The 56,138-nt window shown below is 43.2% G+C and overlaps 1 protein-coding gene across 1 annotated transcript; it reads left to right on the forward strand.

Moving 5' to 3' along the window:
* Nucleotides 1-6,710: 6,710 nt before the first annotated feature.
* Nucleotides 6,711-44,538, forward strand: anos1 (anosmin 1). Its single transcript, XM_071927039.2, has 14 exons — nucleotides 6,711-6,926; nucleotides 12,769-12,816; nucleotides 26,351-26,413; nucleotides 26,718-26,940; nucleotides 30,954-31,138; nucleotides 31,519-31,648; nucleotides 34,073-34,278; nucleotides 36,349-36,493; nucleotides 37,180-37,326; nucleotides 39,410-39,498; nucleotides 40,651-40,822; nucleotides 41,276-41,496; nucleotides 42,224-42,365; nucleotides 42,967-44,538. Exons 1-14 carry the CDS (start codon nucleotides 6,717-6,719, stop codon nucleotides 43,023-43,025), a joined length of 2,040 nt encoding a protein of 679 aa, XP_071783140.1. The 5' UTR covers nucleotides 6,711-6,716; the 3' UTR covers nucleotides 43,026-44,538.
* The last annotated feature ends 11,600 nt before the right edge of the window (nucleotides 44,539-56,138 follow it).

Genomic DNA, 56,138 nt, shown 5'->3' on the forward strand with positions numbered 1-56,138 from the left:
TGCTTAAATAAGTAATTTTATTCCTCAATTTCTCAATATTTTTGTTCTTCAGCAATCAGGAGTCTTGTGATCATTTATTGACTCATTGTGCATCGCACTGGATAAAAGTGTCAGCTAAATCGCTCAAAAAAAATATGCAATGCAAAAACAATAATATAGAGCAAATATGAATATTTATGCACTGTTCAGCCAGAAAAGCCAGGCTAGTGTTTTTTCCAGTTTACAGCTGTGAGTGAATTGCCATGTCAGGCTTGCAATCTGTCTTCACCAATATGTCTTTTATGTCACATGATAGCTTGGACAATTCCAGGAAGTATGTTCAAAAATGTTCGGTGTTGATAGCTTAAATGGTATGCTACAACTGAAATGTCAGGGATAGGTTTCCATGGAGACACAGTGTATTAGCTGCAATCTTGAGATCCAAAAGCAATGAGTTGAACATTATGGAGAACATCACTGCTGGCTATCACCACAACCATCTATTCATTCTGTAATTTGATTAGATGCCATAATGGTGGAGTTGTGATACTAACTACAGCCAAATCTTTTTATGCAAAATTTCATATCTCCCTGTTTCGCTGTTATTGATAACATTCACTGTTGTGACAATACTAGTGTGTCTAGTTCTCAGTAGCAAGGCCAAATGGACCTTGTCAGGGTCAACTCAATATGTGTATGCCTATAACACAAAATTTAAATTCTAATGTGTTTATCTGACATCATACCTCAGCCGATGTTGAAATTTATTTTTGCAAAATGCATTGATGTGATTGGCGAGTAAGCCTTAAATAGCCTTGGAGAAACCAGGCTAGTGAGCTGCACTGAAAATATAGGGTGGGGTTAACTACAACTACAACCAGAGGGCATTTTTAAACCAACCTACTGTATGATTTCTGCCCAGGAAAATCTCACAGGGTCTGTGATCTCCCTCTGACATTGTATTGTTAGCTTAGTGATTGGGGGATGGGCATGTCTGCTGTGCAGTGGATCACTGATTTCAGCCTCCTGCTTTGTCATAGCAACATAATGCTGTGTAATGGGCTTCCACTCAGCCAGACATCACATTAATACAGCACAGTGACACGTCGCTCTAAATAATCACTTGCCTGACCTCCAGGTTCATGAAATAATGTATACACTCGGCTATCATGGTTGTTGTTGTTGTTGTTCCCCCTGAAAACGCTCAGTGATGTTGATGTGTACAGCGGAGAGGGTCAGGGAGATTTACATGTGGCAGAGAAGGAGAGGGTTGTGTAAGGGAGAGGAAAGAACAAACCGTGTTATCACACATCCTGATAAAGGTCATTCATATGGAGATGTCAAGCCCTTCATGATCTGATGTGTAAGATAAGATGACTCTGAGTGCAATACCATCTGTTTACATTTCCCTATCAAATCAGGTTATAAAACATGAAAAAATCCTACTACACTGTGTGTGTAAGAGAGAGGGCGAGAGAGAGGGAGGTGTGTGTGTGTGTGCAAACATTTGTATGTGTGCGAGGACGCGTGCACGCATGTGTGTGTCTGTGTGTGTGACAGAGACACAGAGAAAGAGAGATTACATTAAATTTCAAAATGTGTTCTATTTTCCATCATATCTGATAATTGTTTGCCTCAGACGAGAGAACAAAATCCCCTTGGTAAATTCTCCATTGTGGGTATTAATGCTGGATCATCTCCTGGAAAATATTGAGAGAGAGAGAGAGAGAGAGAGAGAGAGAGAGAGAGATTGAAGGGGGGGGGGGGGGGGGTTACAGGACTAAGGAGTCTGTGCCTAAAATGTGTGTGTGGCAACATTGCCATCTAGTGGTGTAAAAGTGGTACACAGCTTATTGATGAGCCTAAATCTTCCATATTTGGACAAGATAATATACTTTCTTGCAGTAATGTCTATATACTGTGACTGCATGGGTTTAAATAAATGGTGTTACACAACTCTCTCCTCCTCTTCGCCTCTTTGTCTAGTGTCTTTTCAGTGTGTACAGTCTAAAAATAAACATCAGCCCACCCAGTAAAAAGACCCAGTTATCACCGTCTACCCCGATAACAACCACTGAGGGATATTCAGGTATCAGTCAACCATCGCTGACTAAACTGAGAACAAAATGTAACTATCCGAGCAATAAGGAGGTGGTTTGGATGTGAATAACAGCTTGTAGTTGACTTTCATTCCTCCACCATGGCACAACGCTGTATTGTTTTGGGAGGAGGTGAAAGGAGGGAAATATTCCATGGGCATCTATTTAGAACTTCTCCACGCTAAGTCGTTTTTCCAGCCTCGTATATAAAATAAATATTTTCACAGGGAATGTTGGAAATTCTCGTGAACACACCCAGTGAACAGTCTTGAAATATAATTATGAATAAACAAAAGAGTGAGTGTAAGGTTGAGAGTTTGTATCCGTGAAACTCCCTATTTAGAGAGAAAGACATATACTATATTATAACAGTCTTAAGCCATAATCATTCACATTTTGGTTGAATCACAGTATACCACATCATAGGGCATACAACTCTAGATATGAAACTCAAAATAAAAGAGCAATGTCAGGTAATGGAGAGAGGTTTATAGAAACAAGGCATGGATTGCACATCCAAATTCACATCATGAATCATAGATCAATATCAGCATCTATTCCATCTGCAAGAAATACCCACAGCCAAATGAATTTGTAGTCAACATCATTGTTCTTACAAATCATTCCCCCTGGTGGCAGACAGACATCAATACTCACTGCAAAAAAAAAAAAAGAAGAAAAATGTCCATCTTGAACAAAATCTGCCAAATGGGATGAGATAATTGAACTCATTTCCAGTGCAAATCAACTAGCTTCAGTTTTCTTGAATCGAATGACAGTATTGTGAAACAAGATGATTTATCTGCCATGTTTGAGGATACTGACACATGTTTCAGTGTTTTGAAACAAATGGTCCAGCATTGGAAACAAGTGTCTTATCTCTTGCCATCAGCAGATTCTTTGATTTGGTAAAAGAAAAATAAGATTTTAAGGCTGAATAATAGAGCAAATTAATTGTTAAACCGAACATTTTTGCAGTGCTTCTTCAGCAGTCGTTAAAGCTTTTTCTTGGCTTGGCCCTTGATGTAACTATATGACGTTTTTTTTATTTACAGCCATGTCAGTGTTGTTAAAGGTAAGATTTCAGTGTTACCTGCCTCTACTTGATATCTATTGTAATGATGTCATCGCTGGTGCTCGCTCTTGGAGACAGACATCGAGTTTGTCGTTATGTTGGCTGCCGATTTGCCTCAAGCAGTTATTCAGGAAACTTCATCAATGTGTAATCATGGTCTGTACAGATGAAGCGGTGATAAATTCAGATAGAGTGGAATTATGGACTTTCATTCATGGCTCTCATCACATAGAAGGTCTTTGAATTTTCACTCTCTTCTGTTAATGGGTATCGATCTGTTTTGTAGCAGGTTAAATGTATGCTATGGTTACAATTCTGAAAACAATTCTAGATATATAAAAATGACATATACTGCGGAGTTAGTCATATCCATATGCACATACATATTGTAGATGCTCACACATTTATGACTTAAAGTGGTGATGATTCATTAGCTGGACTATGGCAGTTCACTTCAACAATCCACACGCCCTTTTGTGACATTCTGCTTCTTTAATGGTTTTGGTTAACACTTGTGTGATTCAAACAAAGGACCAATACCTCCAGATGATGGAAGGAGATTCACTGCTTTATCATGGTAGACACAATTCACAGTTTACACATAAACATATTCTAATGTCTATGTTATTACACACTACCAGTTTGTAATGCTGGAAGCTATCAGGTTTGGATTTTGGCCTCCATTTGAACTAGTGTCCTTGTATTTTGTTTGCTAGTGTTCATAACAAAGCGTATTGTCTCCCTGATCCGAGTGGCCTCTCATCACAGGTGTGAACAATGAGTCCACCTGCAGCTTTAAGGATCAAAGATACCAAAGTGTTTGATTGCCATGTACCTTCTTTCTCAGCTGCATGCAGGCTGAAAACTGATACTGTGCGTGTTATCTTTTGGGACGCCTTTTGTCAGTTCATGTGACAAAAGCCCACATTTTTGCAACCTTCGGGACTGCAGCAGGTCCCTTGCCACAGCAACAGTGATCTTCCAGAATATACCATCTAAAGAGACAGTTTAGAGGCTTTCACATAAATCCTCAACCTAGATAGGAACAATCATATGAGTATTGTACGCAAATTAAAACCATCAGTTCCTATTTATCAGAGAAACTTTAGATCAATCTTTGCTGACAATGTTGATGTTATTTATGTTAAGGGGCCATTTTGTAAAGGGTCAGAAGGAGGTGAAAGGGTGAGGCTAGAGGATGAGAGAAAGGGTTTGGATAGAGGGAGTGTTAGGGGTGCTGGGGTCAGGGTGTACAGAGGGGATGGGGGATTAAGGGGTTTTAAAAGGAGGTTTTGGGATACTGTTGTTTGGCTCACATTCAGTTTTCTTCTGTAAAATGTAACAATGGCCTTTGGACCAATAGGATGAAGTAGTAAACTCAACATAATACACTACATAGGGGTGTGGCACGGTAAACAGTTGTTTCTATGTAGGTTGGTGCCGTATGCTATGCTATGTAAACACTTTGTTGGATGGTGAGTCAGCTGATGTGCATGCAGGTCTATTTACGTAGGTAAACACAAGTTGCTAATGGAGACTCATCATGATTATTGGTGTGAATTAAAGCAGTGACGTAGGTTGGCGCTGGAATTAAGTCCCTCCTCTGCTCAGACGAACGCATCCTCTCAAGACCGCTTTATAGCCTGAGTTCACTATTGGCAGAGGCTTTTCCCAGTCAATGAAAGCATGGCGTCGAAGGGATGCGTGTCCCACAGGCTGCAGGAGACATCAGGACCGCACACAGGCAGTGTGTTTCCTTCACCACACACCATAAAACCCCCCCACCACACATGGCTGTAATAAGCCAACAAATTAAGCCATTACACCGTTTTTAAGGTACACAGACATCCGTGTTTAAATATTTTAAGAGTAGCAAGGGATCTCTCACCACAAGTTACATTGTATGTCTGAGACCACCAGGGAAATGAACACCCATCCATCCTACCATTATAGCTCCATGGGACGATTTGCATGGTAAAAAGCTTTGTTTTCACAAAACCATAACAGGCCATTCTCTCATTACAGTGTTCCACTTACTCCGACAAAGTAGCAAGTATTCATGAATGATATGGGTATTGGTGTCTGATGGAAATCTAGGTTTTGAGGAGGTGATCCCCGTCATTGGCACAGGCAGTGTCTGCTTTCCAGGATGTACTCGTATGGGCATATTAGCATTTCAGTAGAGAGGCGAGGGCTGAACTATTTGGCACAATGCATCACTGGCCCAAGGCAATGTGGCTACTTGAGCCAAATCTAATGATGGTGTGTAAGTCTCTGTTTCAGTCCCATTCTGCATACAGTTTAAGAGCAACACCTATAAAAGTTCATTATGCTGCTGCCGTAATGGTGTTCAGGGAAGTACTCCATAAGCAGAGAAAAGCAGGAGTGTCTTGTAAACCCTCTAGGGAACTTTCTAATTAACTACTCACTCTTTTTCTCCAATAAATGGCAGGGATTTCAACCTTTTCCTACATGTCATATTTTCTCCATTCCTCAGGCTATGAAATGATGCCAAAAGTTGGGAGTCCATCTTGAGGAATTTAGTTTAGGATGGTTTTAATTGTTTTCCATGTAGAATAGTTTTTCCAAGCTACTGTTAAACTGTACGGCTTCAGCTAGTGGAAAGGGCTTCCCTGGGATGTTGGCAAGCTGCGCTGAGGCCATATGTGAGGGCTTGATACAGACAACCTGTCTGCTCTGCATTTCTGATGGGTTGTGTCATCAGTAGATGGCAGCAAGTCTAATGCCTCTGCAGTTAGAGTACTTCAATGCATACTAGGCTTTCCTTTGTAGATGATTGGTTATTGTTGCAGCATTTTATGATAAGGCGGAGGCTAATCCACTGTAAAAAAAATAAATAAAAATAATAAAATCAGTCTGTCAGCAGGAAGTCTTCAATCATTTTGTTTGGGTCAAAAATAAATGTGTTTTTTTTTCACGGGATTTCATTTTACATACAGCAAGCACCTATATGTCATTAATGGGTTTCTGAAAACACTGATAACATTAAATAACACTAACATGAACCTAGTCCTGAGGTCTCACTCCAAATATGACAGGCTTCATATTGTAGCCCCAAAAGTGGGAAAATTGTACATATTCACATGTTGTAAATGCATTTACCTTTGACTACAATTTGTCTATGATTGTATCATTTACTTAATGCTATGGAACCCCTTTTTCCAGATATAGGCTAATATCAAATAGGTATATTTTCCCCTATGTGTATGGATGAACTGTAGTCATCATTTATCTGTTTCCATTTATATTCTATATATTTTATTAGATATAATTTGTTATTATTGACACTGATCTCCATCCATACAAGGGTTTTCTTCCTCTTCATTGGCCTATACACTGAATAACCTGTCCATGCTTTTGATGGTGTGTAGGACTGCGCTACAGCCTACCTGCTAGACACCCACCGTATCTGTCAGTCACCGCGGGATCCTCCAATAGCAGGGCGCGTGAGCCCGTGACTCCTCCCCAGTGTATAATTGAAGTTTCTTTAGTTTCTCCGGCGGAGTCCGCACGCAGTGTAGTCCGATCTGTGGAGGGATTAAATGCACAACCGTCGGACCATGTTTTCCAGGAGCCTAAACGTGTGTTTGACCCTGTGTCTGTGGATTATAGTGTTAACAAGCCCGGGAAGTGTGTCTGCGAGGAAGCAGGACGACTCTTTCTTCACTGCCAGCATTTACCGAGCAAGATGCGCTTCGAGATGCCTCAGCCTGCACATCACTCGCATCTCTGCTTTTTTCAAGCACTCTCAGGTAGGAGCATGTGGCCACAGTCCCCCAAACTTCTGACTGTCTGCTCTCTGTGCATCCCAGTAAAAATGAGAAATGAATCTGGTATTGTACTATTTCATCAATGAATATTTGTTCTCTTTAGACAATCCTTTCTATAAAAAATATCAGTGCTTCCCTTGAGCCCACAGTGAACAGACAGGAGCAGGTCACTAATGGTGCTGAAATACTTTCTCAGTTGTGTTTCCTCTCTGGTGTTATTGACAGGGAAATTAGACCTTTCCCAGTGGAGAGTGTCACCAAGAGAGAAAAAATGTTAGCATTAGATGCCCGCACACATATGAGATATGATGGGTTGAGTTTCTTACAAAGTTCCCACACATTTTACATGTCTTGAGTGGGTCGCTTTTATAAAATATCTAACACATTGCGGTATTACTGACACACATAGATGATGGATATTTTACAGATTCCATCAGTGAAAGCCAATTTCTATTCACTTGTACTGATTACAGGAATATGAATTATCCTTTACTTGGATGGACTTCACTTCTGTCATGACTTCAGATATGTTTTTTTTTTTTATTTTTTTAGTGAACCTCTCACTTGCCCATTTATTTTTTGATGGTATGTTTACTCGTCTCACCTAAGTGGAGCCACTGCCTTTCAAATCCATTTTGCAGCAGTATTCCCACAGAGCTTGTTGTGATGCAGTTCAGGTTTGAAGTTATTTGCTAAGGAATTAGCTTTGTGCTTTGGGTGATTTGGTATGTGGTGTCAGAAGTTGTTTTTCACCCTCCACTGGACACACTGTTCTCTCCCAGGACTCCAGAGAAAGGACTGGTCACTGATCCTTCTCCCCTCTGCTCCTTTTCATCAGCTATCTATCTGCTGGCTGTCTTCTACTCACTTCATTTGCATTTGCAAGGCTTTTGTTTCTCTGCAACCACTAGGTGCATTAATGAATCCCTAACTGTCAGAACACATTGTAAAGCATTGTCAAACTGTAATTGGCTATAAAGAATCAACAGAGTGCATTGTCTCCTCCTTTGTCATCTGTTAACTTCACGTTTGAGAGCATTGATTAATTTAGTGCGGCGGTTTTCAATGCCAGTCCTCAGGACCCAGAGCCCTGCTGGTTTTCATTCTAGGCATCTAATCAGTGGTTGATTTACACCTTGGATGAAGGACGAATGCATTAAACTGCAATTAACTTCCTGGTAGGATAGAAAACCAGCAGCCCTTTATGTCCCGAGGACCAGGGTTGTGAACTACTGATCTAGTGCATCTTAAAGCGTGACTTGGCAAGTAGTCTGCTATACTTCTTAGGGATTTGTTTACCAAGAGTATCTCACTGCCCTGGGTTACAAAGTTGGGGCATGAAATCAGCCCCCAGCTTACAGAGAAGTCAAAGGAGATTGAGGAGTAATTGATGAAGTCCCGCCTCTAATGAACAGCTAATAGTCTAGATAATTGACTGCAGAGCCACAATGTCTGAGGCTGACCTCAGGTGTATCCATTGAGGAGAAAATGAGAAGGAAGTATTTGTTTAAAGAGAGGGGCATTTTTTTGAGTTGGTGATAAGGGGGGGTTGCTTGAGCAGGCGTGTGGGTCTAAGAATAGAAGGCAATTGTTGATCCTCTGCAAGGACTGTCCTATGCACTGTGTTCTCAACAGGCCTTTCATGTGGAAATGGGGGGTCTGGTCAGCTGCAAAAACACATGGCTCTCCTCCCCCCTGCCCCCTGCCCCCTGGCCCTGCCGCCAAATGCCAGCATCACACCTCATAGACATGCAGAGGATACATACTGAGCTACCGGTGCTGCTCCAGTGAGGTCACCTTCCTGCTAAACGCTAGGGCCCAATTGTGCTAAATGTGATAAGCTCTAATGTACTGTTGCCACAACACTGGAGCATGCTCAGTCAGCACAGCCTACAGGTGGATCTGCTTCCTCTGCCAGATCTTATTACAGCAACGGGCCGACAGGCAGCTCAGTGCTCCGCTCAAATGATTGAGACGGCAGACCTCTTAATTCATCTCGGAAAGCATTCATCCTTTAGGGGTCATTTAATACGCGATAAGGAAACCAAGACATACAACGCTTTCCATTTTAATGGAAATGAAACGTCTCGGCCGTATGTCAAAGTGACTTTAGCTTACTGTTGGTGATTTTCTTTTAATATTTCTCTGTGTATATTTAATATCAAGTAATCTATACGGACTGTTACTTATTTGGATTATGGTACAAGAGCCAATTTGCTCTCCTGACACATTTTGCAGCTGGAATTTAAAAATCTGTTTTTCATATTGGCTTTAATTTGATCACTCTCTGAATACTGGAGTGATACTGAGAAAACTTTAGCACTTGCAGCTGCTATGAACACCCGTACTTCTGTCCTTTTTTATATGAGGACAAATCAGAGACTTAGTTTTAATTGTCACAGTTGTGAATTAGTGTGAAATGGAAATGGACCATGAAGTTGCAGAGTTGGAAAACCCATGGGTAGGCCATTGGTTGTCAGATTTATGGCAACTTTAGATTTATTAATGTAATAGTATTTCCAAATACAGATGTATTTATTGTCATTTTACTCCACTTTTGGGGAACTTGTCACCACAGTACAATAGACAGAGGGGAACACCCAGCCATAAATATTAGCCTCGGACACTTTAAAATATTAAGAGCGAACTGGGGGCTCTGTTGACTAATGTATTCTGAAAGCATCGGCCTTGTAGTGGATTATTTATGTGGGGACACGTGAAGCCAAAAACAAGGTGTGTCCATGAGGTCTTGTTATTACATTCAAAGTCATAAAAATCTAACATTTTAAATTCAGTCATTCATTTCTGAAGTGCAGTGCAGCGAAGTCTAAGCATGGTACTTGTGAGATTTGTGTTTTCAGCGAAGGGAAGAAAAAACATTGGAAAGTAGTTTTTCCGTGTCCCCTTGTTTTTGCCTTTGATATTGAATAACTTGCGGTGGAATCAAACCGCAGCCAGTGCTCGTCTCATGTGTGGAGTTTTTCATTAGTGAAGACAGCGGATGAATAGGGGTCTATGTAGCTTGGCCTCACCTCTCTGTAAATGCTTTTAAACCATGACAGTCCTGTCTGTAAATCTCAGCCCCCAGTGCTGCTACACCCTGAGCTACCTCCTCTGACAAATAGCCTACATTCCTAACTGGAGACAACTTTACACCATCGTTGTTTGAAATTGATAAAACACCCTTTTATGTTAACGTTGGATGTGAGCTGAAAACATTAGCTCACTTTCACAGCCCCTGTCAAATAATTCATATAAAGTGAATAATTGATGAGTAGAATGATCCTAGACCTCACACCTACTCTAGTCAAGGCCTAAATCTTGAGGCCTTTTATTTTAGTGCTAGATATGTGCCCTTGAGGATTAGTTATTTTGGTGTTGGCTGAGAACCCCTGGGTTGCTGAAGGACACACAGGGACACTGGCCTGTGCTCTGAAGTCCTGTCTCTCAACTTGGCCAGAAATGTACAAGGAGTCATAGGCCAACTCTATTTTCTATACAGAAACACTCGGAGTAGTTCTATGCTAGACATTCATTGGCATTATGAAATGCCACGCAGAAACAGCTCACCGAAGTGAACAGAGATCCATTTAATCCAAATCAGAGGCCCATGGGAAACAAAAGATTTCCATTTTCAAAAGGAGGAATGCTGTCCTCAAAGGTAAAAAAGGGTTTTGTCCATGTTCCCCTCAGATGTCTAGACAATGCAACATGCCCCTGGCCACCTGCTCTGACTTCTCAGCTGACAACAGCCATAATATATCTCTGGGATGAATCCCCTGTTTACATGACTCCGCCGGTGACACTTAAAAAGCGGTGAGCTCACCTTAGCCACACACAGTCACGGAGCAGCGTCCGGGCTCTTCTCTCCAAATGCAACCCAAGTCACATAGGGGGATATCTGGAAAGCATTCATTCACCGGAGTCCTTGACAGTGTTCGGGACTGCATAATGTTCAGACTGCTGAGGAATGTCATGGTGAGTCAAAGGGATGAAGTCCTGACCTATAATTATTCCCCATTGGTCCCTGACATGGTGGGGTCGGGCCTGGACAGCTGGGGCAACATCCCACCGAGCGTCTCTGCTACGGAGATGCTGTCACACTGCAAAATTAGCTCCTCTGTGGATCTGGCCCTGTCGCCCTGATGGATGGGTGAGGAAAGGTGTCAAAAACAGGACCGCTGATTTGATTTAGGACACGGTCTAGAGTTGTGACAATCTGTATAAATTATCTTGATGGATTGTCTGCCAGCGTAAATGTCAAGGCTTTATTTACTGGGTGTCACCAACGGGGGATTTGGCTTACTTTGATTGATAATTTTTCATATGTTACTGCACTCAACAAGGATTTTAATCATGTGATACAGTACAATATTTCCGTCAAAATGCATTGATTGTGTACTAGTGAGGACAATCATTCATGTTTAGGTCGATATTCAGCCAAACAGAGAGAATCTGCCCTATTACACACCCACATAAGGACATAAAACCTGCTGATGCACGCAAAACCGTCTTCAGCCAAGTTGCCACCTGGTTACTGCATTCGGTAACAAAATGTAACAACTTCTTCTAGTCTCTTGGGCTTTCAGACTTTCTGTGTTTTGCGTCATTATCTGCACCTTTTGGGGAAGAGATTCTCTGTTCTAGACATGACCATACAATCATGAATTCCTTTGAAGCTGTCTGACCGTTATCCTTGACACCAAAAGCACAGCGCTTGCTGGTACTGGATGTCAAATTAAACCCTTTAATGATAAGTTCTCTCCTGAGGTCTCATGGGAAATTTCTTCTGGATTACATTGTTGGAAAAGGCTTTGAACTTGACATTGAACTTAAGCAGACTTTTTGCCTGCAGACCCCTAAAGTTTGACTGTATCCTAGCTACCTTGTTGCCTTAATATAGAAGCACAGACAGCATCCGAGACTGAAGCTCAGATCCAAGTCTAACACTAACTAGATTGATTAGACACAATGGAATTTTCAACTCAGTGCCTATATAGTGAAAATGTTTAATTCTGCATGTGGATTTCCCAATTATTCATAGACCTAGATGAGCATAAGCTACATGAGTCAGTAAGACATGAAACAAGCACCTGTACATCCTACTTTTGACACAAAACACATTCTAGCATTTAGTCCTCTTTTATGTTGATCAGCTGGTTAATTCTCCTGAAGCACCAGCCTTGCACTTGCTATCCATGCACAATTATGTTTGCAGAGAATCCTTTGCTCTATTGGAATTCAGGAAATGGCCACTTGCACGAGCCATTTACCCCCCTGGTCCTTCGCCCAACGACTCTCCATATTTGCGCATAGAGGTATTACAAATATCCAGCACCATTAGGACCAAATGTTTGCCTTGCTGGAACGCAGAAGGTGGCACTTCCACAGCAATTAGAGGAAATTGGCGGTATCTGCAGTCTACACAGGAGTGCTGACATCAGTTCCTGCCTCAGTGACCTCGGGGATGTCTGTTGAGAGATCAAACAGGTCCTCAGAAAAGCTGAGGTCACCATGCTCTGCTGAAGCTGACCAGAGGTCTGCCCTGGCCCTGATGCTGTGACCCCCCCTTTCCTGCTTATGTTACACGCACTCAGCATACAAAACAGACTCAAAGTCGCTCAATGAAATTTGTGTGTTACTGCTATTATTACAAGTATTGTTTATCATAATAGGCCCTGAGTATTAGAAAGTGGTAATTAACTGCGTGGTGATAGGACCGAGATGTTTCACAATACGCTCATTGGAAAATGCATTTTCAACAAAACCTCAAATAATGACTCAAGACTCGTGACTCATGGCCGTATTTTCTTTTCTCTTACAGAATAATGGATCCTTGGTGTGGTGCCAGAATCACAAGCAGTGCTCCAAGGTAATGTGGCTCCATTTTCTTTTATGAACAAGACCTATGACACATATACATGCCTCATTATCAGAGGATAATACAACCTAAAGTAGACTAGTCACGACAGGACAAGTTTTATCACGCCTCTTAAGTATCATTTCACTTAGAGAGCTGGGGACACAGCCTGCCAATAGACAGACAGACTCTCTTGATTTTCAGACAGTTCTTCCTACTTTGCGTCTGCTTTCAATGATACCCATTTGCTCTTGTAAGCGAGATACAATTAGGTAAGATGTAAATACATTTTCTGCCTGTTGATTTGTGAAAGCAAAGCATGATTATTTCCACTCTTGTCATTTGGAAGTTTGGGTAGGTGCATGATGGAACGCTTCCCGCAGGGCTTGTTTGTGTTTCGTGCCCTGTCCCAAAGAAGGTTGATACAAAGCTGGTGTTGACAGCTCCTCTGAAAAGATGGCGCTGACATATTCTATCAGCTTCTTCTGCAGCTGTTGACAAGGCCCTCAGAGCTGCGCTGTGCAGACTGCAGACAGAGAACACTATGGACTTGAAACAGGAAGGATGGCACCCTAGCAGAGCTCAAACCCCGGTCCACAGTGGAATTCTGAACAATTCTCTCTGTAGCTGTCAAAGCCTCTCATCTCCTCGCACACAGACCGTGAAACAGGGTTCCAATACTGTTGGCCTGTGAGGACTCAAAATAGGCCGAGAAGTAAACAATACTTATGCATATGTGTACAGTTTTCCCTTTCATGACACCGTGCCTCTGTCTGCTTTTCCTCCCTCCTGTGTTTTCCTTCACGTTATAAAAACTTGTCTTGAATAATATTCAGGAAGTGTGTTATTGCCAGGGTGATGACAAATTGGATCTAATCCTTCTGTCTGTATTTACTATATGTCTTTTTCAATTGGCACGCTGCACAGTTATAAAAACAAATAGTCTCTTGTGTGTTTGTGTTTCTCACACTGTTTAATTGAAGGCTGTAATATAAATCATGCACCTTGAAGTGGCCAAGGACTGTGGTTTACTCATAGGGGAATGCCTGCTGAACATTTAGGCCAATCATGGTGTTGCAAATGATGATTAATTGGAAATACAGGAAAATTAGGAGTGGCTGTATTTTTTATGCTGACTTAACACGGCCTCGCATTTGGTGTACAGATTAATCACAATCAATGTCTAGTATTAACGGCCTCATAAAATTACTCTTTCTGTTTGATTTCTAAATACCCTTTTAGAAATTCAAATCATTTCCATGGCAGTTTTAATTAGCTGAAAACATTAGGGATACAGCAGAGCTGTTGTGCTGTTCTTCCTATTAAATCTGGAAATATATAGGTAATTTCCCTTATCTTACCTTGTACATATTTATAATGTGTTTTTCTCGGTTGTGTCACTAATTTGTCCTAATCTGTATGTAAATTGTCTGCCCAAGAGTAAACTATTCAATTCCTTTTTAATGCGATTTGATATCATAAAATAATTTAAACACCTCTGGGCAAAGCACAATAAATCTATGCAAGATTGTCTGTTAAATATCTAAAATGTTAAATTATTGTTTCTCATTTAAAGAAGATGATTCTTTTTTAATATGAGGCCAGTTTGAATCTGTTTTAAAGTCAATGTATAGGCCCTTTAGAAGGCAAACCTCCTTTGTTTTCTCCATAATGCAGTGAAACTTGTTTCTCTCCTTTCCACTGTGATGGCCAACATTGGTTCTTGGCACTAGTCATTCCCCAGTCATTCATCAGAGTTTTATGTTTGAAAAGGCTTTTGCTGGCTGCAAGTCCAAGCACAGCATACTGTTTTCATAATCAACCAGCTAACATTGCTGAAACTCTGCAAATGTCAGAGATTCTTTAATGGACTTCTTGTTCTCTCTCCTCTAACAAGCATGTCAGTTTGCACTCCTTATCCTACTTGCAGGCTATAATTTAAATGAGGCTGGATTTGATGTAAACTCTTAAAAAGTAATAATGCGTTAATATTACAGTGCTGTGCTATTCTGCCGTTCCATATAGTTTCAAGGGGTCTCCTGTGAATTTTATTGTAGCCAAGCAAATAACTCAGGATTCAGGATCTATGCTCGCTTGTAGGTCAGGGCATGGTGCTGAAGTTTAATTTGGGGCCAAATGTCAATGTTTTAGTAGCAAACATCGCCACACTTCACATCCACATCATTGACTTGAGTGTGCACTTAGGGGCTGTGTGTTTGTCAAAACACAGAGCTATTGTGGCAGCTCTAACAATCGTACCAAATGGGCCCATGCTGTACAGTGGTTCCCAGTGAATGGCTCTACAGCCTCTGATTAGCCTCTTCACTTCATGAACAGCACACAGTCAAACAGAGAGACAAAGGCAGTGGCTCCCAGGGAGTGCAGCAGGGCAGAAGGCCTGTCCACCCAGCGCTCTGTTAAAGAGCCGCAGAGAGCTCCCTGCCTGGGAAGATAATGCGAGGAAGGGCTGCTTAATAATTTAGACAAAGATGCAGTGACCCCGTCCATCTGTCTGCGTTTTAGGAAATCAAAGCCTCCCGTTTCCATTTGAGATGAGAAAGTCATCTCGGCCATCTCGCATGCAGTGTCCAGAGTCGGCCCCGCTCTGTGTCCCATTGTCATGGTAATTAACCTGCTTGCCCTCTCTCTAGAGCAGAGCGAGGTGGCGTTTTGGAGAGCCGGGGAGTCATTATCATGCCATAACACAGGGCCAGCAGCCCAGCCACCCAGCAGACAAACTCCATTCAGCGGGGAGACGCCAGGAGAATAGGCAGCAGGCATTTCTATAAGCTATTGTCATTTTGTCTCTCTACTGTTAGAGCTTCCCACTTGAGAAGTTTGGATGTGTTCCCTGAAAGTTTAAAAACTACAGGGCGTTCTCTCTTTCTGCTGGTGCAAAGAAAATAGAGTTTGTGCGTGTGCATGAGAGAGCGTGCAGAAGCAGCCAAGAAGCTTTCCACATTCAGAGCATGGCTGATATTAACAGGGTTGCTTTCCCCAAGGGTGTGATCCAGGCTCCAAATCAAATGCTAGGATTGACTTGAGGCAGCTAAACGCCGGCCTGCAACAAAGCAGTGCACTTCATTACTCAAACTCCTCTCAGGGATGGAGGAGAAGAAAGGACCTGTACATTACGCTTGGATAAGTTGGCCTGTGGAGAGTCACTGGAACGTGCCCATCACTCCGAATTTTGAAGAAGAAAGTATAATGTATTTCTTGTTAACAGAAAGAAGAGTGAATATCCTGAAGAATAATGTTTTTGTTCAGTATACTTTTGCTCCAGTGAGACTGATCTCTCAATGAATAAGAGAGTGGTGATCACTAAGCCGAAGAGGATTAAACCACCAATCTCTGCTATAATATCTGTAAGCGGTGGGCTGTTGCCTTGGCCTTGCATTTCTCTGTGTTCCAGCCACATCTCTACACTTGCTTCATCAAGAGCTTGCCAAGGGAAAAGCCTTAGAAAGCAACATTGTCTGGTTGCTATTTGATGGCAATGAGTCGTGCTCGTCTTTCACAGAACTCACACATATCCCAGGTGCCTCCTTTGAGTCCTCTCTTTTTCTCCCTACCAATCACACCCAGAGTTGCACATACCAGACTAAGAATAAGGAGTGTTTACTCTTTTGGATTACGTGCGTCTTAGTCTTTACATGTAGGAAGCTGCGGAGCGGTTTGCCTGAATAACAATCATTGGAATGCTACTATGTCTCTCATTCAAAAGTGTCTTTCAAAGCCCGCTGTCAACCCCCCTCCCAACCCCCACAGTTTCTCACGCCAAAATAAAATGGTCAAACTTCCCCAACAGTAGCGTTTTTCTGGGTCAATCAGTGTAATAACATTAAATTGGCTCGGTCCTGAACATGCATTAATCTTTATCTAAAAGAAAAACAACAATTATGCAAAGGGAAAATATCACTTTCCTTGTTAGCTACGAGGTTGAAGAGTTTACTAGGGCCTTTGTGTGGTCATCTTTTCTTTTGGCGGTAGGCAGTATATTTTGAGGCGCACTGAAAAGATCTGATAGTAGGTGCTGGTTGGAAGGTTTATTGCGGGGCATGGCTGGGATTGTTGTGCGCTTGGTCAGACTTCAAAGCACCTTTTGGTCATGTTGAGGCCAGACGCTCGTCTCAACACCCTGCGCTTTCCTGACGGACGACGGGCCACACCACCAGCACCGACGCCTCAAAGCACGCTGGAGTGGAAACCGCGGTCAAGTGGGGACCGCCTGGATTCCCTGTCAGTGTAGCTGCTAAAGCCGGCTGTAGAGTTTAAGTGTAAAGAGCCAGTCCTTGCCATTTTGTCATACTTAATATTCATATTTCATATAGTCCTGATATAATAGCTAAGTTACTGCTCTAAGGTACTCTAAGATACACATCCATAGTTTCTCTGAAGCCTGTCCTTTTTGTATTTATCTAGTTTGAGGCAACGTGTGTGTGTGTTTGTGTGAATGTGTGTGGGTGGCGGAGGAGTGTGAAGCGGGGCTGGTCAGTCCCAGCAGGAAGGACCTGATCTGGACATGGTTGTTAAGTTTCATTGGCTGAAGGGGGGGTTGCTTCATTGGCTGCTATCTGTGGAGCTCATTATTCACATGGTGGGTGGCAGAGAGTGAAAACCCCCACAGCAAGACCAAAGACACAGGAGAGGAGCCTGAAAAGCTCTGCAACTAAACCAACAGTTTAGACTTCCTCTGATGGTGGCAGTTCATATCTAAATCTGCTGTCTGTAATGCTGTCTATCCAATACCTATGTGATGGGGACTACTGTATAAATCAGTAGTATATGAAGAAAAACATCTGCTACATATATGATCAGGTTTTTGTTTTGTTTATCCATAAGAGCTGTGATGGGCAAATGTCTCATCAACCAGTGTTTTTATTGATCCTACAGAGCATAGGCTCCTTTGAATGGTAGCCGTTTATTTTCTAAGATAATGAAGCTTTCACAGATAGCCTGATTTCACACCATCTCCCTGTCAGATGGGATTTAATTCTCTTGAAGGATTATTGTAATCAAAGCTGCTGTAAAATCCTCTTTTTGCAATAATGACCAGTCACACAGACAATCTGCTCTCATCCAAGTGTTTATTCTCATTCTGAAAATGTATCGGGCGATTGGCTTGTCGTGCTCGGCTCATATAGCTTAAGTCTTCTGCTGATTTTGTCATCCTCTCCTAACCAAGCTCACGTGTTCCTGCTTCAGCCTGGAGAAATTAGCGCTTGAAATTGTTCTGTGGCATTTATTTGTGGTCTACGTTATCATTTTGTTACTGAATTGATCTTGCCAACAGTCTCATTGGAGAAGGAAAGATTAGAATGTAAGAGTCCTAAAGCTGATGTACTTAGTAGATGTCGGCTTATCAATTTATTCCAGCTACATTCAAAGCTGCTGTGTCCTGCAGTCAAATCCCATAGATTGTCTGTGACACTATTGGACGGATGGATAACCAGAATGTGTGTCAGACGGTCAGTGATCGACAGCTCTCCTAACCTCTGACCTGGAGGTCACTATTTCAGCATAGTAATTTACAGTCAGGATTTCCAAAGACTGTAACTGGGGAAAAGAATCAGTCATTTGGTTCTCTTTAGATCTGTTTTGATCCTTAATTTCCACAGCAGTATAAATCCAAAGCTCTTAGCCCTCACCTCGCCCTATATGCCCCCTTTTATAAAGCCTATCTTTGTGCTCCAGTAGAATTGAAATACACATAAAGTGGAGATCCATCATCACTTTTTAATAAATTGAACGCATGCTTTAATTGTTATCGGGTTGCTTGTCTTTTCTCAGGCAGGAGGTGTTACAATTCAAAGACACTCAGAGGACCACTGGTGTAAGGGGCTGTTGGTGGGAATTGAAGAGGGTGAGTGGGATTAGTGGATCTGAAGTGTTTCTGAAACTCAAATAAACAAGGGGAGATAGTGGTGGAATGTGACTGCAGCATGGGATTAGGACAGCTCTCCTCCCCTCAAAGGCTTGTCTTGTCCTACACGTCGTTGGCCTACATTGTGACAGAATCTCCAGGGTCCAGATCAACGCCATTTCATTTGAGATGAGGAGGGATTGGGACGGCTTGAGTGGTCACAGCAGGAGCCTTTAGCTTGTTTACTATCTCCTCAATCCTCAAAGGACGACGTCGCCATAACAAAAATGCATTTCTCATCTTCTGTGTGGAAAATGGGAACCGATTATCATAGCTTTAAATCAACAGCATAGGACGTTTAAATAAATGGGCTTTGGCGCTGGGAAAGCATGTTATCATATGATCCCATTTTCAACTCCGGTTTCATGCGTCTGTCATCGTGACATGATGGCGCTTTATGTCATCACCGATGGCAAGACCGCGTGGGAGTGAATACAGTAAATCAGAGGAGATGTTGAGCAGAATGACACGGCTTTTAGGGGACATCGGAGAGGGTTTGGCTTTCCCAGGCCGCGTCGCAGCGAAAGGCCCACTGGCCCCTTTATCACCAATCTGACCCCGCATGATGGATACATCCTGTTGAGTCTAATTGTCATGAAATGTAAACTGAGCCCAGAGGAAGGTGATAACTGAGGCTCTTCTTACAGCCACTGTAATTTTGACTCTTGTCGCCGCAGAACGCAACAACACGAGATGGCAGGGGAGCTGTAAGAGTAGGAGCCCTCACAGGGGAGTGGGCACCGGTGTGCGGGTGTCTGGGTGAAACTTCAGAGTCATTAAGTATTAAGTGAACTGCTATTGCATTCCACAGCAGACAAAGCCCAATTCTGGCTAAGCTGTGTGGGTTTTTTTGCTCATAAATAAGGCAGGCACCTCTGATTGTGGGGTATATGTATAATTCATGGACTGCCCCTCCTGCTCCTCCCCTTTTCCTTCTCTCTTTCTGCCGAGCTATTCCTCTCCAGCTCTTTGTTGTCTGCACCCTCAACTGCATTTAAATTAATAATTAAAGTGATACTCAAAGAATGTCTGTGACACCACCTGCTAGGTCACTCACCGTCTCCTAGCCCGATTTTGAGAAGCAAAATAGAAAGTCTTCAACCGTGTACATTTCATTTCACCCCATTAGAGCTGGAATAGTACACTGTTTTAGTTGGTTGTAAACATGAAAGAATTATGACACTGGCATACTTCCCGCTCAAGGCTGTAAAGTAGAGATTTGGAAAAATATGTCATAACTTGTGTAAGGGAAATTGAACGAAGTCTGCATCCATCTTAGTCTGAATTAATTAGTTCTGACTAAAATGATGATAATTGCACCTTTTTATTTCTCTATTATCTGTATTATGCACTCTATTGGATGTAGCCACGAAGCAGACTTTTTGGTTTGACAGCTGGAGCTTGACAGCAAACAGCAGAAACTGCTTAACACATAACTACTTGTACTTACAAAAAGCTGTGTCACTGATGGGTTGCTCAAATAATAGAAATAGAGCAAGCTGTCTGTATCCTATAGAAACCCTGTATATCCAGTTTCTCCATTTTAGGACAATAATTGCCAGCTGACATGGTCAAAACACATGGGAAATTTCATTTTTTTCACAGCTGCTGCAGGATCCTGATGATGTGTTGCTAGCAGACAGCTTGTCCTTCCTCAGACGAGCTATGACAGTGATAAAGACAGATATATACTTGAATATATATATTTATATATGTGGGAGACTAGCCACCAATTGCTCCACACGTAGATTACCTGCCACAAGGGTGTCATGTACCTCCAGGACATCAGCATAGAGAGCAAACAGAGCCCAGAGACACCAACATGCTGTAACTGTCGTCTTCTCTGTCCCGGAATACAGCACATCCTCCGCTGACAGTGACCCATGTGGGTTTGTCATTATTTTGCAGAGGCTCAGGTAATTGCAGAATAGAAAACCCCCCCACAGTAGCCACTACAGTAGAACTTTATTTATCCGCTGTAATGGTCGTCACCAGAGAATGAAGTGTTCAGGACACTGAAATGTATAGAAATATCAGTCGAAGGTTATTCTGAATATGAAACATCCATTCACATTCCATTCACGCGTGTGCTGTTAAATAGGTCCTATAGTTGCATGTGTAACATTATAAATACAATTCCAACAATTCTACACAATGAATAGAATAAATTTTCACATATTTTTTGCCACATATTTTAATCCATCTTTCCGGCTCTGTTCAAAGTGTGACATTCATATAAGCAAGGTCCTGCTGCTGTTTATGACCAATATTTATCAGAAAGATGTGTGTGTGCATGTGTGTGTGTGTGTGTCCCTGTGTGCCTGCTGCATATAGAGTTGCAGACTCACATCTCAAGTCAGCACACTGTTAATCTGCCTTTTTGATCTACCTGATCCACCCCACTGTCCTCTCGACACACACCTGTGCTGCTTTTATGGCAGCGCCGAAAGACAAAACATGATATTTCATGGACTTTAAGCACTATAAGGTCGCATAGGGTTGAGGAAACAGTGTGTCTAGACTTTATAGCAGCTCAGGACGGCGTATCTTCTTCCTGATTTACTTGCTACATTTTTACAGTCCTGTGAAACTTAATGGCAAGCCGGAGACAGATATTGGAAAGCATTAATAGCATATGATTTTATACTTATTCAGATCACAGCTCCAACACTTGATGAAATATGTTTCAACTTTAGACATACTAAATTCAGCCTGTAATGATAGTCCCACTGGGCATCAGTGGAGAGGCAACTCCGAAGCTGATTTTTTAATTTTTAAAAAAAAATTTTTTTTTCAGGCCTGTCACGCAATTCCTTTTTCTATAAGATTTTAAGGACATGGTTGAAATAAAAGGCTTGACTTGAATATGGATGCGGATGGAAATCAAGCTGACTTTGAATTCTTTAATGCAGTTTGAAGTAGGGCCTGTGCCGTGAATGAGAATGAGGGAGAATGTGGGGAAGACAGGAAAACCATCAAGACTAATGGTCCACATAGTGGCTTTCCTCTGAGAACTGAGGGAGAGAAAGAGAAGGAGTAAGAGAGAGAGACAGAGTGCAAGTAAGAGAGAATGAAAGTCGGAGAAAGGAGAAATAAGAGAAGAGAACTGATAAGAAATGAGAAGAGACCGGGGAAGTAGCGAGAGGAGTCAGACAGGGGAATAAAAGTGAAATCGAGTGAGAGAAGTGAGTGAACACGCGCGGCAGACGGGAGTAAGTGCGTGTCGCTGTGAAGGAGAGAGCAGGGCCGGTGCCTGGCTCCTGGACTGGGTCGATAGATATGAGCGGCAAGCTGAGAGCTGCCGGAGTAATTGAGTCTGGTCATCGGGAGCGTGAAAAGCGCCGGGGCAGCAGAAAATAGCCATAACTCAATGAGATAGGAGGTGAGATTTACTGTGTGTGATCAACAACAGAGATTCCTCCATATCTGGCTCTCCCAGAGGAGCAGGGTGCCGCAGCTGCCTCCCAGGGGCAACAAAGGCACCTTGTAAATATCTGCTGGCACCACTCGGGCCTGACACTGAACTTCACGGCCGGGATCGATCGGTTCAGCTCCCAGGATCCATCTCTTATTTTACCGGATAATAGAGAGAAAACTTACCGTGGAGGTCCAGGTGACATTTGAGCAGAATTTGTAGATGCAGGGAAAGCACAGGTAGTAATGGCACGTCATTTTGTGTTTGATAAATTTGAACATGTACAAAATAACGGGAGTTGTTATGCTGAAGTTACTCACACATCTCCCTGTGATTGTACAAATATGCTGAGGCAATATGGGAAAATGTCATCTGCGTTAGTATGAATTATGCTCCATCTTTTATTATGTCTACACTGTGTATTGTTAAGCCTGGGGCAATCTCGACTGGTAGCAGTTCATGCTTCATTAACTGAAACAAAACACTTCTGTGACATTTTATACATACACTTTTTTCATAGTTTATGTTGTTCCAGTTACTCCCCTGGGGAAGTGAGCAGTTTTTACGATGGACAGAGATATAACCATGCCCCTGAGACGGAGAGAGAGAGAGAGAGAGAGAGAGAGAGAGATGTTCTAGGATGCACAGCCGTCCTCTCCTGCTCCCTCTCCTCTCCCATGCCTCTCCTCCCCCCATCTCGCCTCTCTTCACCCCCCCCACGCACCCACCCACCTCCCCTCTGCTTCATCCTAGCCGTGACAAAGTGAAGACGGGCTGTGGCATTGGCTGCCATTCAGCCTGACTCTCTCATCGGCCCCACAGAATGCCTTTCAGGGTCCCCCAGAGTAACAACTGCTGCGTTTTATTACAGCGTGAAATGGGGAGTGAAAGACCCCTATGGATGGTCCTACTTAACCATGCAGAATGTGTCACTATTGGGGAGGAAGATAAGAAGACAAAGGGGAAATCAGCAGCACAAATGCTTTTGTTAAAGGGCTGCTAACTAACAGTTCAAGTCCATAGAAATAGCCCATGCTCTTGTTTACATCTGAGAGCAAAAACATTTGACATCTTTTTGTTGAAATTTGTACAGAAATATGTTAACAACTCATACGATAATTGGATGCATACTCTTGCTATTCAAACTGATGGGAGCCTGTTGCCAGCCTGAGAGATTTGCTTGAGGGAGAATCATAGACTGGCACCCAAGCTAAGCAGACACACTATGTCCAGCCCAATTATGTTCTATACTTGAGTCCCATGTCGTCTTTTCCCAGATGAGATCTCCTCGTCAGGACTATGCCTTGGACTGAAGATTCACAGCAGCTGATATTTTTGGGGGGATTCGGCTTCAAACTGTGTAAATAGGAATCAGGCTTTTGATTGATGAGAGCACCTTTGTAATTATATACAGCCGTCCTATTTGCTTTGGCAAGACATCTGTCGTCAGACCTCCCCTTCCCTACTTAAATGTCAGGTTGTGGGTGTGGCTGGGGAGCAACGTCGACAGATTGTCAGTTATCAGCACACCTGCAGAGAGCTCTCACTGCCACGACGCAAACGCTTATCTTTTTTTTTTTTTATGATTCCTTTTTATGACATATCCACTCATTCGGCAAAAACAACGGTCCCACTCAAAATTCTTCAAAGTTATCACATTCATTCTTCCTATTAGCATTCAGCAGTCTGCCCATTTTTGTGTCATGTGAAAACCCTCGCCCTGAAGAGTTAATAAAACAACCGCCGCTGACTGAGTGGGTTAGACATCACTAAACACACAGCCAACATTCTGATCTGTGTTGCAATCTCCTTAGTATGCAATGCGCTGTCTTAATTCAAGCTGCTTGGCACGCAAACTTGAGCATCTCGAGGTAACCATGATTCTATTTTCACTTTCTGTATAGTTGTGATTGTGGTGGACCAGAAAAAAAGGACCCATCCTTAAGAAAAGCCAATGGAATGCATTCATTCCATGCACACAAGATCTTTCAATGAGGAAAATGAGCTTGATCCCCCGGCTTATGCGTGTATGTTCAGTGATTTGTAGAAGGGATTTGGGGGCTTTAGCATGTGCGTCTGCCGGCAGAATTTCCTTTAGACACTCTGGTGCGGCACAAGTCATTGCCTCGACACCTCATTGTTCCAGCGCGGCGCTCGTGAGAGGCTGGGTGCTGAGGTTGCTGCTACTGCCCACCTCCTGCCTCAGGCGAAACCCTAAGAGGACTCGATTGAGACCGAAGTAATGATACCATAAGGTCACAATAGTATTAAAAGCAGGGGACGATAAACTGCAAAGACTCTACGGACTGTGAGGCACTCTTTGGACTTAGCATTTTTGCTCATATGTCATCTTAAACCTCTTTAAAGTGTTACAGTGGTTTTACCTGATCTACTCTGTAGAACCCACAGTAGTTTCTTTTGGAACACTCGGCTGTCATAACTCACTGCTTTTCCTCCAAGGTGTCCAATGTTCACTCTGGCACTTCACTTTATATCACTGGAGAGATATATGTTCCTATGAAGTAATTAAGAAAATACCTCTCCTCCAGCAGCTCCACCACCCTCTCTCTACGAGGAGTCTGCTGTTAACACTTCAGTGTCCGGGCAGCGCTCCTTCAGGAGCCGAGGCGAGACTGAGCGAGCAGAGAGCGAACAGAGAAACTCAGCGCAGAGTGTAATTGAGAGCTGGCAGGCGAGCGCATGGTCCTGATTGCAGCATGTTCCTCCAGAAGCCAGGTTTATGTTTCATCATGTGCCCGTCCACCGCACTCCATAAAAAGCAAATAAACTTTTCACTGGCAATGGCATAATAACGACAGAGCTAGCTAATGAGCGAATTAAAGACTCATAAATAAAGATTTGGCTCCCTGACTGAGATGTGAAGTTTCTTACATCAACACTGTGTTTGATACACTCTCTAGGTGTCCTCGTTCAACCGCTGAGATGTGGGTGCATTCTGTACTAACTGCAGTGTACCTTACATAACATTACATATTGTTCTGATAATCTACTTTCAGGAGATTGATTCACTTTGTGGCCTTAAATTCACCTCAGCAACACTCCTGCGCTTATTACTCCTCTGATGGCAGCTCTCCATATCTACTCTATCATAGATGCCCCCCCGCCGACCAACATATTGGACTTTCCCAGATGAAGAATGCGGGGGAGTCTGTTGAAAGTTTACTGCTGTGCCTTGCCTCCGAACTGTAGCTGGTGCAGGAGTCTAAATTGAATGGAGTTGAATGAATGACTTTGGCAGGTCTCTGGTTGGTGTGGTTTGGGCCGCTCCCAGTGCTACACAGAAGCAGCCCAGCAGTGGTTTCACTGTGGGAGCTCGCTCCTCTCCTTTCACACTGGCTCTCTCGGCGGCCAGCAGTGGGAGCACATAAGCCCCCAGCCTTGCTCAGTCCCATCTGAACACATGCCCTTCACTGCGGTGGCATCTGCCTGATTCTATTGGACGTGCGTGAACTTTCGTTTTATTACATTTGGCTTTATTGAATTTGATTTGTTGAGGGTGAGTTGTTGTATTTACAGCGAGAGGAATTTGACCAGATTGGTAAATTTTCATTTTCAATTTTATCATCCATTAGGTTCGGCAAAATGACTTTGAGCTACACTCACACTGAGGCTTTGCTTTCATCCTGTGCCGGTGCCAAACATCCAGTAAATAAGTTCCACGTGTTTAAAAAGGGAATCCCAAGAACATTAAACTGGGTGTATCATCTATTAAGCACTCTCTCCTCAACGTGGTACAGAGAAGGGAGTTTGGGTGCCAGTGCCAGACTGTATCAGGTCCAGACATGAGCAGGAGGAGGAGGAGAAGCTGCAGTAAGAGGAATGGGGTGTAGGGGGGTACGGGGGTAAGTAGTGCTGGGGCATTGAAGAGGGAATCTGTCAGGGCCAGAAACAAACAAAACCCAAGCATCAGTAGAGTTCTAGAGACAGGGCAACAGTGCGCTTGTCTCTGTTCACAAGCAACAACCCTTTGGCCCGCGTCTGCTTTTGTCGAGGATTGTTTTATGTTCTTTGAAGGTATGCGGGGCATCTGTAACAAAGAGGTGTGACTGGTTATTGTGGTGAATGTGCAGGGGAAGTGGCTGAGTGAGGTGCCTGTCAGGCAGAGCACAGAGAGCACCATCGCTAGAGCAGCGGCTCTTTGATGTGGCTTCTTCTTTGAAGAACTGACACCCTTCTCCTTTCCACAGTGCCTGGAGCCCTGCAAGGAATCCTGGGACCTGAAGGAAAATCAGTGCCAGGATTTATGCGAGGTATGTCACCACCACAAATACCATGGTTGCCTCAGACTCAAGTGTTTGAGCTCTTCATACTTGGTGGGAAAATTCAATAAGAGGAAACTTTGAGAGGAGTGTGAAGTGAGTCTTTTTCTGTAGAGTAATGGCACTCTCTGTAAGGTTGAATCGAAGCTGTTTAATTTACTCGCCACTCCAGTGAGTCATAAGCTGAAATGTAAACAGGACAATCCCTGTTAGCTCACAGAGCTGCCTGCTTGCAATCTGACATACATTTTTCCTCTCCTCCTCCTCCCCCTCCTCCTCCTCCCCCTGCCCTTAGCCCCTCTTTCCCAAGAAGCACTACGAGTGTCTGACTAGCTGCGAGTTCCTGAAGTCGGTCGAGGGAGTGAAGCAGGGCGACTGCCCCGCCCCAGAGAAGGCCAGTGGCTTCGCAGCAGCCTGCGTGGAGAGCTGTGAGGAGGATGGAGAGTGTTCAGCTGTCAAAAAGTGCTGCTCCAACGGCTGTGGCCACACCTGCCAGCTGCCCAAGAACCTCTACAAGGGTAATACTGCAGCCCAGTTAGCTAACTCCTGCTTGGATGATTTACAATGGAAGGGTACTACCACCCAAAATACCTCTCTACCATCCTTGTATTACTATGCTGTGAGTAATGTAGAATACCTCTAAAACTGGTTTAAACATTAGAATAATGTAATAATAGTGAAGTTTGTGATTTGCAATATAATATAATAGAATTTTGAATTACTTAAATTTCAAAGTCCTTGTTTTGGATAATCCAAAGTGGGAGAAACATTGATTTTGCGGAAAAGAATCACACACAAGCAATCAGAGGGAGAGGTGCTACCTTACATGAAACTACATTACAAGGGATTACAAGGTGCAACACTCTCTTAATGAAAAATGTCCTTAACCTAACTTTAATAGTTATCCTTATTAAAAACATCACATTTTAGATATAATCATGTTTTTAATGTGATTAACTAGAGAGTGTTGCACCTCTTAATCCCTCTCTGAGAAACATTAATTTAAAGTCTCAGTAACACCAATTGTGGATTGCGTTTTAGTCATTTTAGACAACAACATACTAGAAAGTCTCATCATGAATCTTTATTTAAGCACTTTGATGTTTTTTTTTATTTCACCCACACATTCCTCATACTGTTTCTGATGTAAATTATATTTACTCAGTCTTAAATTATTCTGGATAAGCTTGAGGGTTTTCAGAGTCGCAGATGTACCCAGGAATCTTCACTCCAGTAAAATGGTTTAATAGCAGTGCCCAAGGCGGCCCGATGTTCTGAGGGCGTCGAGCCATTGTGCGAGAGGACTTATAGTCTCTGCACTTGGAGATGGGAGTTGGAACTCCACTATATACAATATCGGCACACAATTGCTGGCAGCCTTAGGCCATAACAAAGTTGGAGATGTTGAAGTGAGCTCAGTGGAAGATGAGAGTCTGAATTCAGCTTTGAACCACTGCAGTGACATAGCTCTGAATGCTTTGAAGTGCACTGTGTACGTGTAAGCATGTGCGCAAGTCTGCGTACTTACTATGCGTGAGTTTGGCTGGGAGAGGCTAGAGCGTGTGAGTTTGAGCTGGAGCGTGTGCACCTTGAATATGTTAGTATTTATATATGCATTGGATAAATGTGGAGGGAATTCTTTGTGAATGTCATGGTCAGGAGATGAACAGCGCATTGATGGAGCAAGATGAAAGGAGGCATATCCTTGAAAAGTTCAATACAGGGATCCAGTCAATGAAAACCATTCACCTTAGCGAGAGACCTTCAAATCAGACGGCTAAGCCGCTGAGTTAGTCCAAACACTGAGTTCATGATGGATCGCTGTCAGGACTAGATTTACACATAATTCCATTTAGCAGTTTGGTGAAAGTCCTGATAGAATTCCCGTCCTAGTCTTCAGTGTTAAAGGTCTAATTAGTTGCTCATGGTTTGAAGAGCGTAATTGTTTCTATGTGTGCACAAGTGTGTATTCAGTCTTGGGGATGATGATCCATAATGCTGGAAGCCATTAGCCAACACAAGCGGGGAGAAATGGAGCGTTTCCCCTGCTGAGATCACTCTCAGATGTGTGTGTGTGTGTGTGTGTGTGTGTGTGGGTGTGTGTGTGGGTGTGTGCGCGCAGGTTAAGGTCCCCAGCCTATGTGTATGTCCCTGAAAGAGCAGGCTGATGGAAAAAAAAAAAAAAAAACCCCCAGCAATCTTTGTGATCTCTGTCTTTTGAACATAGAGACAGCGGACCCCCACTGGGCTTTTGTTCCATGTGTACCGAGGCTCTTCTTTTCTGTACATCAATAGAGCCTGACACTATTACACATCATCCACTACTCTCTAACTCCCTTTCAAATATGTGTTCGCGGAGGTGTGCCTCAAATAAAATTTGCTTGGAGCACATCGGAGATAGCTATTTCAGATTTGTACAAAATTAATGAGACTTTCCAGGGTTTGAGAGTCCCAATTATGGAGCTTTTACTAGTGCTATATTACATTATGACTTTATATGAATATCATGCTTCTTTCTGTATTTTTATCTATGCCAAAAACCGGTTTATTAGGCTTCTCCATTTCTTTCATTTTCATATATCTCTCTCTCTCTCTCTCTCTCTCTCTCTCTCTCTCTCTCTCTCTCTCTCTCTCTCTCTCTCTCTCTCTCTCTAGTTATTTGTTTGAATGTCTGTTGATCTTACAGACTACATCCCTTGGAAGATACAGCACTGCATGTTATGGATCTCCACTTGTAATGCCTGTTTACTGATCAAAAGCACCGTGCGGCTTTACACCATACTGTGCTGTGGAGACAGACAGGAAGGAGTGGGGGAAAAGCAACGTATATGAGAAGTGTGGATGGCAGGATGAAATGAAGTGCAGTGAGAGTTGTATATACTCACACTGTCAGAACAAGTCAGTCAGTCAGTCAGTCAGTCAGTCCGTCAGTCAGTCAGTCCGTCAGCTATCCTCGGCTTACGGGAAGCCATCGTGCCGCATTCATGTGAAAGCAGTATTTGCAAATTTTCCTCAACCCCTGTAATTACAGCAGTCATTATGATAGTATGTGCGTGAGTATTGAGAATTATAATCCTGGAGTGTAATTGTTGGAATGAGTAAGACATGAATGGACGTTGCACTCTTGATCGAGGTTCAGCAGGAGTTGCATCATGGTTTGGAGAGCATGGAGTAAGCGTGTGGCCATTGAAAAGCGAATGCTGTATGATTCTTGGACCAAACCTGACCCAATAGTTATCTTTGGAAAGAGCAAGCTGAGAGAGAGTTACCCTCCCACACATTGCGGAAGAGAGAAAGTGTGTGTGTGTGTGTGTGTGTGTGTGTGTGTGCTATGGTTTGTGCTTTGCAGGAGTATTTGTGTGACTTTGTGGGAAGATGAGTTAAGACAGAGGGGGAAGAGGAATGCTGTGGTACTGTTGATGTTCGTTATTGCGCAGGAGATGTGACACACACACACACACACATACACACACACACACACACGCACACACACTCTACTGTGGAGCTGTGAAACCACAGCACAATGACCCCCAGCTGTTGGTGTGCAGAAAGCTGTTATCTGTGGGACAAAACAGAATACTGACTCCATATGCATGTGGCGAAGGGAACCTCCTCCATCTTCCAGGAGTTTATGAGCCTCAATCAATCACTTTTACATGCCCTGTATAAAGAGTGAATGGAGATATAACTAGATCAAACGCCCTGCATACAAAACACACTCTTGATTATGTTGTTTACAGACAGGCCTCGAGATAGCCTTGAGCTTGTGCTGATGCTGTTTATAAATGCAGAGCAGCGCTGGGCTGCTGCTCAGTGACAGAGGTCCAACATAATGGTCTGAAGTGCTAGGAGATTTATTGAGAACCGTGGGATGTGTTCAGCCTCCTCCTGTACTTCCAAACTTGCTTTTCCAATCTCCATCTCATTATCACTGTGCCCGCCGCTCAATCAACAACTCACTACGTCTCAACTGTAATAAATCCAGCAGAGAGAGTCAATCTGTCCTGGCTGCACATTTGGTTCAGTCCTGCACTTAATAAATCTCTAATTTATTGCACATGGCCACATCGACTGAGACTGAATGGGCTGAATATGAGGAGCAATGATGCAAATGAATTGTACATGTATACGTGTGTGTGTGTGTACTTGTGTATTTAGTGTGTGTGTTTGTATGAGAGAGAGAAAGAGACAGACGTTAAGAACACCATCTTACATACCTAGATGCTAACTATCTATATCATCGCTAAGACACACAGCTACTAAAACACTATCTCTCTAGCCAGGGAACATCACAATCTGTCACAGCAGAAAGACGATGCTGTTGACCCACAGCATGTACTCCATCTAATGCGGTGATGTCATGTCTCGCTGTCAAGTCTGTAACTGTCCAACTCTGATGGTGTCATTTATCTCTTTAAGTCGCCGTCACCAAGAGGTTGTTAGGAAAAATAACAGTTTTCATGTTGAGGTTCACCTAAAATGTTCCACACAGTGGCGATGTTACGATGATGTGTTCCTTCCTTCCTTTTAGGCGTCCCGCTGAAGCCTAGGAAAGAGCTGGTGTTCTTGGAGCAGCCGTCGGGTCAGCTGGAGATCCGCTGGTCCTCCAAGTTCAACATCTCTGTGGAGCCCGTCCTCTATGTGGTGCAGCGCCGCTGGAACTATGGCATCCATCCCAGCGAGGATGATGCCACCGAGTGGCAGACTGTGGCACAGGTAGGGTGATTTATCCTATAAACCATACACCTTACACACAAAATTCTGAAAAGCTCCTTCTGTGTGATAGAAAGTTTTGGCTCTAGATCTCATCAAATTGTGGTTGTGTGAGTCTTTTGATCAGACATTTGGTATTCGTATCATTGTATGAAATTTCAGCTTCACATGTCACAGCATGCCACATGCTACAGCTGTGAAAGTGCTGCACTGCGCTGACAGAGTGTTGCACACGGTTGCACATTCCTCACAGTCACAATGTCTTTGAAAGTTTGGCAAAGAGAAACACACAGATGACTGATATGGCAGCAAACTCACATGGGGCTGTGACCCGGCGTGAACCCTGACCCCTGTGGTTTGCTCTCTCCCCATCTGTCCCTCAGACTGCAGAGGAGCGCGTCCAACTGGCTGACATCAGAGCCAGCAGATGGTACCAGTTCAGAGTGGCTGCAGTCAATGTCCATGGGACCCGCGGCTTCACCGCCCCTAGCAAACACTTCCGCTCCTCCAGAGGTCTGTGCGTGTGTGCATATGCGCGTGTGTGTGTGTGTATGTGTGTGTGTGTGTGTGTGTGTGTGTGAGGTGTGTGTGCGTGTGGCCTTGCTTTGAGTGTAAGTTCCTGTTTGACACCCAATGCCCTCCATTTGTTATGGTTAAGACCTTGGAACAGGTGGAGCGTTTGGGAAAGAGTTTTAAAACCTGATTTGACTCAGTAATGCATATTGTGGCCCATTTATATTCATCTAAACAGTCATTGTGTAGTGCATACTCCAGCTGCATGTCAACAGAGCAAGCATTTAATCAAACATTTACTAAAATTACTTGTTTATATACTGAATATGATCAGTGAAGTCAAATATGCATTTATGACTTTGATTCCTAATGCTGTTCACACTGCCTAAAATGTGCCTGGATTCATGTGTTCATCATTACCTTATATAAACCTTTGAGTTCTTTTTACTACCTTGTTAACCTGAACCCTAAATCAGATTTACTTAAAGCATTTCTCCACCACAGTTTCTGCACACTTGCCCAATGAACTAAATGGAAATAGTAATTCATGCTGATGCCAAGCAGAATGCAAGTAATGAGAAAGGACTGGGTGCGCAGAACATTTCTTTTCTGTGTTGCAACCAGATCTTCATTTATGTCTTCAAAGGAGGGGTTTTCCCCTCTTTACAGTCGTATAAAATGTAATATGTCTGAATTAGTCAGGATATTGCAGGTTTCAAATGAATGCAAGTGTTGTCTAGCTTCCAGAGGGAATGAGGTAACGTAGGCGCACTTCAGATCTTTGCCACAGATTAGTGAGTTCTGATGGCAGCCCATGTTGCTGCTCGACTCCCCTCCCCTGCATGTTCGATGTTGAATGACACTAAATAGCTGTGTAGTGCTGCAGATGGCATTTGTTAAAGCTGTGGCCGATTGTTATGTGTTTCCCAGGGATTACAGGTTTATCAATGTAATATTGTGTCTAGATTTCATCTGATCTAGATCAGATAGTGTGTGTTTGTTTGACATGTAGAGGCAGAACCATGTGCCCACCAGTTCAGTTATATTGAGATGAAATGGCACAGGATGCAGCCGTGAGTTCTAGTGTTGCCTGAATTTTTATTGTACTCACAACACAGCAGTATAGTTTTTAAAATAGCCTTTGTGTTGCAGGGATTACTTACGGTTAAATTTCAACTTTTTCAACTGTTTGATGTGCATTTAGCATCAATAGACTTTACTAAACAGATGTACTTTATTAATATAGATAGATACAACTTACAACTGTTTACTAGTGGAGCATTGGCAAAGGTCCTGGAGGACTCACCGTCCTGTGCCAAATGCCAAAAACCTGTGCCAAAGACAAAAAAGTATTAGTGTGTTTGGTGGTGTGTGCGTGTTGACCTTTCCTGTCAGTCCTTAGTCATACATGTGCTCCCCAGAGCGTTGTGGATGGCTGTCTTGACAGAGCCAGACACCAGGTGGGAAAAGGATTCTGCTGCAGGGGTGGAAACCGATCCGCAATCAGGCCAATCAGTGCCAGAACGTTGATAGATTGATGGGAGCTGTCATGGATTTGATGAGCTCCTGGCCATTCTGTCATGCCTTTGTTATTTACATAGTATGGCCATGTCATCTGATTGCAATTTTGCACTACCATACTTTGTTAGGGCAATTTGTAAGAACTGACTGCTTATTTATCTTGTGCGGCCAACATCAGCTGGTATGGTGAACCGATGCGTCCAATTGTGTTTTTGGACCAGATTAAATGTGTTTCAGGTGGGAGTGGGTAGGGGAGACGAGCTAACTGGGCTGTGGTGCGGATCATTTTCTCATTACGGGGTTATTCCCACTGGTCTGGCATCTGGCCCTGCCTCTCCTCCTCCACCAGGCTGACATCAGCACTGCACACGGCAGCCGGCAGCAGGCTGGGTCACAGCCCATATGGATAGGTTCAGAACCAGCCTTACTTGAGACACACACGCGAACACACCCACGCACACACTACAACACACATAACTTGTTAGAGTACCGGAGAGAGATGGAATGCGAGTGTGGAGCCCAAGTGAGCAGCATGTGTTTGTTAACCCCTGACCTGCGCTCTCCGTCCTGCCAAACGCTGTCATAGACATGACATGACACCTGTCATAACATCTCATGACAGATTGTCAATGGACGACTAATTACTTTACACACCGTCATACTGCCCCCCCTGCTCTCAGCTGCAACGCAAAGCTCTCTGAAGTGGTGAAAGGTGTCCTGGCTTGTAATACATTCGACCTCAAATTATACTTGCAAAAACAGCCTGGGCCTAATATTTGTCACATATTCGAGCCAGAGGCCCTCTCTGTCTTCAGTTCCACTTACTGCTCCCTAAATGTCCACAGATGTATTCAAATCTGGTACGACTGACTGTGTTGTTGCTCGTTGTTGCTATGTCTTCAGATCCATCTGCCCCTCCTAGCCCGGCCAGTCTGCGTGTCACCAACATGACGCTGGGTGAGGAAGGCCTGGTGACAGCGCGTCTCAACTGGACCCTGCCAGAGGAGCCTGACATCCCCATCCATCACTACAAAGTGTTCTGGAGCTGGACTGTGCCCGGCAAGTCCATGGTGCCGTCCAAGAAGAAGAGGAGAAAGACCACCAACGGGGTAATCTTCTTGCCCTGTCTGTCTTACTGATGTGTTCTCTCTTTCTTTCTTTCTTTTCTCTCTCTCTCTCTCTCTTTAAGACTGCTGGGTCTCTTCCAAGCTCATCTCGGCCTCTCCTCCTCCAGCCTCAACACATCACTGTAAATAACAACCACAGGCCCACAATGGAAAAAAAAGATAAACATGGAAAGGCAGTTGCATTTGATTACGTAAACTTGCAAGGCTATCAATCACATACAGATCGACACAATGCCCTATTCATTGTTTTATTTCCTCAAACTGGTGGAAAATAGCCTTAAATGAATGGTTAAGCTTTGGAAGAAAACACAGTATCTCATTTTAGCCTCATTTACCGTGATAAATCATAATTTTTGGGATCTGTGTTACTTGGATATATGGATTTGTGTTGCCAAAGTTATTATCATTGTTATTATTTAGAATAGCTATAATCCCACAGCATTTTGTACTTTGGAGGTTTTGTTTTTCCTACACAGCATTTTTGATTGTGTAATACTGCTATTCCCAAACTGGTACATGAAAAGCTCCAGGGATTGTGTGAGAAGATTAAGGCACATATTTCTTTAATTAAACATAGATCTGAGTAGCTTCAAAGTCCTGTGGTTATTATATATTATGAGCATACTCCCCCAATTTGTCTGTTGGCGTTAAAATATGCATCAATATCAAATCCAGAGTTGCTCAGTGTTTCACACATAGATATAAAATAACTAGTTGCTGTTAGCCCATCATGAGTTAGAGGAGTATGTTGAATAGTTTCTGCTGTTCCATCAAAACAAAAGTAAAACTATTATCTTTTGCATTAACACATGTATTCAGTCTGATGTGAGGCCTGTGTTGCTAAAACTGGACACAGCAGCTTAAAAGATCCTAGGTATTGGTGGATCACGTTTTGCCTTGATTTATTTTTAATGATAGAAATATCATGGTTAAAGGGAAATATTCTCATTGTCCATACCCTCGTTAAGCCGTAGAACAGTTAATTTTGCATACTGGAACATTCACAACTATCTCCTCTAGCCAGAATCTAGAGAGGTTTTATGGCCTCCTGCCTGGGATATCAGATAAAAAGCTTCATTTGCAATCGATCAGAAAAGATAAATATCATTTGGATGTAAAAGCTTAAACAAACAGGCAACCTAAGAGTCTACCCAGTCAGTCTCTCTTTCATTAACTCCAGACTTAACGTTTTGATGAGAGTTTTGGTTGTATTGCTTCTAGATTAAAAAAAAAAAACATATTCATGTTCACAAATAGGCCTTAGCAGTGACAGGTGATTGCAACAATGGCTTCTTAAACGCCTTTAAATTGAACCGAGCTGCATATAAATCGTATGAATAGACCCTATAAATCACACACTGTCTCTCATGCATGAGTACATTTTGCCGGTCAAAATACCTCCAGCAGTAAAATACCTTAAAAAGTTTTCTGAACCTTTTGCATAATGCATACAGTAACATGAACTGATAACAGATACCCCTATTGCTCGGTATGTCGTTTCATTAGAGACTCGAGCAGAAAGACGGCTTGTCTAGACAGTCCACATGCACCTCTACAGAGTCTTCCCCTGAATTCGTTTTTGAAATGCATAGCAGATGTGGCACGGAGGAGATAGAGGTGGGAGACACCAGACACCTATTGACACATGTACTAGTGGTTTCCACTTTGGCACCTCGGGGCTTTGAAAGCAACCTGCTGGTAGAGGAATGTCAAAACACGCACAGTCAATAACTAGAACTCATCAAGCTCATGCTGATGGTGGAATGCTGGAAGTCAAACACACAGTGAGGAAGCCCTGGGAGGCTCTGATAACACATCTCCCTCACAAGGCCCTGAAGGCTATCTCCTCACCATGCTACCTTCCTCAGCCCCACATGTGTTCCTAATAACCCGGGCTTTCCCACCGGCCCGGGTCGAGCTGGGCTGGGCTGAGCCGAGATTGGATTATGACTGGGACAGTGACAGGACGGTGGCTTTGAAGGGAGGCTGAAGTGACAGTGTGGTATCCCCGTCACGCGGTGCTGTCAGTAAGGGTGTTGTCTGTTGTCGCAGGCTCAGAGCTGGGTGGATCTGGAGGGGCTGCAAGCAAACAGCAGTTACACCGTGGAGCTGCAGGCTGTCACCTACTGGGGACAGGTGCGTCTGAAGAGCTCCAAGGCTTCTCTCCACTTCAGTACCAGCCAGAGTAACGACTCAGGTAAAGATGGATGCTTTTGGTGATATTCAGTTGTTCATTCAGCTGTCTAACTTGTAATGTTTTGTCACAGTATTAACATATGGCATTTGGTGGACACTTTTAGCTGAAGCACCTTACCACTGGTTCATGCTTCACACGGAAATGGACGTGTCGGAGTGCATGTAGTCAAATTGCAGCTGAACAAAGAGGAACCAATTCCGGTGTTTTGTTTTGTTTTGTTTTGTTGTTTTTTTCTCGGGGGGTTTTCTTGTTTTTTCTTGCTTTCTTGATGTGGAGAGCTGAATGTTCCTACAGCGCCACAAAAGTACTGCAGTTTTCGGCACACAGTCATCATAAGAAAAAACGAAAGCCGTGAGTGCCAAGGTGCACCAACAACACATCAGCGTTCATATGGAGCTCCTGCGTGTTGAGAAAGCATGAACCAAGCCTCAGCACCGCGAGTGCGTACATTTTAAGCACGGGCAGCTCCAGAGGGAATTGAACTCCTAACCTTGGCAGTGTTGGTGCCATACTCTGCCCATTGAGTTACAAAACCACATATTTATGCATAAAGAACAAGTTATAACTGCTGTGATCTTACAAAGAAATTATTGTGTGTTTCCGTTACCATGTTGGAGAGATTACCACAAAACAGTCATTGCTGTGTCTTAGCTACAGCAGCAAACATTTCTCCTTTCTCTTCCCAGCAAAATCAGTGCTCAAGTCAAAGAAGGAGGAGATATCCCCAGTTAGTTCGACCTTGGCCAAACGCCCCTCTGGCCCTCTCGAAGTAGGCACACCCTTCTACCAGGACGGCCAGCTGCAGGTCCGCGTCTACTGGAAGAACCGGGGAGGTATGCGTTATACTGTATGGGTTCTTAGCCTTAATTAGAATCCAATTACCACCCCATTATGTCCATCAATCACTTTGACTCATGTGCACCATAATAAATTCTGTGTTCAGTTACTCATGCAGTGGAAGATTCATTTTGTAAATGTGGTATCGGATGGTGTAGATGAAATAAATGGAACAATGTGTCTTTGTGAGAGCTGGGTAATGTGAGTGCCGGGCGAATGGGTATAAACCTGCACATGGACTGGTAGAGCGGAGCCACTGTTTAGTAAAGAACAATAAACACAGGGAGCCAGCGCCGTGCGATGGGATTTATTGACAGCTGTATTTAATAGATCCTCGCCCTCGCATTAGCGTTGAAGCAGTCCATTTTGTTTTACAAGACCTGACGTCATCAGCAACAGAAACAGTCTCGGGTCGCAACACCGCAAGGGGTTAAAGCCTATAGGAATGCCTGTCCCAGCAGCGTCCATTCCCCAACCCTTCTGTTAATACCAGAGTGGAAATATGGAAACCTTGAAAGCCGTGCTCTCAGGGTAACCTGTCAAGTCCCATTCACTGGTCTATGTTATGTTACTAATATATGTCATCGCCCAAGCCAAGCTCCACATCTCAGAGTCAAGAATGCAACGGCTGGCTAACGGAGAGGCCTGGTGCTGGAGCTGGAGAGACCGACTGCTGAATCATAGAGAGCGAGAGAGTGAGAGAGAGAGAGATTGAGTGAGACCTCCGCATGTTGGCCCGGAGTTGCTAGCGAGGTTGGCCTGGACTCGGAGAGCTGAGTGATGATGACGGGGTCAAGCATGGCTTCAGAACCACAGTGTTGCGGAGCGGAGCTAATCCTGGTCCAGCTCCTTTTTCTGTGGCTCGCTTGTAGACCGGGCCGGCAGTGTGGGCACCGCCACTCACCGGGCTGAGGGATGACCCTGCCGCTCACACTGACAGCCCCGGTTACACTGCTGTAAGCATGCAGACATACAGATGGCCTGGAGAGATGGAGTCCCTGGACATCTGGTTTCTGTGACGGAGAAAAGGGACAGGTTAACTGAACCGCGATTAAACTCTCACTCATTGTCTCAGTGTGAGCCAGAGCAGCCCGGCCCTCTGGGTTGTCTCCGGCAGACATAGGAGAACTTTACTGTACACCGGCTCAGATAATATATCACTGTCTGCCCAACGCACAGACAATAGACAGCAGTCCGGCGGTGGCGGCACTTCTGAGGCTAGCTTCCAGTCATGATTTATCGAACGCTGCTGTGGCTCTGTTCTCTACCTGATTTCCATGTCCCTTTTCTTGTTTTACATACCACTTCCCCTCTCTGTCAGACCCAGCTAAGCATATCTTGTTTATTTTTTCCCAATTTCCCGCTTCCCTGTAATTCCTCTCTTCTGCTTCCAAAGAGCTCAGGGGCTCCGAGTGCCAGATCTGTGTCTAAGCCTTCAAAGGCCCCCTTTTATCTCCCCACCACAACCCAGGCCCCCGCCGAGGGGCTAACATAGCATAACTCAATTATTAATCGGAGGGGTATTTCACATCCAAGCGACACAGATGAATGAATAATAAATCCAGTAAAATAAGATGAGGGTGATGGCAGGAATAAACACTGCTGATTACCCTATGAGGCGCTACTGTATAGTAATGAAGTGAATGCTGCTGCTATAGACCATGGCTGGGAGCTGGCGTCCCGGCATGGGCAGGGCTGCTGCTCCACTGATGAGGCTGCAAAACCCCCAAAACCCGTGGTTGTGGATTGGGCCTGCAGTGAACAAAAGAAAAAGGCTAGGGAACAGGAAAATCACAATTAATAAGATAACGCGAGGATTAAGAAGGAAATGCTCCATGTTTTTCATGCTGCATTTATCTTTTCTAGTCGATTGCATGTTTCATGGAGATAGGATCAAAGTGATTAAATGAACAGATCTCAGACAGTGAGTGTTATGATTTGTGAGATACCATCATTTCATCCGACCAGAGGTTTTTTTTTTATATCTGATTTAATATTCAATGGGTGCTTTGTTGTATACTGTGGCATGTGGTGCTATTTGAGTGACATTCCCTCTTCTCATCCTCCCCCTGCCCCCAGACCCCATGGTGAGTCGCTACCATGTCCAGTGGATGCCGGAGTACTGCAGCCACAACGAGACCCGGGGACCGGAGAAATCTGTCACGCAGGTTAGTCTCCAGCCATCGTTTCAGACCGTCCAACTGAGGGACGCATCACACAGCGCAGTGCAAAGAGCCGTGGCTTGATCAGCAGCTCTGTGCTATGCAAAGCACGTGCCTAACCTTTTGTCTGATGCTTAGAAAGGACTAAAGAAAACATCTCCACCGAGTGAGTCTGAAGCCCTGTTGTGTTGGATTTGCACTGGGCAAATCACTGGCCGTTGTTTTGAATATTATGAGTCAGTCGTGTGGTCAGGCATGTGGTGTGTTGGCCAATAAAACGCATTTACTTAAACAATGTTTCCCGGAATGGGGGACCATTCACCTCCAACAGCCCCAGCCACACTGCTGCATGGGGCTTCTTTTAGGGCGCAGTAGGGTTTGGGTGGGGGTTGGGAGAGTTTTGGGGGGGTTGGGAGTTGGCTGTTTGGGCTCAGGCTGATACAGGATGGCAGAGGCCTGGCAATCAACGCATTCTTTGGGGACCAGCTCTCTGGTTGCTAGGAAATATACATCCTTTTTCTATAGATCACTGGGAAGGATTCCAGCCTTGTGCTCTTAGACCCCTGTGTGTGAGCATGGCGCCTCATTCACTTTTAATCAGAGCTGTTTCATATCAGAGAGAATATACACACACCCTTTCTCTTGGGGCTGCCTATTAATGTAGACCCGCTTTATTACAAATGCAAGATCTAAATCCACTAGTCAGCAGGATTTTTTTTTTGTTTCCTCGAAAAGAGATGAGAAAGGCAAGTTTTGTTCAGATCAATAGATGATTAAAGTCTGAAATGAGTGTAAAGTATTAGACCGCTGCACAGAATTCATTAACATGGATTTACATGTCATACTCATTTAAAATTACACATGAATCCACTTTGGCTCCCCCGTCTTTATTAAGTTCCTCTTGTGTTTGTGCTACATTTGGAAGCCATAAAAAAGAAATCATCATTTGTATTGCAGTTTGAATGGGAGAATAGTGGCTTAACCCCTACCATGTGAGTGTTCAAAGTGGTGCTGTAATGTGGGGCAAGTTCCTTAGGCCTGAGCGGGAATGTGATCCTCCCTGGCTCTGTGTATTTAATTATCTCTGAAGCTCCATGGGACCTGACCTGGGCGACATGTCAAAGTCATCAGGGCTGAATAATGTGTTTCTTGGCTCAGGAGAACTACATCAACCTCTCCGGCCTGCTGTTCTCCTGCAAGTACAAAGTCACCGTTCACATGCTCAAGTCCAAGAGACGCTCTAAGGACGAGAGCACCACCTTCCTCACCCCGTCCTGCGCCACCATCCGGAGCAAGACTCACAAACACATCCCCTGCCCAGGGGAGGGAGGTGAGTATTTGGTCTTAGTATTCTGACATCATAAGCTGCTATAAATAAATACATATACACTGTTATATTAATGCCCTCACGCAGCTTGCCCTATATCAGTGATTCTCAACATTTTTCATATCAAGGACCCTAATTTAGTACACATTAGGGCCACAGACCCCCATTTGATGTGACCCAAATCTGAGAATATTTGTATTGTTAGATATGATTTTGTCCAGAATTCCATGACTATCTGCAGAGTAGGTAGAGAGATAACAGTGAAACTATCATGAAAATAGTCATTCTCCTACATTCTCTAATTGCGTAAATTGTAAATGAAATAATGGTGATGTTCAACAATTCATCATTTTGCTGGGGACCCCCTGGAGTCCCCTCAAGGACCCCTGGTGGTCCCCACCAGACCCCACGTTGAGAACCACAGCTCTATATGACAAACCACCTTTCTCCCAACAGCTCCAGGGCTTCCGAAGGTTTTGGCCAAGCCAGAGAATCTGACTGCTTCCTTCTCCATCAATGAGGGGAACATCACCGGAAACTTCCTGTGGCGTGTGTCCCGGGTGGCTCCCCACCAGCGAATCACAGGCTTCCAAGTCACCTGGGCTGAAGTCACCACCGAGAGCCGGCAAAACAGCTTGCCCAACAGCATCATCTCCCAGTCCCAGATCCTGCCTCCAGTAAGTCTGTTTTCGTTCAAATTGGATTGCTGTTTTTCTATTCCAATTCCCACAGTCAGTATGCGGTAAAGACTATTTTGTATGCTTTTCCATATAGCACAGGGAAAGCAGCTCAGTCAGAGTATATATCACCCACATTTTAACTGATGATATTGCCCCGTGCTGTCGGAAAAAGAAGTACTATCTTCAGCATTTCATTTTACAGCATCTGTCAATGGTAAGGTTGTTTTAAGGATAATGCAGTTGTGGCCTCTTTACATGAATCTTGTGATAAGCGGTGGTGTGCAGACAGACACCGGGGGAGATATGAGGGAGCGTTGTGCCCTGGTGGAAGTTCTCCTCCTCTACCTTTTCATCTACCTTCCCTCCTTCCTCTTTCATCCTCCGTGAGAGCTCTGAAAACCCCGCTATTCTACATAATCTGCTCTATCAACAACACGTTCCGCCTGTCTGCACCTCCCAGCCTGCCGAGCTCATCTATAAATAAAACCACCCACCACACGCTTTATCAGGCTGGCAGCAAAAAAGAGAGGGAACAGGTCTTATGAAAACAAAGTCTTTGTTTTTGTCTGTGGTTTGTGCAAAGAGAGCTATGCAGCAGCTGATACTCCCCAGGTTTATCCAACAGCCCATTCAAATTCAAATCCAGTCAAATTCAAAAACATGTTCTGTCGTACTTGGACTGATTGTGTGTTTTCTGCTGCTCTCTTCCTTCCCCCTCCGGCAGGATCATAACTTGCTTGTGGTGTCTAACCTGCGGCCAGCTACCTACTACAGACTGGAGGTGCAGGTGATAACAACTGGAGGGGAGGGTCCTGCTACTGTCAAGACCTTCCAGACCCCTAGTGTCTTACCAGTCGTTCAACACCGTAAGTACTAAGTCACTGGCAGCTGTTTTAAAGATATCTGGGAATATATAAGAGTTGTTTCTTAATTAACTTGGTTAAAGTAGTAATGTTTTTTACTTATTTTAGTTATTTTGGTGTGACATCTTTGGTGCCAAGTGCTCATTGCTGTAGTGTTTCTGTACTGCTCTTCCCAAAGATCAGCTGTCAATTAAACAATGTGTCCAGTACTGTGTTGTTTTTTTCCTTTTTCTGTTGATGAAGTTTGAATTTCTGTAGGTGGCGCTCTTTTCTTTGTCTATTCAGCCATGGTGGCTAACTACCTAGTTCTTCTCCTACTTATTAACTGCTGTTGATGCTGCCGGAAACGTAAAAGGCATCACTTTCTGTGCAGCAGAGCTATTTTCCGTGGAAAGAGCTAACAGCCACTGGGCGTTTAGAACAGCAAATGCAGTCGATGTAAAAACTTTCATGACCTGGGTATCCAGAATAACTATTATCTATCGGTGATGGAAAGTTGCAAATCAGACATATATATATATATGAAAATGTCATGGATTATTACTTCAGTATGAATCTCTGACATGGTATCTGATCTTGGTGGGTCTCTGGTTGTGTGTTGTAGGACCCAGACTCCGGCAGCACCACTCTCATCACCAGAAGCCATCGGTAGAGAGACACTGAGTCGCCGGACCAGGCAAACCCAACAGGGAGAAGCACCGATGGCTCTCTGGTCCTGTCTATCAGGGAAGGAATGTGTGGAACCAAACAGAAACACAGCACACCAGACCATGAACTGACGCCCCTGCTCATGAAACATGGGTCCTTCTTCTTCTCCAGGCTCCACAACACACAGGCTTTTCCTTCTTAACCCCTCTCTTGACTGCAGTCACCAGATGGGTGTTGGTCTGTACAGTCAAATGTATACTGTAGGTCTCACTTTCTGCGCTGGTTAGTACATAGTTCACCAATTCATCAAACCCCAGGTAAAAATAAGATCCAGGAACCATCAAATTGTTGTAGTCCAACAATCAATATTCTGCACAGCAACAGCAAATTCGCAATTCCAGTTGGATTTGATCGGAGAAAACTCACAGCACCCGTTTGATTGATTAATGACATGAAATTAGCTCATGGTGTAAAGAAAAAAATATATTGGCAAGTTGATTGAAGACACTTGAACACAAATGGAGGGAAATGCCATGCAATTGTAAAGCAATCGTTTATTCATGAAGAAAGAAAAGTAGAAATTCATCTATTTATTTTGTTTTACCCATTAAAAAGGCGCTTAGGCATACAGTAAGTACTGATGGATAATGTAACTAAAATCATTGATGTCTAACCCAGAATATTTCTCATAGTATGTTGCATGTAGTACATTTGATTTTTGAACTGTAAATGAATTACTTGCTTCAAATTGAATGCTCGTAATGGTTTTGCATGACAAACATTAGCATTCTGTTGGCATGAAATAATGTCTGTGTTACCTCTTTTGAATATGTTAGCAATATTTCATTAACAGATTAACAAAGAACTATATTGGGAGTAATATGTAATGTTTATTAATGAAATTATAACTTGTGTGGAAATGATGAATTGTATATGTTCTTGGCTGTAGAAATATTTGTCGTGAAACAGTCAGTGAATGTCTATATTTATTTATGTGTGTATTACAAAGTTTGGTTTGGATGTGTGTGAATGTGTATGTTTTGTGTGTTTTAGTCTCGAATTTTTGAACCGGCAAAAAATCTTGTAAAGACATTTTGTAAAAATGGAATTGTAAATACAGTCTTATGTTACATGTTATTTTTCCATGGTAGAAACTGTACAAACTGCTAAGTAATAAAATAATCCTTAACCTATTCCTTTTGCTATTTGTTTAATTGAAACTGCTGTGAGCAGTAAATAGACACGCTTCTCCTCCCAGCCTTGGACTATTTGGCAGATGCTGTTGCTTATTTTGGCTGTAAAACCTATCATGCCAGACTCCCAATGCAGCATATTCACTGATGGGTCCAGGAGTCTGAGACATGCAAGTCCAAATAAACAGGTCATCTAGCTCACCAGCCAGAGTGAATTTACCATAGCTGGGGTCGGGCACCCCTCGACATAACGCTCGGCTTCTCAGAGCAGTTGTGTATTTGAAAAGCTTTAAATCCCTCTACTGTTCACCAGCCTTTCACCCTCATAAAATGAAATGTGGAAATGTTTATAAGAAAATAAAGCCTGCCGCGGTAAGAGTGACACCATGCGAGTTAAGCCTTTATGTGTGGAGTATCTGATTTGCGGGTTTAAAACCTCAAGCTGGGTTATTTGTATATTTCAGATGACAGTCTTTTTAGCAAACGTAATGCTGTAAGGAGTGAATACAGAATAGTGTTGAATAGTGCATTGGTCTGCTACACACCCTCATACCATCCACATGTTTTAACATGTATGTAACCAAACAAGTTGATTTTTTTATAAACTGACTTTTTTTATACACTCACACCCGAGGGCATAACTTCAGTCTTGTACTGTTACTACTGAGCAAATCTCGACTGGAGCAGCTGGTGGTTCAGCACCTTGCTCAAGGGAAGAGCAACTCATCCACTTGCCCCACCCAGCTCATCTGAGGATTCACACCAGTTACAGTTAAGGTATTTGTAACTGGATGGTTTCTACCTTTCTGCCTCGATCTGCCTGGTTGGTGCTGGACATCCAAACCTGGCATTTTGGACAAAAAAAAAAAAGATGTTGGCTCTTGGTTAGGCCTAATGTTGTAATGCCGTACTCTTGTTTCAGACTTAAATCCCTACTTGTCTTACCTTGGAAAAACTACAAGACAATTAGTTTCCCCAAACTGCAAAATACTCTGCCAATGTGGTACTAGTAAAGACTCAATTCTCTATTCTGCTATTAGAGGTTAATCACTGTTTGTTCATTTAATATCACAAATATGACCATGTTAAATGCAATGCAGAAATCCTGTGCTGTGTTTGTGTTTGGGTGTGTGTGTGTGTGGGTGTGTGTGTGTGTGTGTGGAGATGGTGGGGTGTATCCATAAGTATATGTACTATATGTGTGATATTGCCCTTTTCATCTGTGCCAGTGTTTGTCTGTTGTGACTCCAAAGACGTCCATATTTCTGAATGGCTGAGATCTGGCCTCATCTCCACCGTTTTCCACAGTGAGCAACATTATTCTGAGTCCTGGTTTTCACACAGTCTGCCTCTTCAGTCAGTCAGTGCTTCGCCACTCACTTCTCAGGGATGTTGTTTATGTACAGTTCTATTATGTCACAGGAGATTAGTTCCTCTCGGTCTGTGCACGCTAATCCCCCCTCTCTTTTCCAGGAGCCTGGCCAGTGTTTAGCCAAGGCTTCTTTCTCTGTGAGCCAGCCCAGCCCCTCTCCCTTTCAGGCTGTCACAGTCCTTCTCTACACACACCAAATACCACGGCCCTCAAGTGTGAAAACCTCAAAACAAAGGGCCTCCAGCCTCCTTTGAGGCACGTTGCAAGACGTCCAAGTCTCCGAGGACATAAAAGAAAAGGAAAAAATGCAACAACTAAATAATAGGCCAGTCGTCGGTACAAAAGCTTTGTCTCTGATGGTACAAGCCCAGAGAGGGCTTATTCACTTCGCATGACATTACATCCCTATTGTGAAAGTCAGGCAGGGGATATTGTTTTCAAATTTAAACAGATATTTTTGAAAACAATATTATTCATTTGGCTCTTTGAATAATCCCAGTCAGTTAAATATTTACCCTTCTTCTGGTTGACATTAGCCTTTTTTTAATATTAGAATAGAGAATAAAACACAGAGGAGTGCAACAAAGATAGCTTGTTTCTCCCACACATTTCCTCTGACCCTTTAGCACCCGTTCTGCAGATTAACATTGCAATGAGCCATGCATCACTATTTATCAAATCTTGCGAGCCACTTTTGTGTGTCATCCTACAATAGTTGAAAGAATAACTGTAACATTATCCCTTTAAGGATGGGTGGAATTTAGGTTTTGATGATAGGTACAATCCTGACTCCACTTTGATGTATGAGGCAAAAAATAAAATGGATGGACTTTACTTTCCCCTTACTCTTCAGATGACATGGATTGTAACCTGAACAATTTGAGCGCTCCCAATTCTACTCTCATGTGAGTTTCAGGTCAGTGGGATTGTCAGGCAGAGCCAAGCATTCTCTCCAGATTACTACCACATGGACCGAGGCCATTTGCGCTGGTACTCTTTAGATATGATGAGATGGAATATATTGTCTGTGAGATTGATGAAAAATAACCAGAGTGTTTCCCCCCTCCATTAGGAAAGGCAATGTTGCTCTAATGCTGTGGTATGGTGAGAACTCTGACCTTGCCCTGGGCTGTGGCGTGTTTCTGGTTAGGCTCTGGTGAGTGGGACCAGGCAGGGGACACATGAAAGGCTCGCGCTGTCAGGCCGCAAGGATGTTCAGTCTAAGTCTAATGAAGACCAGAACACATGGACGGACCTGAGAACATGCATGGCACACATTATACAAGTACTGGAGCTATACAACGCGGTGGACGAGGTTAGTACACTAGTATGCTTAAAGGTGGACTAAGTGAAAAGCTAGATAAGCTCATGTTTGTGCCATGATTAAAAGAATGTGGAGCTTACAGTACAGCAAAGACACTGAAGTGTAAACATTGCCATGTCCAAAGACAGGCAGATAAGGTCATTTTGTTTTCTCTTTCATTTTGTCTTTCACTTTGTCTTTCATTTTAGCTATCACTCCCTTGGCCTCCAAAGTGCGCATGGGTTCCCAGTCTCTGTGCTTGCAACGCTTTCGCTTGCGTTTATTGAGGATGAAATGGAAGATGTGTCATCTCAGGTTATCTGGAGTATAAGTCAGTTGCTGAGTATGTTTAATGCTGCGATGGCAGATTCTTTTGATATATAAACCCATAGGCAGATGATCAAATGACGCCCTACACCATTACTCCAGTAGACCTTTTGCTGACCCTCACAATCAATTTACCTATGAAACATTTCCCATACATTCTCCCTTGAGTCGAGGTGAAATGCACGCTGTCAGGAGGACTCGCCTTTCCTTGGCGTTGGGTCAAAGGTAAACAAGAGGTCCGCTGAGAACCCAGTTTGTGTTTGTGTTTACAAAGAAAGCATCCCCAGAGGAATCATTATCCAGATCCCTCTTTCCTAACCAAACATCCTTCTCCACAGGCGTACAAAGTGAAGAGATCACGCAGTGAAGCACCATCCAGCTGGGTAATAGCTGTTTATAATCCCTTCTGATTAGTGTTAATCCCCTTAATGCTCCTTCCTGAGAATAAGCAAACGTTGACCTAAGTGACCCAGTCATAATTAATGAAGTTAGGAAGGTCCTCTGCTGCCATGGAGATCGGTATGCTATCAACCATTCCGTGCGGTCAAGCCAATTACAGTAAATCGAAGTGATTATTCATACAGTTTGATAGGTAATCATTCCGAATACAGCGGCTGACTCATCACTCTAGTTTTTTTCATCATCTGTGTACGTCTGGGATCGCTGGCCGGTGTCAACTCTTCACAATGCCACACACCCCCAGGCGTGACGAGGGGCAACTTTCCGCCTTGTGTTCTCTCCTCCTGTGAAGTCGGTGCGCAGGGTCAGGGAGTCGGACGGTAGCCGAGCCTCTGAGGCGGGCCAAAGTTCACAGGTCACCGTGCACCCAGGAGGATGGACTGCAGCGCGAGGGCAGGACCTGGGCTCAGGGACAAGGAAGGGGGTCAGAGGTTGGGTTCAGATGGAAACCACACAGAGGATGTTGAAACAGATTGTGTCAGGGGAGAACAGAGCTTCCTCCGCTTTTCCTCCTGGATCGCCTCTAAGGCAAAGTTCCCACAGTGTAGATTGGCTTGGGCTTCTCATACACAGGACAGCGGGATCAGAGTTCCAGACTTCCAACTCCAAGCGCCAATTTAAAGGTGTTAATAGGATGCTATACCTGCCATCCAAACTGCCTGTTTAAAGTGTGAATTATGACAGGTATGATTTGGTGTGTAAACATCATGCTCCAGCACCTCTGCTTCCAGGCTATCTCTAAATTAACAACATGTGAGACAGAGTAAAATGCAGTGAAAGGAGAAAATGTGCTTGGAAGGTTGTTTCGAGATTAAAATGCATGCAGCTGCCTAATTTCTCATTCAATAAACCAAAAAATATGATTCATGTAGCCGGAAAGACCGTCTTTAGTTAAAACACAGTAGAGCATTTTGATTCAGAGAGCGTTTCTCTGAGGAAAAATCATCTGCTCTGTCTCTGTGTTGATTGTTCCAGACTGGCAAAGTCTGTCTATCAAATGGACTATCCATGTGTCTGTCTGCTGCGTTCTCCATATGGAAGGCCTGATGTGGATCACTTCACATCTGGTTCATACCCAAACTAATAAGTGTACCATTTGTTTATGTATAGTAAGATGGCATCCGAGGTCATTATTAGTTACAAAAAGACATTGGGCTTTTTTTAAATTTTTTTTTTATTCTGTTAAATCCATTTGTTGTATTGAGAAAAACAAAACGAAGCATGAGCTGAAAAGGGAGCATGAAATTGATTACGCTGTAAAAGAACAGCTTAAATGTCCAAACATTGGCCATGGAAGCAAAAGCTTTTACAAACCCTGAAAACATGGAAGACGGCACGGTTGGAGTGATTGACTCCACTAATGAATTAGCATCAGGATAATATGATGTTTTTTATATTGTACCAAGACACTGATTCCAAATACATTACAAGCAAAACCAACACATGGCTCAACAAACCGCAATGTTTATAAAATGAATATGCAGTATTTAATCTTGTGTGTGTGTGTGTGTGTCTGTCTGTCTGTGTGCTCCAAGGCTAAGAGCTCATTTCCACCCTGATGATCACAGGCACCATTGATTGTAATGCTGACGAGCAGGCTAGTTCTGCCTGTGGCACACAAAGGAATCTGGACATGTTTAAAGCACTAACTTTTATGTTTTTTTTTTTTTTTTATACTGGTATGAAGTTGAATTCTGATGTTGTGGGCAGCTGGCTCTCATTAAGAAAACATGATGTCAAACAGAGGGCCTGGCTGGTGAAAGTAAACTACTCTCACTCTCTGGTCCGTCGGTGTCTCTCAGTGGGACCTCTGAACATGCTGGCCTTTGAGCCTAGCGGACTTTCTAATTAGGGGTTTGGTCAGTTAAATCAAAGAAACATTTCACAAAGAACACAAAGAAAACAAGTCCATGATGGTTTTGGCTGTGATTTTCATATAATAAATAACAGAATATATAATATTTACATAACACATTAATTAATAGCATTCAGCAGGCTGCATCGTTTATGATTGTGAGGGATTTATCAAGTCTTGCTATTTTTGGTCTCATAAGTCTGTGTGTTAGAAAAAAACGCACCGTACTCACATCCAATACTTTCATGACTGCAATTTATGACATCAGTGATGGCGGAGTTGTGGAGCTGGAACAGCATTTCCTGTGCCTCAGCATGCTTGGAGGCAGAACCTGGTATTGTTTGTCTCTGATGTTGAGGGATTGGAGAGCGGTGCAGCCTGCCATAACTCACAGTGAGAGCGCTCTTCTGGAGAGGCCAACATGATTCTCACTCTCCACAGCTATCTCACATCATCCGCATGACAGCTGCTTTCCTGCAGCCACACCAAAGCGCTTGTTAATAACCCATTTCACCCAAATTACTGATTATTGAGCTAATACTAGGGTTATTGTTATCTGATTGCAGACATAGTGCGTTCAGCATGACTATCCTGGGAAGGTGTTTAACCTGAACTGGATAAATTAGCAGTGTAACAGGGAGAGTATTTCCAGCTTGATCATAAATCCCCTCTTTGAATGCACCATTGCAGATACGCCTTTTTGGAGCCTGCTCACAACATAAACAGTTCCGTTTGTGTTGAGGTGCTGAGAGCACCCGAGATTTAGCTGAGCTGAGGGAGTCCTGTGATTTGGTGTCAGGACAGGCCACTGCGGCCGTGCAGCCTGTAACACGTTTATGACACTCAGGAGGAGCTAAGCATATGGGATACATGTTAGGAAGGTTTACACAGCACAGCTAGAGGGGAAATGATCTCTCTTTTTCCATGCTTTGATGATAGGTGACTGTTAACCACGTCCTGCCCCTGGGATGAATGACATTATCAACTACTTATCTTATACTTTTTGGGACAAGTCTGCTTTTCGTCACTCATGACAGAAAATGGTAAAACGCCATTTGTCAGGCTCAGTTCATTACCGGATCCTTTATATTGATATCTGATGACTGCAGCAACATATTTATGGGTTTTTAAAAGTGGCGCCGCAAAATGATCAATTCAAAATAAATTCCTCCTCAAAATGATGCTGCAGATTCACACCATTCACTTGAGGCAAGAATCAACCACATGGCATTTTACAAATGTATATTTAACCTACACAAGAGCCTCCCTGTCTCACGAAGCCTTGAGTCATCTGGCTGAATCAGAGCCACAATAACTACAAGTTCTCTTGAGGTGCACGGGAAATCTCAGCATCACTCCTGCAAAGCCCCATAGTCCCTGCACACAGTCAAGATGCACATGTGCTAAGCAAACAAACATTTTCCCATTTTTGCCTTTTTGATTCAGAGTTAATTTACTACTTCATATTATTTGTGCTGTGTTTTGCCACAATTCCCTATTCTCACATTTATTAGTATATGATGATGCTGCCAAAGATCCCCCCGAACTCAGATCATCTCCATGCTCATCTTTAAAGCAACTCTCCAAACACAATGAAATATTGTGCGGTTTTGAAGATCTGATTCAAAACAGCTCCTCTAATGTGAAACTAGAAATCTCTCAGACTTATGTCATTCCAGTTTTAAAATAGACTGTTTGAAATATCAGAGTAATTTGATTAAAATGGATTGACAGCCCAGTGAGTTACTGTCAGTGCGGCAGTGGGAAAAGAGTGTTTTTGATTTCTCCTGAGGAGAATCCTTCACCTCCCCAGCAGTTCTTTTAATATAAGGACAGTGCCTTTCATGTGCTCCTCCAAGCGAGCTGCTTAATGCATCGCAGATCCTTTTCAGCTCTGACAATATTTTACCATCATCACTCTAGTGGTTTTCTGGAATGGAGTTACAATTAATCTTGATGATACTTAAAAGGAAAGTTACTACACTTTGTTTCAAACAAGGTCGACCTAGTTTTTGACCATGAATGCCACACACCCCTATGGGGAAAACTAAGGTCCTGACAAACAAATTGTTGAATTACAGATCACTGTGCCTAAATAGTTTACATGAGAAGCTGTGATCATACATGATACAATACAGCTGTAGTGGGTCACAACTAGGTCATCAACCAGGTCATTATGAAACTCATTTCATACTTGAAGGTCCATGAATGTATGTTATGTCACAGCCTCTGAACTATTTTTCAGGAATACCAAAACACCACATTCACCAATGAACTGCTCTTATTCTCTACTGCTTTGGTGAAGAAACAGATGCATTCAGTTTAGCGTGTCCAAAATCCAAATCCACACCAGCAGATTTTAGGTAGCCAGACAAACCTCACCAAACAAATCAGTGTATTAGAGTATTAAATTCAAGCAGTGGTTTTGTTCAGTGCTGTCACTGGTCATTTATCCCTTGCTATGTGTCCTTAATCCCACTGTGGTTATGTTATTTCATAGGACTACATAAACCAAGCACATTTGCTGCCCGGTACAACACTCCAATCTGTGGTGATTAACTTAATTAGCAAGACCAAATCAGAAACAGGAAGCCATAATATGTAAAGATAATACCAAAACCAAACATTTTATTAACTAACCACTCTAGTGGTCTCTGTAAAATCCCCATGGTAGACGTCTGGTCTTGCTGTACGATCTGTCTTTCATAGACGACCAGCGCTGGCTGCCAAGAATAGCACTCTGGCTGATGTGTCTGGCTCTTGTTAGCGGGGGATAGGTTTGTGTCAAGCGCAGCCTTTCCCCGGGCCGCCGCGCTGTGTGTTGTTGTGGTTGAAAAGACCGTGGCCTGTTGTGTGTGATCACTCACTGACAGAGATGTCAGGACTGTTAAATGACACACCTCCAATCAACTGATGCTCTGCCAGCGTGAGTCATCCTTTTCTCATTGCAGACACCCCATAGAATGCCTTTGAACAGGTGTCAGAAGCAATTGTCTTTCTTTCTCATCACTCTGTTCTCATTGTCAGCCCTTTCTCTTTTACACTATTGTTTGCCCATCTCACCCTCTTTTAGCTCTCTGTTTTAGATTGTCTGGTGGAGTGTTTATAATTGAGCCGCTCTTTTAATGTTTTCCTCGGTCAATCTGTCTCTCTTGCACTCTAAAACACACACACACACACACACACACCCACTCTCATACAGAAGAAATAGCGTTAGCCTCTGGCATTTATCAAAGATGAAATCTGCTCAGATAGAGAGGGCCTTTGTATTTGAACCTATTAGACATACTTTACGAGAAAACATTGAATTGAGTTAAATTTTCATACTGGGTGAAGGTTTTTCACAACAAAAGGGATTATATTTCTTTACTGGGATTACTCTGCTGTATTCTGATCCTCTTTCAATGCACTCAAAACTTATGAATTTCTTCCAAGTCCAGTGTCATTGAATATATATCCAGTGACTTTGCTCTCTTGAAGGTCTGCCAGCCATTTAGAGGCTGTTTTTAATTGAGTCATTGTCCACATGGTTGGAATATGCATGGGCTTCGCCATGGGCAGTATTTCTTCTCATCAGAAGCTGCTGTCGGTTGAACATCTCAGATCTAAAGCCAGTAATTGAATAGATGGGGTTTTGATTGATGTTTCGAGGAAGTCCCTTTCCTATTTAAATATTCATGGGTCTGTAGCCTGCAGGGGTGAGACAAGAAGCCAAAGCAAACCTGTGGACAACAATAGCAGCCCTGCGAGTTGCTCCTGTCTGCTTCTCATTACAGTAAGTACATTCTCAGAGCTACCATCCCTCTCTGCATTCCACTGACTCCCCTCTCTCCCGTGGATTGCACCGAACAGAGGATATCTGAAGACACGGCTAAACGTATCGAGTGAAAAGAAATAAATTGCCCCTCATCACACTTGTTTTGGTAAACAACAGGTCACCAGAGACATGACTGACAGCACGTCAAAGCATGGGCAAGCATAAGTGGATTCATATTTTGCCGGATTTTGCCGGCCTCTGTTGCATTTTCTTGCACAGCACAGATTGAAAGTGACTGTAATGCCATGCCATTTGAAACATACAACTCATGTTACAGGTGTTGCCTCTGGCACCGTGTCTCCACTCTTAATCCACTCATGGTCTTTCAGTCCCAACAAATCCCACTTGAAATCTGTCAATCACAACAGTCCTGTCACTTCTACAACACAGGTTGTTTCTAGTGGAGTCCCCAGTCTGGCACAAGTATCACACATCATGAACCATGTGCAAGAAAGCAGCTTCACGCATGATTTATAGCTGTTCATGCTTAGAATGAATCTCCAAGATGTTAAATATTAATGCAGGATGAGGGATTTCTTGCAAGTTCAAGTTGGACGGCCTTTACCAATTATTTTAGTCTGCATCAGCAAGTGATAAGATAACAGCCAGAGCGTTAACAGCCATTTGAAACTTCATCCTATGAAATTCATGCTTAGTAGAGAGAAGTAATGACACTGAAAGGAGACACACTCATCCATAGGATTTTACGCTGTCCAGCCAGAGGGGCTGCTAAATAAAAGGCTGCCTCAAGGTGTTCCGCAAGCAAACACCTTTTCCATTCATCCCATGCAAACGCAGTAGAAATTACCAGAGGCATAATTACAAACTTCACCCTGACACCCCAAAACAATGATCATGAGGACATTAATCATTAGAGGTGCTGAGAGCTGCCAGCGAGCCAGGAATGCAGGGTTTTCCAAGAAAACACATCCTAACCATAGTAAGAAGGAAGCCTCATTAGTGTCATAAAATCCCACCACAATATATTGGTTATGGAATCCTGGATGCCTATGTATTTTAATTACTCCATTGACCCGGGACTCTGTTTGACTGTCAACTTACAGCAGTGGAAGAATACCAAACGACCTTGGTTCTCAAAAAAACACACCCTGCTGGAAATAAATACACCCACACATAAGCCAACACACACAGACACAATCTCAATTGGAGTGAGAGCAGCACTCTTCAGGGGAGCATAGGGTCATGAATTGTCTGCAAAAATGTTTTCTGCACAGAATATCTCATTTCTTTCCATAAACACATTTTCAATTGAGGATTTAATTAAACGAGTGTGAGAGTTTGTTTGGGGAGACTGGGAAGTAGCACAATAATAAAAGCTCTGTTAGACAGCCAGAGAGTCAAAACAGCATGCTGTTAAATACACAGCTCACATTTCTGTCCTTTAACTTTTTCGCCGTCATGCATAATTTGTCTACAGATCTTAATTTATAAGGTCTGTAGGTGTGTAGCCAGCACATTCCTCTCTGATGTTGATGCAAAGTGATAAAGCTTGGCAATAGGAAATAAAAATTAATTTGTATCATTTACTGTGTGTATTCAGTTACAGTGATGGAAATTCACAGCAATATTCATTTTATTCAGTGGGGACACTTTTTGAGCATGTAGAATTTATGTAAACTTTATTAGGCAACACAGTGATAAGAAATGATGAACCGATATTTTCTGTATCTAGTAGTTGTTCCTGGGACAAGTAAGCTCTCTTTCTGAATGAAATATGTCAGTTGATTCCCAGCAGAACCTTTGAAGTGAGAGATGAAGTGGAATGAAGCATAATACCCCCAGGGTCCCATTTAGTATTTGGGAAAATAAACACTTGCCAAGCCTGATCTTGTGTGACTGATTCCGTACATATAGGTCTGGGAAAAGCGCCAGTAATATTTCTACAGCCTAATTAAAATGGTAGGTATTCAGAGATGAGCTGTGCTGTGAGTGGTAGTGATGATTTCATAATTCAGTCTGGCTCTATAGAGTGAAACTCACATTGTTGACTCTATTGAGCACAAACACTGTGGCATGCAGTGTGGAGAATATACTGAAGTGAGAAACACGGTACAGTGGCGTTCAGAGGAAGCAAACACTGGGCTGGATACTTAGCAAATATTATGTCAGTTGAGAGATTTCTTACATTTTTTTCTTCCCTGTAGTGTCCCTGTTTTTCTTCTATTTCATGAGGGGAGAATGGCCATTCTCATGTTCAAAACAGAAGTTGTTGCACACTCAGGTAGAATGAGCTTGAGAGGCATGTATGGAGGACTGATCAGAAATAAGATATCAGACAAAGATGGGACAATTTTTCTGCGTCGGGTAGGATATATGAGGACAGTGAGATTTTGGATTTCAATCAAGGTATGAAGGAAAAAAGACGAATACCTCATACTGAAATAGCACATAGGTTTTCAGAATTGATTCATCAAAGCTCTTATCTGTGCCTTTTCAATAACAAACTTGCCCCTTGGCACACTTTCAGAGGACCCCTCCAAGAGAGGGAAAATAAAAATCTTTCTTTTGACTCAACACACATTTTTTATCTTTTTCCAAAGCCCACACTTCAACCGCTCATAATATCCCTGCACAATGTCCTGATTTATTACATCTTCAAATTTCACAATCTGGGGACAAATTGGTCTCCTCAAAAATGCATGAACATTGCTAAGAAGCCCCATATTAGCTGAAAATGAATTCCTGATGTTGCAACATGAGAGAATGTGGGCATGGTTGTGTCAGTGTGGATTAAGGAGATGCCATGTTTTATGACCTGCAATACTGTTACTAATTTGGGGG

The sequence above is a fragment of the Centroberyx gerrardi genome, chromosome 10 (genome assembly GCF_048128805.1).
Source record: "Centroberyx gerrardi isolate f3 chromosome 10, fCenGer3.hap1.cur.20231027, whole genome shotgun sequence".
Classification (NCBI taxonomy): domain Eukaryota; kingdom Metazoa; phylum Chordata; class Actinopteri; order Beryciformes; family Berycidae; genus Centroberyx; species Centroberyx gerrardi.

What these genes read in the sequence shown, in the direction of transcription:
- anos1 (XM_071927039.2), top strand. Translation starts at nt 6,717, where the DNA reads ATGCACAACCGTCGGACCATGTTTTCCAGGAGCCTAAACGTGTGTTTG. An exon ending in GCCCAAGAACCTCTACAAGG is followed by an intron (nt 26,941 to 30,953) that starts GTAATACTGCAG and finishes CCTTCCTTTTAG; the next exon opens with GCGTCCCGCTGAAGCCTAGG. An exon ending in CAGCCAGAGTAACGACTCAG is followed by an intron (nt 36,494 to 37,179) that starts GTAAAGATGGAT and finishes TTCTCTTCCCAG; the next exon opens with CAAAATCAGTGCTCAAGTCA.